The 72,089-nt window shown below is 34.5% G+C and overlaps 1 protein-coding gene and 1 long non-coding RNA gene across 6 annotated transcripts; both read left to right on the forward strand.

Moving 5' to 3' along the window:
* The first annotated feature begins 7,795 nt into the window (after window positions 1-7,795).
* LOC132041195 (histone-lysine N-methyltransferase ASHH1-like) lies at window positions 7,796-33,787 on the forward strand. 2 transcript variants are annotated; one of them, XM_059432025.1, is made up of 11 exons: window positions 7,796-7,926; window positions 9,630-9,692; window positions 23,704-23,768; window positions 24,581-24,737; window positions 27,893-27,979; window positions 28,222-28,306; window positions 28,381-28,474; window positions 28,619-28,817; window positions 29,887-29,921; window positions 31,536-31,842; window positions 33,211-33,787. In XM_059432025.1, exons 2-11 carry the CDS (start codon window positions 9,651-9,653, stop codon window positions 33,547-33,549), a joined length of 1,410 nt encoding a protein of 469 aa, XP_059288008.1. In that variant the 5' UTR covers window positions 7,796-7,926; window positions 9,630-9,650; the 3' UTR covers window positions 33,550-33,787. The 2 variants fall into 2 exon arrangements, with proteins under 2 accessions (XP_059288008.1, XP_059288007.1); XM_059432024.1 differs by having other exon boundaries at window positions 7,811-7,926; window positions 9,614-9,692.
* A 24,005-nt stretch (window positions 33,788-57,792) lies between these two features.
* Window positions 57,793-66,325, forward strand: LOC132040983 (uncharacterized). Of its 4 annotated transcripts, XR_009410833.1 has the most exons (5): window positions 57,793-59,300; window positions 59,979-60,099; window positions 65,177-65,499; window positions 65,631-65,733; window positions 66,080-66,325. It is a non-coding gene; the product is annotated as an uncharacterized LOC132040983 (long non-coding RNA). The 4 variants fall into 4 exon arrangements; XR_009410832.1 differs by having other exon boundaries at window positions 59,954-60,099; window positions 65,177-65,733; XR_009410830.1 differs by having other exon boundaries at window positions 65,177-65,733.
* Window positions 66,326-72,089: the final 5,764 nt, after the last annotated feature.

The following is a 72,089-nucleotide window of genomic DNA, read 5'->3' on the forward strand; positions in this document are numbered from 1 at the left end:
TGCATATTATTTTATACAGGGGCGAATCTATAGGTATTACATGGGGCACGTGAACTCATGGTCTCTCTCTATGATGCACTTGGTTATGTCGAGTTACTTAGCTAGATTACTAGGGACTAATTACCATTTAACACATTTTTTCCTTCTTTCTTTTAGTGGTACACCCTATGCTCTAGGAATCCTAGATTGGCCTTTGATTTGATATTTTTTTCCACTTAGTGAGTTAGCACTATCTATTTCAATGATTGGTTGACCTTAACCTGCTTTTCCGTAAGCCACTAAACAAATGTAATTGTTACTCTGAATTACGAATTTAAGGGTAAACAACAGATATATATGTATTTGGAATCAATTTCTCACACATAATTATTCTCTTTGACCTTTGGCAAGATAGACAAGATTACCATTTTCTGACAATTGTATATGATTCAATACCTGGGCTCTTTATCATTCTTCTACATATGATAGATCAAAATGTATTCTAATTATTATTGATTACTATTCAAGAACTATTTTCACTCACTTAATGGGTGCCAAAAGTAATGGTTTTGCCTTGCCAAAAGCTTTTATTGACATGATAAAAACTTGCTCTTTTCTTCAGCGTAAATTGTGAGAAGTGATAATACATTTGAATTGTTCCAAATCAAATCATCTAGGTACACTTGCACACAATTATGTTCTTATTTTGATTAAGGGAAGATTCTTCTATTTTGTACTAATTTCTATAATGAAGGTAAAAAGTATCTTTTATTTATGACTTAATTAATATGTAGGTAATCTCCTAAACTTGTCGACAAATTTCATTTAGACATTCGAACTTGTTACACCTCGAAAAATTTTCCGTTAACGTACAGTGAATAGGCCAACGAAGGGCATGATGTATACGATGTTTGGATAAGTAAGAAATAGCATTTGATGACCCTAAACGAGATTTCAAAGGCATATAAGGTAAGGAAAGAAAGTTGTTAAGGAAAGCAAGTCATATGTTGTGTGTCGGACAAGAATTACGAGTATCGAGTTAATGACATTCTAATGATGCTTTGGGAAAGAGTTATAATGTCCCTTAGATTGGTATTGAGGTGTTAAACAAGTGTTAAGAAGGTTCCATAAGGATCGGAGATCAAACGAGTCGACGAGAACAAGTTTCGGATAGCTGGGCATTATACGGCCAGACATACTGGCCGTATAAAACATACGGACCGTATGTCCAGCCGTATGTGCTGCCCAGAATAAGGGTCTTCACTGGACCAAACATACGGTCCAGACATACGGTCAGTATAAAATATACGGACCGTATGTTGGTCCGTATGTTTTGGTCGGGACAGAACTTAACGTTGATATAAGGACCCCTCTTTCATTTTATTTCATTTCACTTTCACTCCACAAGTCAAGAAACCTCTAGAATATTCTCCACTCTTCATCTACAAGAACACAAAGGAAATTGATGATCAACTTCATCAAACCAACAAAATCAAGAGTGTGAAACCCATTAAAGTTCATCTAAGTCAAGGAATCCCAAGAGAAGTGAATTAGGGTTTTGGTGCAAAAAGAGTATTGCCACTCAAGGCTTGTTCCTATACTATCTAAGGTAAGTTTTATGGTATTCTCATATTGTTTAAGGTCTTGAGAAGTTGAAACACTTGGATTATAGAAGAATATAGAAAAATGGGTCATAAATGTGGGAATAGTGTCGTTGTTGAGTAGTAGTTGGAATGAATCATGAATATGGATGTGTTGTGAGTGTAAGTAGGTTATGAATGACATTTAGAACATGGAATAAGCATTGTATGTGAAAGAACGCGACAATGAACTATGGTCATGATTATGGAGGAATTGAAGTGAAATTGCTAAATGTGGATAATGCAAATGAATGATGATTGTTGTTTATGATATTGTGATTGTTGTTATGAATGTTTGGGAGTTGATATGGAATATGGAGGAAGTCGTATAAACAAAGGAAATGCTGCCCAATTTTCTCTAGCTTTAGTAAGCACGTCTTTATAATTGTTTAGCTAATATCGATACAAATTCTCTTGAAGGTAGAACGTGTGCATTAAAGGAGAACAAGCAAGCAATAGAATAGTTAAACGACAAAGGTATGTGAGGCTAGTCCTTTCTCTTTAAGGCATGAATCTTATGGCATGATTTTCCTCCTTCTTCAAGAATTTCCTATATTCCGGAAAACTAAGAGCCTATGTTCATGAATAGCCATATGAGATAAGAGATACATTGAGAATACGATAATGATGATGATGAGCTTAAGTCTAAAGATTCTAGAGTTCATGATATGATGTTCCTACAAAGCTAATGATGTTAACTATGATCCATTGATGTTTTTCTTATGTGCACTCACCTTAAAACGTTAGTCCCTCCAAGGTGAGATATAACGACTATGATCACTCCATAACGTAATCGGGGGTTACGACCTTATGTCACCCCTACATAGCTATAGTTGCCTTCAAGTTCTAATATATGTTTTGATGATGAATGTATAATGATGATAAGTCTATGATATGTACGATGATATAATTCCACCGCGCCTAATTGGCCGGACATGTCACCGCTAAGGCAGGCTGCATATGATTCCACCGCGCCTAGAAGGCCGGACACGATCACCACTTGTGGGCTGCGTACGAGTACACCGTGCCTAGTAGGGCGGACACGACCACCACTAGTGGCGCATATAATGGTTACCCGACGCGGGTTAACGATGATGATGTATGTATGATATGATGATGTATACGTTATGGTAACTCATAAGATATGCTTATGTATGATATATGTATAAAATGTATCCATTTAAAGAGTTCGCAGGTTATGTCTTCATCTTATGCCTTATGCTTTCCTTATTATGTTCACTTCATTCATGCCTTACATACTCGCACAATGTTCGTACCGACGTTTTTTGGACGCCGTGTTCATGCCTACGGTAGACAGGAGGCGATCCGTACTCATGAGCTATTAGTCGACCGAGAGCACCCCATTATTCGGAGGTGCCGTTGACTTATTCTTTATATATATATATATATATATATATATATATATATATATATATATATATATATATATATATATATATATATATATTTTGGGAACGACGGGTCCCTCCCGTCTATACGTACTCTAGTAGAGGCTCTTAGATACGTATGTGTGGGTAGTATGGTCTCATAGTTTCTCATAGTATGTATATATATTATTTTGATAGCCGAAAGGGCTCATGTATATAAAGTGAACAAGTTCAAACAAAAATAGCTTTCTATGATTATGAGCATAAGAAATATGAATGAACGCAGGATGAATACTAGAATGAGTGGTGCTCGGTGGTTAGCCCCGGGTACCCGTCACGGCCCTAGTCGGGTCGTGACAGAACTACTGCTTGTTCTAGTTGAGCAGCCGAACTCATGATAAAGTGTTTCAATTAAACACTTTCGATTGGAATTCTAGAAAACCTTTTGCCCGTGCTCTCAACGTCTACTAGGTAGTTGAATTAACCATATAAAATATGTCATCTCATTTAACTATATGCATCAACCTCAATTAGAAAACGTATAGTGTTTTACGACTTATTAAGGCGAATGCGTAAAATAGGATCAATGCAAAATTAGTTGTTTAGACATTGGAACTTTAACTACTCTATCTTCATTGAAATGTCCTTTTTGTGTAATTGATTAACTAAGGAAATTGCTTATACAGTCAAACTTCTCTATAATTGCCATTAGTTATAACAACATTTCACTATAACGACCTGATTTTCTCCGGAATTGATTTTTCATGTTATATTTTACTTCTCTATAACAGCATTCTGCCTATAACAGCAATGACATCCATTATAGCGGTACACTCTTTGTAAAATTACCTCTCTATAATAGCCATACTCAAATAGTGTGTAATAATATTTTATAAGAAATATATTATGTGAAACAAAAGTGTCGATGAAGCGCCTCAACCTACTACTACTTGTAGATAGAAGAGTCAACTTTCATGCACTTAGACAGCCTTCAAGGGAAAGCTATTGAATTTCTTTTTGCTGAAAGTTTGGATAAAATTCTTCGTTAGTTCAAGCTTTATATTATCACTAAGAGACTAGAATTTACGAAACAGCCTACAATTATAGAGTTCTTACGTCAAACTTGAAATATTTAAATTCTCAATTAATTTAAAATGCATATGTTCCATAGATTTTAATTATTTATTTGTGTGGTACAATAGTTATGGATTTAGTAGTAATTTATCAGTCTTTTCAATTTTTAATTTCTAAGATATGAAAATCAACTAAGATTGTAAAATTTACAAGTATATTGTTTTCCTTTATAACATAAAAAGTACAAAAAGTTAATTGTTTGCGTACTTTTGTTTATAACAGCTAAATGAGATCTAAATATCGAATGCCAGTATACATGCATAACAACACCTCACTATAGCAGTCATGAAATTTTCGGACAAACGCTGCCACTATAGAGAGGTTTGACTGTACTTTCTTTTGAATATTTCTACATGTGTATTGTGTCATTATGATATAATTGAAACGTTTCTTCAAAACTCGAAGCCATAATTCTATTATATGAGTATACGTAAGCCGTAGTCGAACAAACTATGATTACCAATTTACCGTACTGCAAAATACCGAAATCGAACTTTGAACCGAACTATACCGAATTAATGTAATTTGGTATGGTAATGGTATAGTACTTTTAAAAATAAAAACAGAAATTTTTAACACCGTACTATGCCCACCCCTACCACTCTACCAGGTTGAATATATGGCAAAAATATTTGGGATAACTTGCTGAGAGACACGTGAAGAGATGAAAAAAGTCTTAAAAGGAGTCAACTTGAGTTCATGAAAGTTCGGGGAGAGGGGAGATTTGTGAATACCAATAGTTTAGGTATGAAACCGACTAAATTATAAGTAATAGTTTTGGTTGGGGGGGGGGGGGGGGATTAATTCACACTTTCTTTTTTCCAAGTGCACTGCACTTGGAACTCTTTGAACGAGCTTTTGGAGAGTCATGTTCATGTAGCTTTTGAAGAGAGTTTTAACTTATTCACTCTTAGATTTTTCTACTCTCGTATTAACGATTTAAAGATATGAACGCCTAATTTTTTACTGTACCTAAATTTTCACACCGTTTTAGTATTAATATCTAGGTAAGATAATTTTGATAGTTTTTTTTTATATCTACTTCATTTTAGCAAATTTTACTTGTGAAAATTGATAAATACAGAAGTAGCGTCACATTTTAGGATGCATGTTTTGTTTTCAATTTCAAAGGAAAATAAAATTTACAAATAGTATATTTTTGATTAATTTAGATTTCAATAAATAAGTTAGTGATTTTTGTATTTCCCTGTGAGTCTAGCTAATTAATTTTGCTATATCTTATTAGTTTAAAAATAGTTAACTGATATAGTTTTTTCTTCGTATTTTTAGTTTATCTTTAAAAAAAAAACAAATAAGAAAAGCAAAGAAAAAGACAAAAAGAAAACTAACTAAAAGAAAAAACCACCCGCACATTAACTTCCCCACCATGTACACGTTCACAACTGTACATTGCCATTTTTCTCTTTAAATTGGCAAAACACAAGCATATTCAAGATGACCAAAAATTAAGCACTGACTTGACGAACTATTCAGAATATAAAAATGCCGAAAGCGAAGGCCGAAAATAGAAAACAGAGACACTAAACAAGATTTCAGATTCGTATTTACAAAAGTCCGCTCTATACTTCGGTTCTTCTATTTAATTAGTTCATGGAAGTTAATTATTTGAATTTCATAATTTATCGCCTTTTGATGTTGCATATTGTATCTTTTATGTTTTATGTCATTTCATACTTAAAATCGTTGTTATAATATTTGTTATTTTGGTATTTCAAGTTAATGGTTAGAGATAATTAAGTGCATAGACTTTGTCTTGGTTATAATTTCTCTTAAGAGTCAAACGTGCAGTAGGCCACCAATTAAATAAATTGTTTAAGAGTTAATTTAGTTAAAGGTTCTTGAACGTCACGTTAAAATTTGTTGTTGGGCTAAATTTTAATCTTATCTGATTTTGATTTTTGAATGAAATGTCTTGAATTATTATACTTGTGGTGAGATTGGGTTGTTAGGATGTATTCTTAGGCCGAAGATATTGAATTTGAACATAAAAATAGAGGGAAAAAATCCGAAGAAATTAATTTCAACAATCACTCGATAGGTCGGAAAGTGTTGTCTACCGGTAAGTTGGCTAAATTAAATAATTTACTTATTAATAATTAAGCCGAACACAAGGAATAACCAGATCATTTAGATACATACAATAAATGCTTGCTTAGACATGGAAAATCAGGAATGATCCACAAAATACCTAGGCATGAAATGCAAATCAAAGAATAATTTGGCGTAAGGATGAAAAATGGTGCTACTAGTATACAACCATTAATAAAATAAAGACCATTAAACGAAATTCAAATGAATTAAAAGGCAGATAACATGTAAAATCAAGCCAAATAAGCACAATTAAATTCAATAACTAATTTAAGCCATTCAAATATAGAACACCTTCTTTCCCGTTATCAAAATTTTTTGTTCGTAGATTGATAAATTAAAGGTGCCAAACTTTATTTTGATTATAAATCCCAATAAGATAACTTGAACTACTAAAATCAGTCCCAAATAGCGACTTCAACAAATAATTAGTAGTTCCTTTTTAAAATTTAAAGAAAACCCTTCAAAAGATAAGAGTGGAGAAAAAGAGACGTGACAAAAGATAGAAGAAAAGAAGAACTAGAAATAATTTAGAGACAAAAATGGAAACAACAAAATAAATTTAGAGACAAAAATGGAAACAACAAAATCATGTAACTCCCACTTTTGTCCAATGTACCGTGGACAAACAAAAACGACGTCGTCAATATTAAAACATCGAAAACCCAAAATTTTGTTTGTTACTATAAAACCTTTGCCAACCGTCTGAAAATCTGGGGGCTTTGTGAATTGAGACAATCTGATTTCTTCACAATAAACACGCACACAAACACTCACACCTTATTACTGTCTCCGTTTCAAAATAAATGGTGTTTTTAACTTGGTAACGTCCATTAAAAAATTACTCATTCTTAGAAAGTAATAAAACCTTACCCTTAATCAAGTGCCTTGAAAAGAAATAGGAGTAGCTCTTTAATGGTTTATTCGTTGTGTAAAACTCCACTTACTTAAATAAGGCTAAAATTAGAAGAAAACAATTAACACCTTCTTTATTAAGTGAAACACCAATTATTTTAGAATAATATGAAAAGGTAAAAACTTTACTTATTTTGAAATGGAGGGAGTATAACTTATTTTGAACCAAAAATTTCAAAAATCTTCCTTTCGTTCTTAAATTTCGTGTCCTAGTTAAATACCTCCATATAAATTGGGAGGGAAGGAATAAATGAAAAGAAAAATATCATACTCCTTCCGTCTTAAATTATTGTTTTAAATTATTTATAATTTTAAAAGTTCAAGACACAATTAATTTTTTTTTTCCTAGTTTACCCTTAATGGAATTTTGTCAATTAGTGGAGATGATAACTTAAAATAAATAAAGTAAACATTTAATAAAAAAAAAATTATAACTTAAAACATAAATAAAAATAAAGTTAGTCAAATAATTAATATTTCTGAAGGGTCATATAAAATTAAAAAACTGACAGATAATTTGAGGGGGAGGAAGCATAACTAAATAAATGAAAACGAGTGTTAATATAAAAACCCAAAATTTGTGTGTTACCTTAAAAACCATTTGCACAACCGTCTGAAAAACCTGGGGGTTTAAGAATTGATACAATCTGATTTCTTTCACAACAAACACACACACACACACAGAGTATTGTGTGTATATATATATGTATACAAAGAAGAGATGATTATTCAGTTTTCGGAGAACCCTAACTTCTGCAAATGTAAGCTCTATTTTACTCTTTTTTTTTTTCATACCTTAATATTCATATGTGTGAAGCCAGTATATAGTACTTAGAACTAGTTTTTTTTTTCAAACCTTAAACATATATGTGAAGCCAGTGTATAGTAATTAAAACTATTTTTTTTTTCACATTTTATGTTTTAAGAAAAAAGAGATTTTTATGGGTTTAGTGTTTTTTTTTTTCTTCTCATTTTATGTTTATTCATGTTGAGTTAACCCCTTTTGTCCATGTCTGTCAACTGTTTGATAAAATGTCTGTGTTAAAGTTGCGGCAAAAAGACTCTTTAAAAGAAAATAAAAAAATTTACCATTGTTGGAGAAATTCAACTTAGAGGAATTGAATCAAACTGCTATTGAGAATTTTTTTTTTTCTTTTAAAAAAAGATGATTTATATGGGTTTAGGTTCTTTCTTAAAAGATAAGCTGAATTTGACTTTTTTTGGTTTCATACCTTAATCATATATATGTGAAGCACTTATTTGATACAATCAATGTATAGTACTTAGAACTAGCTTTTTTTTATGTTTACACACATTGAACTTACCCTTTTTCTTTAAGCATAGATTGTTCTACTTTTTTCTCTCTGAAGATTTTTGTGTGTCTATCTGTTTGGTTGAATGATGAATAATGTTTACAGGCCTTGGTTTATTCGGTTAAATGTTAAACATATATGTGAAGCACTCATTTCATACCTCAGTGTATAGTACATTGAATTAGTTTTTTTTAATAAAGAATTTATGTTTACCCACATGGAATTAACCCCTTTTGTGCATAGATTGTTCTACCTTTTTTTTTTTCATGATTTTCGTGTTTCTATCTCTTTGGTTGAATGGCCAGTTTTTGATGTTATTTCTTGAATCGTTTACCGGTGTTGGAGAAATTCCACTTAAAGGAATTGAATGAAACTACTTTTGAGAAATTTGCCTTTTTTTTTTTTTTTTTTTTTGGGCGAGGTCAGATTTTCTTTTTGTTTTTTCAAACCTTAAACATACATGTGGAGCACCTCATTTCATACCTGTATATAGTACTGAGAGCTATTCTTTTTTCTTTTTTATTTTTTATAAATGTTTACCCACATTGAATTAACTCATTTTTTTAACATAGATTGTTCTACTCTCTTTTTTCTCTCAAGATTTTTATGTTTTTATCTATTTGGTTGAATGGGGAATTCCGATTTTATCGAATACTTTAAGACATTAGCGGTGTTGGAGAAAACCCACTTCAAGGAATTGAATGACACTACTTTTGAAAATATTTATGGCTTTGATTTTTTTAAAGACTTCTGTGGGTTCTTTTTTCTTTTTTGTTGAAGGGGTTATTCTGATTTCATCTAAAATATCTATGTTTACAGGCATTGGTAATTCTGTTTTTGAGAGATTTCACCTTTGAATTATTTTGTTTTTCGAGCTCTTTTTTGTGTCCAGATTCTTGGTAGAAGGAAATTCAGACTTTTCTAATATTTATTTATTTATTTATATGTAATAGCAATAAAATAAATATTTTCTTCCCCACAGTCGCATTTGCATTTTCAGAACAGGGAGCACAAAAATTGACCATTTTTAGTTGATAGGCCTGCCAATTAATGGCTACCTTTTTTTTTTTGTGTGTGTGTGTGTGTGATCTTGTGCTTGGATATGAAATTGATAAAAACCTTTTACTTTGTTGAGTTTTTGGAGTTTGCAGATTTCTGACAGAGGTTGCAAGATGTTGCATTCAGGCGAAGACGGTGAAGACAAAAGCGATATGGTACGCCTAGTTCATGTTATCTATTAGTATTTCTCAAGCCTGTTGTAAAATTTTAAAGTGTGATGTTGCATGGACTGACTGTCTGTTCTTGAGGAACTATTGTATTTCTAAGCTACCTGCTCCAAGCAGCAATATGAAATGAGAGAAATAAAGGAAGATCCATTCAAGGAGATCTTAAAATTAGAAAGAAAAGACACAGTAGTCTTTCTTTCTTTACATCATATGAAGCCTGGAAGGATATGCAATATTTAACACAAGATAGTATTCATTTTGGTACTTGTTGCCTCAAACCAAAGATGTCTTTTTTATCCCTTTCTTTTCTCATTTGTCTTATCCTCTTTTTGGAGGATGTAAAGTTAAGGAGTATGAAGAACGCGCTTTTACTTTCCGCTTTTGCACATTAGAAAATGACTAAAAGTTACCTCTAACTTTCACTTCTTGAGAGCAACATGAATGGAAGCTTTCATTTGATGTTTGGATTACTAGTTTAACTTGTCTTTGGGTTGCATGTATGGTTTCTTGGAGATATTAAAGCCAAAAGTGGTAGCATGCTCGTATTTGCTTCCTACCCAGTGTTATCAAAAGTAAAAAAGCCCAAAAAAGCTCAAAGGTAAGTTGGAGCTTTAAGGGCAAAGCGCAAATAAAGCGCAGGCTTTAATGCAAAAAAGGCGCAAATGAATATATATGTTTTTTTAGAGCATGATTCATAATTATATGAAAAAATATCAGGATAAAGTGAACATCATTTATTTAGTGTCGCCTCTTCAGAAGAGGCTCATTGACAAGAAAAAGTATGTCTTAAAGCCTTGATGGCAACAACAAGCGCACATTAAGTGAGGCGAAGCAATCAACATGTTTTGAGCCTCACTTCAGGGCATAAGTGTGCGCGCCTTTAACAACACTGTAATCCCCAATGCAGAAATAGACCATTGTGGAAGAGAGTCATAAATGTAATGTGCGTAGCCGGTGTTATCAAAGGCGAAAGCACAAAAAGGTAATGAGGTCTATTGGAGCTTTAAGCGCAAATAAAACACGATTCAATAGGGAAAAACGTAAATGAAAAAAAATAAAAAAATGAAATTGAAGAATAATTACATGGACGATATTCCCCCCCCCCCCCCCCCCCCCACCACCACATTTAGGTGAGAATTTTATCATTTAATGTTACCTCTTAAGGACCGCTCCATTTGCCATAAGGTATACACCTTAGCTATGTTGCTCGAACTCAGGTGCAGGTGTCGGATACGGGTACGAATCTAGAGGTTAGATTCGTCATGATCTAAATTTTAAGATTCGTGGGTACGGATCTTGGTAGGTTCTTATTTCTATTCGATAAAGTTTCCTTGACAATTACTCCCTCTGTCCCAATTTATGTGATACACTTTCCATTTTGGTCTATCCGAAAAAGAATGATATATTTCTATATTTAGAAATAATTTAACTTAAAACTTTCCCTTTTACCCTTAATGAAATGATTTACAACCTCACAAATATCTATGACTTGTTTTAGACCACAAGTTTCAAAAGTCTTTCTTTCTTAACCTTGTGCCTAGTCAAACTATATCACATAAATTGGGATAGATGGAGTTATATATTGCATTGACAGCTACGGTTTTATTATTTAGTGCGGCTTTTTCAACGTAGAACCCATGCATGATAAGGTACACTCTTTAGTGGCAATTATGATTTAGTGTCTACACTGCAGTTCCGGCTAAGCGAGACAAAGCGTCCAACTACACTTCACCTAGCTTCAAGGTTTAACGTAACAACAGTATTATAGAGACCTTAGAGTTGACTTCCAATATTCTTCAAGCAAGTGATAAGGTACACGCTTTAGTGGCAATTAGTGCTTTAGTGTCTGCACTGCAGTTCCGGCTAAGCGAGACAAAGCGTCCAACTACATTTCACCTAGCTCAAGGTTTAACGTTGTAACAATATTTATAGAGACCTTAGAGTTGACTTCCAATATTCTTCAAGCAAGTCAAACTAGGAACCTATTTGAAGAATAATTTGAATCTTGAAAAGCTCCATAAATATGTAAGCATGATTAATGACTCCATGTTACCGATCATCTTTATGAGAATTGCTTTAATCTTAATTTGACCAAATTTTACTACGAAAATGATGATTTGGAAGTTTGTCTAGCTTCACAACATCTTGAATCCCTTACAAGAAAGCTTTATATTTGTTTAATGTTTAAACAATACATCCACATAATTACGTACAAGTTAATCAATGATCACTTTGCTAATGTGAAGTAGATAAATATATTAAGAAGTAAACTCGATTGCAAAAGCATTGGTCCATGTCAAAAAATTGATAACTTAGAAACAATGACTAAGAAATTAACAAGAATGACATGAAGATGAAAGCAGATAGAAAAGTTCAAAGAAGCTAGACAAACTTCCAAATCATCATTCTAGAGCACATTTGGAATGAATAATTACATCATAGAGTAACTGTAAGCTTTAGATTTGAACTCTTCAATCTTTTCTTGTTTCGCCCAAGGAAAGTGTCGCTGACACTTGCATGACTTAAATAGGAAAATAATTTGTAAACTAAGTTAAAAATGTTAAATAAAGAAAACAAGATAAATGCATGACTCATCAAGAGCTATCCAAATATATCAAATGCCAAAAGGAGTATGTTCTCAAAATCTGAAATCAAACAAGTAAAATAAGACCAAGATGTCTGATACGCCCTCCTGCGGCGCATCTGATTTTGATTAGATCTTTTTGAAGAAGGTAATTCATAAAATTTTAACTGTGGCTTCTCGAACTTTTCTCCCTGTATACTAAAGAGATTAGGTAGGGTTAAGAGGATGATTTTACAACCCCCTCACTTTTCTCGTGTTTAGACATGGAAAAGGTTTGACAGTAAAACAATGGATTTAGTAACTAAGTTTGAAACAAGCGGTAATTTGTGCTAATCGTAATAACACCACATGAAGCGCGTGATCACCAAAATTCTTAATGCTTTAATTATCTTGTATATATTCATCAAAATAAATTGTTGAATAGTTGTTCTAGTGTGACAATAAAAATTTATATTACATATCATCAATACGTCCATTTATGGCTAAAGAATGCAAAGTTATATCATTTAAATTTCGTAACTTGCACTCTCTTTGCTCTAATAAAATTACCTACTTTTCTTTTTTATCCATCTGAAAATGGTTTTCCTTGAATAAAAAATTCTCCACCAACACTCAAGTTAATAAGCTAACTTGTGTTTTAATAGCTCATATGTGAAACAACAACAACATAACCGTTATTAATATCTCATATGTGATATAATGGAAAAAAATGATTTGGAAGTCTGTCTAGCCAAGGCCGGCCGATAGCTCCATAAGTGACGGCGCCATGTAAGCCCTAAGAAGACGTCGTCAAGGTCACAAGCTAAGGAGATGCAAGCCAAGGTTGCTAAAGCTTCAATTGGAAATCAAAAAGATGCCGATCGTGGAAGAAAGCCCAAGAACGAGTCCAAGAATTATGCAAGAACGGGCTAAATACTACACATATTTCATGATCCAAGTCCAAGCTCAAGAGGGGGAAGATCAGGCCCCACATGAGCCCAAAAGAGCTTAAATTCAAGCTCACGGGGCTGAAGTTTCTGCCCAGAAAGGAATTAAATCCAACCCAAATCAAGAGAAAGTCACACGTACAAAGTGATTTTGGGCAACCTTCTCCTTATTCTATTAGTGGGTAAAGTTTGCCAATTATTTTACATGCTTTCCTAGTTTAATCCTAATTAGGTTTTAGTATTTAATTATTTCCATAAAAGTAGATTCTAATCCTATTCTATTTCAGGGATAAGTTTCTATATATAGGTGGATTTTGTTATTTTCATGGACAAAATATTATTATTATTAGAGTTTTCTACTTTACACCTTTGTGCGGCTACTTTGGATTTATCTTGCAACCTTATAAGAACGATTCTTTTAAGAGGTAAGATTAATTCCCCGCTGATATCTTTGGTTCTTATTCGAATTAAGAAGGTAATTAGTCTTATACTAATTATTGTCTCTAATTTCTTCGAAATAGGTCTAGATCACCTTTTGATATAAGTTCTTGAATTGACCTATTAGTATCTTAATTAGTCTTAATCTTACTAATTTTGAATACTAAGACCAATTAGTTCTTATCACTTAATCTTGAAATTAGGGATTTTATTCTTGAATTTACTTATCTTTATATTCTTGTCTTTAATCTTCATATTTTTGCTTCCGCATTATAATCTTGTTTTGTTCAAGTAACCCGATCTCTTATCAAGGTATCAGAAGCGGTGCTATCAAGGTTCCGTTCTTGATAATCTTGAGAGTTTCGTAAAAAATAAAAAATTAAAAAAAAAAATTAAAAAAAAAAAACGAAAATTCTACTTTTTTTTTAGTAGCTTAAAATAGTAAAGCTATATTGCAAAAAAATTAAAAAAAAAATCTTGCAAATTAAGAAACTCCATAGTTATCAGAGTTTCTTGCTTTTCCAACATCAAGAAGGAAAACCAAGAAGAGGGAAATTGGGGAATATTTTTTTCATACAAATTAGTCTTTTTCTCTTGTCTCGCCAAACCCAATCCGTCCGGGAGTTGGTAATTTTTTTCTTTCTTCTACATCTTACTTTTAAAGGATCACTAGTAGGTTTATATATAAATCCTAGAAATAACCTTGTACCAAAGGTAGTAATTTGTAAAGTAGAAGTAGGCGAGAGATCAATTGAGGAAAGGTCGACCGAGAGATATTTATTCCTTAATATTTTTCTAGACGTCTCAAACAGAGTGTGAGAGCGACAGCACTCAAAACAACAACTTAGTCGAGACGCTCGTAATGATTACCGCCCGACTAAGTTGCTGGGAGGCAAAATTCAAAATCCACCTAATCCAAATAACGAACATAGCCGAAGGAGAACTAACAACATCCGGCTCGGTGCCAGAGACAACTGTCGACCTCCTTAATTCCAACAAGTGCGAGGATCATTGAGACAAGGACGACCTTGGTTAAGCTACCAAAGCGTAGGAACGAAAGAAGGGCACCACGAGCTGTGGCCGAGGATGACAATCTTAAGAAGATTAAGACGAAGATCCTCACTTTGGCGAACAAGAGATCCGCATTTGTACCTCGATCGAGAAAATGTGACGCCATCTTCGACCGTCATAACTACTTCCGGGCGGGGTATAAACTTGTCCGCCGTGGCTGAATTTTCGACTACGCCGTTACTGGGGAAGAACATATAGCAGCAGCATGCATTAGACACCGAGAACCGCCCGTTGCATACGGGACGAGATGAAAGAGTACATGCGAAAGTTGCACGTGCCATCACACTTTCAAAGAGATTCGCAACAACGCCTTCAAACTCTTAGGCAGGTTCTAAGTCCGTGGATGATTATTTCTGCGTTGCGGATATGGCTACGATCCAAGCAAATTGTAATGAAGAATAAGCCACTATGGCTAGGTTTCTTAACGGGTTAAATGGAGAAATAGTCGATAGAAAGCAGAATCGCAACAATACGTAAACTTAGACAGCTTGGCAGTAGGCTTGGTCGAAAAGTAGAAAACGTATTAAAAAGGAAGCAAAGCCAGCCTCACGGAAAACCCATCTACTAAAAGGGCCCAAGCGAGGCCACGGCCAACACACGAGGAGAAAACTCGCCCAAAGCACAAGATGATAAGTGGCAAAGGTAAACGGGAGGCCAAAGACGGAGGTAAAACTTTAACACAAAAACTTCTACTCCTTCTACACCTTCTAGTGCAATACAATGTCACAAATGTCGCTTTTAGGGACATAAGGCGTTTGAATGTCCAAATAGAAGAACTATCTTAATTAAAGATAACGGGGAATACGAGAGTGAAAAAGTGAGGAGAAGAAGAAGAAGAGGGTGTTGAGAGTGAGGACGAGAGAGATGGGTCCTCATGCCGAGGGAACTTTTTTGGGGGTAGTTAGGCGTCTTATGAACATTAATACGGGGAGAGCTTGATGAGGCACGGAGAGAAAATATTTTTCATACACGATGTGGGATAAAGGGTAAAATTTGCTCTCTATGATTATTGACAATGGTAGTTGTGCTAACGTGCGAGCGATACGTGCGAGAAATCGGGAATTCCGCACGAAACGTAAGACCAATTATAAGCTCCAATGGTTGAATGGATGTGGAGAGCTCGAGGTGAGTAAACAATGCATGATTTCTTTTTCTATCGGGGGAGTATTACTCACGAAGTTCTCTCGATGTTGTACAATGCAAGTTTGTCATATTTTATCGGGACGACCACGGCAATACGACGTATGCTTCCCGTTCATGGAAGGAGAAATAAGTACTCTCTTGAACATAAGGGAAAGAAGTATATTCTAGCACCCTTAACTCCTTCCGGTTGTATGAAGACCAACAACGATTGAAGAAACAATGGGAAAACATGGGGAAGGATCAAAAAGAGAGTAAGATAAGAGAGGAAAAAAAAATCAAGTGAGGCGTGAGGAGAGAGACGGTAGCGACAAGAGAAAAGAAAAGGTGGAAAGAGGATAAAAAAGAAAGAATTGGTGAGGAGGAAGAGGCTAAGTGAAAAAATAGTGAGCACTTGCAAAAGCCAAAGAGTGTTTACTTGCGAAAAAGAGGGTTGCCCATTATCTTGCTTACATATAGGGAAGTTATGATTAACACTAACGATTTAGCTCCTTCTTGCCTAGTGTTGTTTCAAAACTTTTTGCAGGATTTTAACGATGTCTTTCCCGAGGATATCCTGGGTTACCCCCTTCGAGAGGAATAACATCAAATCGACTTTGTGCCCGGATCTCAATCGCGAATAGTCGCTTTGTACAACAATCCCGACGAAACCAGGGAACTACAAAGACAAGTAAGAGTTACTTGAAAAGGATTTGCGAGAGAAAGTATGGGCCCGTGCTTTCTTCGTGCTTTTGGTACCAAAAAAGATGGTACTTGAGGATGTGTGTATTGTCACACATCAACAAAATAACGGAAAGTATCGCCATCCTATTCCCCGTCTGATGATATGCTTGACCGTACGGTTCTAAAATATTTTCTAAAATTGATTTAAAAAGTGGATACCACCAAATTCGAACGAATCCCGAGAATGAGTGGAAACCGCTTTCAAAACTAAGTATGGCTTGTATGAGCGGTTAGTGATGCCGTTTGGTTTAACTAATGCACCTAGTACTTTCTACGAGACTAACGAACCATATCTTTAAGGATTTTCATGGCAAATTTGTTGTGGTCTATTTTGACGATATTCGATCTTTTCAACCTCTCTCGAAGAACACGGAACACTTCGAGGTTAGTCTTTTGATGTCTTGGAGCAACAATTGTATGCTAATTTGTCCAAGTGCACGTTTGTGTTAGCGATAAAGTAATCTTTCTTGGTTTTGTTGTTAGCTCAAAGTAGTGTTGAGGTTGATGTAGATAAAATTAAAGAAGCAGTTAATGGCCTACACCCAAGAGCGTGACGGAAGTTAGAGTTTTCATGGACTTGCTAGTTTTTATAGAGATTTGTGAGGACTTTAGTACAATTCGTTGCACCATTAATCAAGTCATAAAAAGGATAAGGTTTTTAATTGGGGAAAAGAACAAGACCACGCATTTAATATCTTGAAGGATAAGTTGTGTTACCGCACCTTTGTTGCAATTACTTTGATTTTCTAAATCTTTGAAATTGAATGTGATGCTAGTGGAAAAGGTATAGGGGCTCGTTTTAATGCAAGATTCTAAGCCTATCGCATATTTTAGTGAGAAATTGAGTGGAGCTACATTGAATTATTCTACTTATGATCGTGAGTTATACGCATCGGTAAGAGGCACTTGGCAACATTACCGCGGCCGCGTGAGTTTGTGATAAAGACACCACGAGTCATCGAGGTACTTGAAAGGCCAAGCTAAGTTGAAAGCAGCGGCACGCTGCCGGGGCGGAGTTCATTGAGACGTTTCCTTATGTGATTTCATACGCGCGGTAAGGACAATGCGGTCGACGCATTATCCCGCAGTACGTTCTTGTCTCTACTCTTACTTCTAAACTAATGGGATTCGAGCACATTAAAGGTTTGTATCTTGACGATTCCGAGTTTGGGGGTTGCTTATGTCGTATGTTGAAGGGACCACGATAGTTCACTTTACGCGACGGGTTCCTTTTCAAGGAAAAATAAGTCAGTGCGCCAACATGTTCATCGCGTGAGGTTTTTGTAAAAGAGGCAATATCGCGGGGGTCTTATGGGACATTTTGGAGTGCCAAAGACCTTAGATATACTTGCTGAAAATTTCTTTTCGCCCGGCATGCGCAAGGATGTAGAAAAATTTTATGCACAATGTTTAGAATGTAAACATGCTAAATCTGTGGTTTTGCCATATGGGTTGTACACGCCTTTACTGTTCCGATTTCGCCTTGGATAGATATCTCTATGGATTTTGTCTTAGGTTTGCCGAAAACAAAGTATGGTAAGGATAGTGTCTTTGTTGTGGTGGATAGATTCTCTAAGATGGCTCGTTTCATTCCATGCTTGAAAACTAATGATGCTTTCTCGTGGCTGATTTGTTTGTTAAAGAAATTGTGAAATTACATGGCATACCTAGAACTATTGTTAGTGATAGGGATGTTAAGTTTTGAGCCACTTTTGGCGTGTTCTTTGGGGAAGGCTAGGGACCAAATTGTTGTTTTCTACTTCTTGTCACCCACAAACTCGACGGGCAACCGAGGTAGTGAATAGAACTTTAGGTAACATGTCGAGGGCTGTTTTGAAAGGTAAATTAACTTCGGGAGGATCACTTGCCTTTGGTGGAATTTGCATATAATAGAACTATTCATTCTTCTACCGGTCTTCTTTTTTTGAAGTTGTTTATGGTTTTAATCCCCTTACTCCCCTTGATTTAGTGCCATTGCCTACTAATGATGTTGCTAGTCTTGATGGAACAAATAAAGCTGAGATGATGAGAAAAATACATGAGCGAACTAGACTGGCCATTGAAAAGAGGAATGAGCAAGTTGCTTCGAGAAGAAACAAAGGACGAAAACAAGTCATCTTTGAGCCTGGGGACTCAGTTTGGGTTCACATGAGGAAAGAAAGGTTTCCTTCCAAAAGGAAGTCTAAATTGCATGCTAGAGGCGATGGACCCTTTAAAGTTCTTGAGCGAATCGAGACAATGCTTACAAGTTGGATCGCTCTTTGCGAGTATCAATGTAAGTGCTACTTTCAATGTTGTTGACTTGTCCTTGTTTGATGAAAGGTTAAATTCGAGGACTAATTCTTTTCAAGAAGAGGGGATGATAGCTCCATGGGCAAGGATGGCGCTATGAAGCCCTTCTAAGAAGATCGTCGTCAAGGTCACAAGCTAAGGAGATGCAAGCCAAGGTTGCTAGGCTTCAATGGAAATCAAAAAGATGCTGATCGTGGAAGAAAAGCCCAAGAACGAGTCCAAGAATTATGCAGAAGAATGGGCTAAATACTACACATATTTCATGATCCAAGTCCAAGCTCAAGAGGAAGATTGGGCCCACATGGAGCCCAAAAGAGCTTAAATTCAAGCTCACATGGGGCTGAAGTTTCTGCCCAGGAAAGGAATTAAATCCAACCCAAATCAGTTGAGAAAGTCACACGTACAAAGTGACTTTTGGGCAACCTTCTCCTTATTCTATTAGGAAGAAGTTTGCCAATTATTTTACATGCTTTCCTAGTTTAATCCTAATTAGGTTTTAGTATTTAATTATTTCCATATAAGTAGATTCTAATCCTATTCTATTTGGGATAAGTTTCCCTATATATAGGTGGATGGATTTTGTTATTTTCATGGACAAAATATTATTATTATTGAGAGTTTCTCTACTTTACACCTTTGTGTGTGGCTACTTTGGATTTATCTTGCAACCTTATAAGAACGATTCTTTTTAAGAGGTAAGATTAATTCCTGCTTGATATCTTTGGTTCTTATTCGTAAATTAAAGAAGGTAATTAGTCTTATACTAATTATTGTCTCTAATTTCTTCGAAATAGGGGTCTAGATCACCTTTTGATATAAGTTCTTGAATTGACTCTATTAGTATCTTAATTAGTCTTAATCCGCTAATTTTGAATACTAAGACCAATTAGGGTTCTTATCACTTAATCTTGAAATTTGGGGGATTTTATTCTTGAATTTCGCCATCTTTATATTCTTGTCTTTAATCTTCATATTTTTGCTTCCGCATTATAATCTTGTTTTGTTCAAGTAACCCGATTCTTATCACCGGCTTTAGGGTAAAGCCGCTAAAGCTTGTGCTTTAGGCCCCCAAATTTGGGGGGCCCCATTTTGTTTTTTTTTCAATAATAAGCTAAATTGTTAATTATTTTGGAGAGTAATGAGTATACCTTTAAGTAGAAAAGTAATTTTGTATACCCAAATAATTTTTAGATGTGTGACTAATTGGAGTGACAATGTGAGTAAAAAATTGAGAAATATGAATCACGCTTTCGAATCTTTTACGTGTAAAAATTTGGTGCATATGAATCACTGCCAAATCTTTTTTGTGTGAATAAAAAATCTGACAAGTGAAATTATTTTATATTTTTACATTATTCACTCTCTATTTGTTAATCAAGAGTCTATCTCTCACATAACATTTATGCACTTCTATATTCTCTTTCTTATCTTTTCCGAGTTCAAGTATGATAAGTTATAGTATTATTTTGTGAAAAAACATAACTTAAGAGTACTATATTGACAAAATATATATAGTGCGGTCTTTTTTTATATTTTTTTCCTCGCGTTTTAAGCATTCCGAAGAGTTATTGAAAAATATTTGGCAATCAACTTATCAATTTTTTGGATCATTCTATTATTCTAATTTTCAAGTTTTATTTTAATTACATATTTGTTGTTGTTGTTATTTTTTGTTATTTTCACTTTATAATTATATTTTATCTTTTCAATCATTTATAATAATTTAAATATGTCGACAATATGAATCCGGTTTTTCAAATTTTAAAAAAATTTAAACTATAATACAACTCCTAAAAAGGTTGGAGAAATTGATTATACAAGGTTAAAATAAATTTGCATTTCAAAACGTAAGGAAAATAGATTTCAAATGCTCTAACATTTAGTCGTTTTAAACAAAATCTAAGGCCTCTCATCAATATTGGCTTTAGGCCACAAATATCCTTGAGCCGCCTCTGTGTCTAGCAGCTAGCTTCTTTGAACTTTTCTCTCTGATTTTCATCTTTTGGTCATTCTTGTTAATGTTCTTAGTCATTGTTCCTAAGTTGGGTGAACATTGGTTAAGAAAAGGTTTTACATCCCCATCAATCTTTAGACATGGACCAATGCTTTTGCATTCGGGTTTACTTCTTAATATATTTATCTACTTCACATTAGCAAAGTGATCATTGAATAACTTGTACGTAATTATGTGGCTGTATTGTTTAAAGAGTGAACAAATTTAAAGCTTTCTCGTAAGGGATTCAAGATGGTGTTCCTTACTAGTTCAGCAGATGAGAAGCTAATTTTAGTAACCCCAAATGATTTTCTTAAATATGGAGAATATATCTTGGTAGAGCCTAATTATTAGTGGCTTTGACTAAATTTGGACTTGTGGATCTGTTACCGAGAAAAAAGTGTAATGTTAGATTTGTGATAACTAAAGAAAAAGAGAATAACTGACAATCCTACAGAAAATGACATTTTTTTATAAGGTAAATAATTTTATTAACAATTGTGGGAACCTCTTATAAAAGCCATATATCAAAAGGAGAGAACCTACACCAAGAAAAATGACATACTAGGACCAGCACAGTCAAAATAAAGCATTCGAACAGTTCATTATATTAAGTTGGTAAAAAGCTTTTTATAAATAGTTTTTAGATTAATAGTCTTAAGTATGAAAAAGCATACATCACAAATGAGATATTAGAATGCAAGTTAACTGATTAACTTGAATGGTCGGACGGAGAATTTTTCATTCGAAGAAAGCCGGTTTTAGATGGATAAAAAAGAAAAATAGGTAAATTCATTAGAGCAAGAGAGTATAAGTTGTGAAATTTTGATGGTGTTGCTTTGCATTGCTTAACCATAAATGGACGTATTGATGATATGTATTATAAATTTATATTGCCACACTAGAACAATTATTTCGAAAAAGAACAGTTTACGTTGACGAATAATTATGTATTAGATTAATAATTATTTTGAATAATTATTGTATAATTAAGGCATTAGGAATTTGGGTGATCACGCGCTTCACGTAGTATTATTAGGATTAGGACAAATTATCGCTCATTTCAAACTTAGTTAACTAGATCCACAATTTCACTGTCAAACTTTGTTTGTGTCTAAACACAAGAGAAGTGATGGGGTTATAAAATCATTCTCTTATCCCTACTAGCCTTTTTAGTATACGGTGACAAAGAAGAACAATGGAACATGGGAAAGGCGAAGATCGGGGAGAAAAGTTCGAGGAAGCAAGAGCTAGAATTTTATGAATTACCTTCTTCAAGAAGATCTAATCAATATCTGATGCGCCCTACGGCATACGGCGCATCAGACAACTATCTTGGTCCGATTTTACTTGTTTGATTTCGGATTTTGAGGACATACTTCTTTTGACATTTGATATATTTGGATACCGATTGATGAGATGCATGTACTTATCTTGTTTTCTTTATGTAGCATATTTTGCTTGGTTTATAGATTATTTTTCTATTTAAGTCTTTCAAGTTTCGGTGACACTTTCCTTGGGTGAAACTGGAAAAAATTGAAGAGTTTAGATCTCAAGCTTACCATTCCTGGATCCAAATGTGCTCTAGATCATTTATGCACCACATGAAGTGATGTTCTCTTTTTTTTTTTTCCTTCTCTGATGAGTAACACATGAAGTGATGATGTCATGTAATGATGTGGGCTTGCTGAAATCACGAGAAGACAGTACCTAGATAACTGATGAAATTTTTTTTTTTTTTTTTTTTTTTTTTTTTTTACATGACATCAGAACTGATGAGAAGATTAGTGCAGATTTCGAGGCTGTATATATCACATTTCGTCTCAGTTATAAAGAAAGATTTGTAGGATTTGGATCCTGAGAATGTCGGTTGGTAGCCTGCTCTATACCTATCAATGTACTAATTTAAGAATACTAGTAATTGGTCTTCTTTTTGCTGATTTTAAAAAAAAAGGGCTAGTAATTGGCAACAATCATCCACAAAAATATTAAAATAAAGGAAGAATGGCAACATACTCCTACCAAGGGTTCGAGGCATTGGCTCGAATGAATTTTGTAAGACATAATTTTAAGAAATTCACAAACAATTCTTGAGGCTAGTTTGGTCTTCTCTTGAGTAATTATATGGGTTTTGTATTTATGGACAAAAAAATGCATCTTGGAAAGTGGGTTTTTTCATCATTTTTTTAGTAGACTCTGGTGCTATAGATTGCATAGACCATTTAAACAGGTGATATTGAGTCAGTATATTTCTAGATTGCTCTACTTTGTTCTTGCCCTTCGCAACTAACTAGTTTGAAGCTTAGTTCATCAACAGCTGATCTTCCTCAACAAAGTCAGTTTTGTTCTCTCAACAAATGGGCTTATGAAAAATGTCAATCACTTCGACACTGTTTTGGACTATATTGACTCCTTGCAGCAGGAAAGAGCTGTCATACGCGTTGTACAGTTCCAGCACCATCTTAATGCTGCTGTTTTTGTTAATAAAATTTATTTATTAAAAAAAAGTGGGCTTATGAGTACCTACTGGTGTGGCTGGTTGATGTTATGGTTTCTGCATTCAGTTGTGCCTTATGATTGAGTTACTTCATCTGCCCTTCCATCAAAACATGGATGCACACATCGGTGACATGGTTTATGGAATCAGTTAGCTATAGGATATTTGATTTACTCATTATCAGTCGTATATTTAGGATGATACTGTATAATAATGTTTGTGGAGCCAGTACAATAAATGCAGCCCCTTTGCCTAGACATAATTGATTTTCCATTACACTGCCTCTATTTGTATCAAGTAATGAGGTGAATTCTTTCCTTTTTCTTTTTTTGAAGGTACAACTGCCGGAAGGAGTAACGCCATTTACTCATATTACTCAAAATGAGTTTTTAGGACGAAAGTGAGTTCAGACTTTTTCTTTGCTTCTTTTAATGATGATCTTCCTGCCTGTTTACTGCATTCTTTCTTTTGATGATCTTTAAACTTTGAAGCTCATTTTCATACACTTGTTGGTTAGACTTCTGGATTATTGTGACGTCGTTTACAATTGTGAGTAGCACTTGGATGGCATATTGATTATAGTCATGGTCCAAACAGTTAGTTTGGGTATCTAAGATATGGATACTATAACTATGCAAAAGAGATTGGTTGTAGCTACTACTATTTTCACTGGTAAGATAAAACTTTCATAAACCACTGATTAAAAAAAAAAGATATTAAGCTTTGATAAACTAGTGTACCTTGTTCCATGTTGTACCAAGAATGCTGTGGGAGTATGAATTCAATTGCAAGAACAGGAGTAATAGAAGAAATTTGGACTCCGGAGTATGATTATCTGGTCAAGCTTAAAAGGAAGAACTTTCTGTGAGTTGAAACTAATGTTTTATTATGCTTATGAGTCATCTTTTTCTTTGTTCTATAGAAAAATATTTTATTTCTGTGATAGAGAAATAAGTTTATGTTTCATTCCTATGGAAATTTTTGCATCCTACTTCTTCATTATGTGGTTTATAGCTTTTTGGCTTTCAAGGAAGCTTCTGATGTCTTAACTTGAATCCCAAAAGTCACCAAAAAGAAGAGAAAGAAAACTTGTGCCCTAAAAAATGCATACCTTGCTTAGTTGACCTTGATTTGGAGTGAAATGGTTTTCAATTATCACTGATCTTGGCTTTAGTTGGTCAATTTTAATTGGAATGCACTAATGTCTTACAGACATAAGAAACTGAAAGAAGAGGATATCGCTATTTGCGAATGCAATTATGATGCCGCTGATCCTGAAAGTGCGTGTGGAGAAAGATGCTTGAATTTACTGACCAGTACTGAATGTACACCGGGATACTGTCAGTGTGGTGAAAATTGCAGGAATCAGGTAAATTAGACAATTACATACCAAGTGTAATCCCACAAGTGGGGTCTGAATCAGGTAAATTAGATGATTCGGTTAATTAGTTGTCATGATGTTTCTGTTTATTAGTACACTTTTACAGTGGTCTAATAGATTTCTAAACTTACAACAGATTTTATGGGTAGTGCACCAAATTTGTGTCACAATTATATGTTGAGAAAGAGTGTGAAAGTAATGGTATTTTAGAACGTTTATGATAAGCTCAAAAAAGCCATGTTACGCCATAACCTTTATAGTGCTATTTTAATGCAAGTATCACCTTCTCAAAAGAAGGCCATGTCACAGCATTTTTTTTTTTAGCTTCTCATTGTTGTTAATATGATTTCATTAGCTCTTGATGAATGATATTTATACCTAATTAACTTGGATGGGTGTATAAATTTTATAAAACACTTTTTTGGAACAGAAATCACTATAGGAGCCGAAACGGCGAACTGCATATGTGGGCACGCTCAAGTTCTTTCCTTCGATCGACGACCTGGGATTGAGTCCCAACTCCAGCAACTTTGCTTTTCTGGTTGACGCTTATATAAAAAAAAGAAAAAAAAACCAGAAAACTATAAAAAATATATAGGTAAAAAAAAAAAAGAGAGAAGGAAAAAGATGCAAATTGTGAGAAAAGCTTTTATGCAGTCCTGAAACTATTCAACAAGAACCCGTCAAAAAGCATTTCTATGACCAATCCTGAAACTATTCTACCATAACCCATTTCTAAAACTAGCTTTAAACCATCTTATTATCCTAAAAAGGTCAAAATATCTCCTCCCTGCATGATGTGCAAAAGGTGCAAAACTCTTCCACATGATGTTCCTCATATATTTCATGTGATGGAACTTTTTCCAGTTTCTTGTCTTGTCAATTTTCCATGCTTTTATTTTTCTTCTTCATCAGTCTCCAAATGTTTCCTTTTTCCATGCGCATCATGGGACTCTTCCTCACACCCAATTAGAACTCCGACTATTATTCTAATCATTCCTCCCTATCAGCCACTAAGACATTAAGAGCTTCATATCAATCTGGCATAGGGACTTCTAAATGGCTGGAAGAAACTAGTCTTCTGCTCTAAATAGCATTTTTTTTCTTGATAAGTCCGCCATAAATCAACCTTTGTCTTAGTATCCTCCATCATGTTTGTTTTTCCCTCATCCACCCACTTGAGATGAATCATCAGATTGGAGCATATGGCAAACTGTTTCCTGCATCTACTGCTTTATGAGTGTCTGTTTGTTTCTTCTCTTCCTCGGATCACTCTTGCTCACCTGGAGCCAATTCCGTACTGTAAAACTGTTCTAAAAGTACAGGTTTATTCAACTATGTTTGTGCTCATGGCCTACCAGTGATTGTGTTCTGTGCAGGCTAGGAGCAGCCCTCATATTCTCTGATCCATCATTCCACATGTCCTTTTTTTTTTTTTTTGAAGTGATTATTCTTGGAGCTTTTACTTTTTCTTTTCTGACTGGTTTTAGGAAGACTTAATTCCTTAATATTTCAGACCATTTGTCCACTCCTTCACGTCCTAGATCTTTTGGATTTATATTAGGATCCATTTTATTGAAAATGAAAATATTCTTGGTGAGTTTATAGCCTATACCACGTAAGGCCAAAACAAGACATTTTCTGATAAGTAAAAGTGATTTTATTAGAAACTTTGCAGCAAAAAAAGAATGCTGAAGTCTATAATTACAAGGCAGCAAAAGGTCCATTGCTTAAAATGTCTGTAATGAGCTGACAAAGTCTCACATGGCACTACATCATGCTCATCTGCCATGTTGCACGTCTAACGTGGGCAGTGCATAATGTCACATTATTTAACATGTCAAGTCAATATTTCATGTTAACTAACCTATCTAATTATTTCAAACTAGCAAATCGTCGAATTATTAGCAAAAATTTCTAGAAATCAGGTATTTGTGTGGTGCGAGTGGAGCATATGATCTTCAACTTTATTGTGATAGTTAGAGTGCGCCTAGATTTGTTGTATGTGTATACGATTAATTGTATAAATTGTTATATGAAATATTCTTAACGGAGCATCGAGGGAGTGGCCTAATGATCATGAAGTGGGTTGAGAACCAAGAGGTCTCACGCTCAAACCCAGTAGAGGCAAAAATATAGGTGATTTCTTCACGTCTATCTAAGCTTGGTGGACGGAGTTATCCGGTACTTATGCTGGTGGGAGGTAGTAGGTACCCCATGGAATTAGTCGAGGTGCGTGCAAGTTGGCCCGGACACCACAGTTATTTTAAAAAAATATTCTTAATGGTAGTACTATAAATCTATAATTAAGACATCCTTGTGACTAGGAAGTCTTATTTTGTGTAGACTATACTCCTAGTCCTATAAAGGAGCTCTATACTATGTTGTAAACCGGTAACTAATGAACATTTTTCTCCCTTCTTTTCTCTCCTTTCACACCTTTGATTAAAACATCTTTTGGCTGTTAAAAGCACCATATGTTGCTCTTTCTATAGATTTACGTGTGATATGAGGAAGCCGAGTTGTATAAATTGTCATGCTGTGCTTATGCAGCAAAGCGTGTCATCGTTGCATATGATATTGCCTAGGGAGGTCATGTGCTGTCTATAACTGTAAACAGTGACTCATTTGCTTGAAGATTTGGTTGTGGCAAGAAGGTTTTCTGGGAAGGTGTGATATTTTGTTTGATTGATTTTTGTGATAAAAAGCAACTATCGATCACTGTATTTGTACAGAAGGTTTCCTATTTCATCGGGGTGTGATTAAATGCTGCTTTAAGATTAGTGGTTTATCTATCAGATACGCTGAGGAACTGCGAATCTCTGTTTGATTGAACTTGCTTTGTTCTGAGCAGTTGCCATATGCCATAATTGCCCCTGGTTATTCCCTTAAAAATGAAAGGATAAAATTAAAAATAATTGCTGCTTGTCATTTAGTTCCTTCCGTGTTGAGAATTTTTCTTCACTTTAATTTATCCTTTCATCTACTGCGAGGAGGAGTTTGTAGTTCCTTATATGCGGTTTACTGCTTCAATAACTAATGGGAGATTCTACTCAGTGCCGTATTTGAAAGAGATAGTAAGTTTCATATAGATATTTTTAGGCATATTGTTTTGAAATGTTTTGCTTGCTTGCTGTCCACAGAGATTCCAGAAATGTGAATATGCAAAAACTAAGTTGTTCAGGACTGAAGGGCGTGGTTGGGGTCTTTTAGCTGATGAGGACATAAAGGTAATTCTTCTGAAGCAATCCCCCTATATTCTTTTTAGGTGACCAATAGTTTGTATAGCACAGTTTCGGCATATACAAAAAAACTTTTCTTTTTTTGACGGTCACGTGAAGAAAAATTCCAGAACTGAGCCTATCAAATTCGAGCTTTCTCTGGAATATATCAAAGGCCTTTGCGCAGTAACGGTAGTTATGGCGTATTCGTAATTAGCTGCAATCAAGTTCCTCTCTCTTTACATTATTAGGCTGGACAGTTCATCATTGAATACTGTGGAGAAGTGATATCATCTGTTGCGGCAAAGAAAAGGTCCCAGGCTTATGAAGCTCAGGGTAAGTTATCAATATTAGAGATGGTTGTCAATGTGTCTACCGATCACTACTATAATTTCGTATGATTTGTGCAGAGCTCAAGGACGCGTACATAATTTCTCTGGATGCTAATTATTTCATTGATGCCACCCGGAAGGGAAGTTTTGCAAGATTCATAAATCATTCATGGTAAGTGCTGAAATGCCAGTTGTCAAATTGATGAAAAGTGAAATAAGATACAGATCTGGGTCAGTCAGTGGCATATTATTTTGGTTAATTGGTGTTGATGATTTGATTGATAGCACTGATACTGTATGTTCCTGAATTTCCCAGCCAACCAAATTGTGAAACAAGGAAATGGACAGTGTTAGGGGAAACAAGGGTAGGAATATTTGCAAAGCAAGATATATCTGTTGGAATGGAGCTGGCGTATAACTATAATTTTGAGTGGTATGGGGGTGCAACTGTTCGTTGCCTGTGTGGAGCTGCAAACTGTTCTATATTTCTGGGTGCCAAGTCTCAAGGATTCCAGGTAACTTAAGTTTCTTATGAATTGTTATATCTAGAATGACTGTTGTAGCATCATTTCACTCATTCCTTCTTTCCAGAATTTAGACAACAAACAGATTAATCATTTATGCATATAGATTGAATTTGCTAGTCACATACTACAATCCGCAAATCACACGTTGTAGTATGGTGTATCCTTACCGAATTCAGTCTTTTTTTCTGATCATAGTCTGTTCTTTAATGACGTGCATTAAAGTTGTTGCAGAGTTACGACATCTTAAAAGAATGATATCTTTTTTCTTGTCTACTGCTTCAGTGAAAGTGTCATCTTCTTCTTCTGTTAAGATCTTGTACTTCTCAAATGTGAAGCTTTCGATATCTCGCAGTCATTTTCCTTTTACTCCTTTACATATATCTCCTTCCTTCATCCAAGGGCCTAAAATACCACCATATAATGACCTTAAATTTTATGAGAGGCTAAATTGTGTGTTGCTTTCGAGGCTGAAGAAGAAAGTAATCCAGGATAATGCTTATTGCAGATAAATGCTTGATGCTTATTATGTTTGAATTTAGAGCACAACAATGGAAGTTTATGTAGTAGATGTCTTCTTCACTTTTCTCATTTAAAGCTTGGTTGATCTACGGGATTAGAGATTTTGTTTCTCGTTGATATTGATAAACCTCACTGTTGAAGTGTTTTCAATTCGAATGTAAACCGGCTGTCACTATCTTTCAGGATGAGAGCACTCTGTTCTAATCCCGAGACCTTGAATACACAGTCTTAAGGGGTTTAAATTATCACATTGGTCAAAGATTTCACAGTTGATTTGAGATTGTCTAAGGAGGGACTATGATTCCTGCTAACGTAAATGGTAGAAGTAAGTACTTCAAATGAAATTTTATGCGAAAGAATGTGGGTAAAGCCGTAAAGGTGCTCATATTGGTAAACATAACAAAGAAGGGGGAGGAAGGAGCTGCCTGTTGGCATATGCTTTCTTCTGTTTTCTAGAGCATAGTAGATGCTTCTAAATTCAATATGAGTCTGTCAGTCTCATTTCTTCTTCTTTTGATACCTTTTTATCTTGTCTCAGGAGTACAACCATGTCTGGGAAGAAGGGGATGACAGGTAATGCTCAACTTTGTTTTTGTAGTTTGTACAAATCATAAGGTTCTGGTTCTGTTAACTCGATTTGCTTTGATATGTTGATACCTTTATGCAATAGGCAGTGGATCTGACAACTTAAAAGTTAATGAAAGTTAAAACCTTAAATAAAGATGTCTGCAGCTATGTTAGATTGGTGATTTTCTCGTCATGTATTCTCTTCTTCTGTTTGTTTCTTTTGTATTTTTTGTTATTGATATGTGTGCTCTTCCTCGTGTTGTTATTGTTATTCAATAAAAATCGATGTCTATTTCGAATTTCAGTAAGGAACTGGACTTTTGGATTCACAATGAGGAGACTGGACCTGTATGTTTATTTTTAGAAGAAGACTTGAAGTAGTCTTGCATATAACATATTGTTCTAGATCTTCAAAGTTTGGGATTCATCTCAAGTAATTCTTCAGGAGCTGATCTCTTTCCATTACTTCTACATCCTGATTCTCTGTAAAAGAGAAACATTAGTGATACCATTCAAACCTCGGTGAGATATATAAATGTGATTGGCAAGGGCTTAGTAAGAGATCTTGCTAACGTTTTATTGGATGTCTTATGTCTTTCCATAAACAGAAGTATGAGTAGAACTGCTCTTCCCTATTCTTAATCCCACTTCTTATGTCTTTCAACAAGAGCCCAGCCCCTGGTTCAATCGATAGATAGGCCGAAAATGATATTTCTAGAAAAAATAAACAGACCTTTCCTTACTTGACGACTTGTCAACGAACTGGTTAAACCAATAACCAAGTTCATGCGTCAGTACCATGTCCAGGATCATAGGAAAAGGGAAGCTCAAATGATATCATATGGGATGGGCATGCTCCTCACTGCTCTATGATTTATTCTAGTCATACTCTGTTTCATACCTAGTAGCTAGCCTTTCATTTCCTCGTAAGAAACATGGTATGGTATGGAGAGAGCATCCAAGGGTATGACCTAGTGCGGGGAGGGGGGAGCCATGAAGTCTCGGGTTGAAACCAAATGGGCGTGTCTTTATTATTGATTTGGGCCCTGAACTCGATGAGAATGGGGATTTGCTCCTCTTCGGGAAACTCGTCCACGTCTGCAAGATACCTGGCAGCTTCTGCTAATTTTTCGAGCGTGAGCTCGTCCTGCACTCCTGCCTGAGTGACAAATCTTTTGCCTGCCCAGAAAACTCTAGGTGATTTCTTCCTAGCCCAAGCCTTGGTGGACAGAGTTATGCAGTACCTGTGCTGGTGGGAGGTAGCAGGTACCCGGTGGAATTAGTCGCGGTGCGAGCAAGTTGACCTGGATTTATATTGAAGGAAAAAAAAACTGGGTAAAGAGAGAGTATACTATTTTCAGTGAAATATTACATGTTTATGTAATAAGGGATACAAAGCAATAGTAAATTTTCAGATGAAGCTTGTTTCATTTTGGTTCATTGTTGGAGGACTTGAGTTTTACTTTCTAACTAAATGATATAATTAAGGCAGTTCACTTATTTGTCCACAGTAATAAGAGAAAAATATCAGGTAGATGAGTTCAATCGGAAAAAATACAGCTTCTACTCATTTCCTTCTAGTTCTTGGATATTTATTTCAATCTGATTTTCTTACTGCAGATATACGGTGGAGGAAGTTCCAATTTATGACTCTGCAGAGGATGAATTTTTTCAAGTGATATCTGGAACTAGTGGAGGAAATGAGCACAGTAAGATATTGAATGACAGTGAGGTCGGCCTTAGTGATCCGACGGTGCTGAGTGGAAAGGCCGTCCCTCAACGTATTGGATCTGGTTCAACACCGAAGAAGTCTCAGCACATTCCCAAGCGGAAGGGCAAATCTTCCAGCCGTAAGCAAGTGAATGATGGAGATTTTGCTAAAATGTTTGCATCAAAGGAAGCACGAGAAGAAGTTACCAGATACGAGGTATGATCACTTTTTCTGTAACACATCATGGTGTAGGCAACTTTGTCGACTTATTTTTCTTCATATTTTTCCATGGGGTTAAAGAGCTAATGTTTCTACTCCATTTAACCTGATGAGCTCTTCTGTAGATAATAAAGATATCAATGTACAAGTATGTGCTCTATGGAGTAGTATACCTTCAATGTAACACCAAATTTACCCCCTTGTGCCAACCATACTATGTGTTTTCTCTCAATCTTCTCTCTTGTTCTTTTTTATACTGTTATGGTTATTATTTTATTTAATTTTGTGCTTCGCCGTGGAACACAGATCTTGTTCTGCTGTACACAAAGCATATTGATGGCCATATTACTGTGAAAACCCAGCTGGACCAGAACCAAACTCCTTTTAGGATGACGTGTACTTTCCTTAGTTATCAACTGTTGTGAGCAGAAAGTTTCTTGATTTTTTGGCTCTTCTGAATTATCAGTAGAGCTGATACCATACCCTCCACTTGGTGGAGTTCTCATTCACAATGCACAATCTTATTTCCTTCTATTCTCATGAAGTAGGGAAAAAATGTTTACTGTATTCGAATAGTATATGCTTGTCGTAGTGAAAACATTACTGCCTGCTCATCTCTGTTAAAAAATGCAAAGGTCTTCAAGAATGGGGATTATGTGGTGATCCTCGTCAATCCTTCCTGATGTGGATAGTGATTCCTTTCCAAGCAAAATAGCCCTGCAGTATCCGATAATATTTGATAATGTGCCTAATGATTTGCTGCAACATAATCTACATGCACAACCTTACTTATCCAGAAAAAAACATGTTCAATATGCACACAACATGCTAGACCTTTAGTGTGAAAAGTCCATATGAACAGGGAAGTTAAACTCGCAACAATTGCAAACATATAGCACGAACGCACGGATTTACTGATAACCCAACCTTCCACCTTTCTAAGCCCGAGTCCTTTTTTTTGTTGGACGATAGCAACTCTCGCTGTTAGGTTTTCAGATATTTTATAACAACAATGGCATTGCAGTAGTATCAAGGAGCATTCAAACGCGCGATGGTGATGTGTTGTTGAAAATCCTTGGAAGGTAGAATTGCTTTTAGCATCTGTCAGTGGATTTGGCTTATTATCTAGTTTCTAGCACTTGCGAGGGAGGGAGGAAGAGGAAACGCGAAAACTTGAGGGGGTTTGGCAGGTCGGATAGAATGCTTCCAAGTAGTAGCTGTTATCATCATGACTGGAACTTCCATGCCCTGCTGCCTGCCCCCAACCCCCCCCCCCCCCCCCCCCCCCCCCCCCCCCCCAAAACACCAAAAACCCCCCGGCTCCAAAATTTCTTTTTTCCTAACACTTTTGCCAATGTCATGCAGGCGATAACAAAGGAAACCACTTCGAGGCTCAATTCCTTATACGAAGAAATTCGCCCTACCATTGAAGAGCATGGGCGGGACAACCAGGATGATGTGCCCACCAGTGTAGCTGAGAAGTGGATCGGAGCAAATTGCTCTAAATACAAAGCAGAGTTTGATCTCTACTTTTCTGTGATCAAGAATGTGATGTGCCCTCGTCCAGCAACCGACGCCACTGCACCAGGGCCTTCTGAAGGAGCCGGACCTCAAACAGCCATGCTGAAGTCAAGTCTTCTGAAGGAGGAGCCGGACCTCAAAACCGTCAATGCTGAAGCCGAGCCTTCTGAAGGAGGAGCTTAATGAAGTATTTGGCAAATCAATGACCTTATATCTGGTATTGGATACCGTTTAACCTTCAAAAAATTTCGGACAAATTTCTATTTAAGTCGGTCATGGAAACTTGGGGTTTTCCCAAACTAGACTTTTGTTGCTTCTCTTGCTGTATTTGCTCAGAGTTTGAACACTGAACCATAAAGATTCAGGCTATAACTGAATCCTAATATGATGGTTGGATGTGTTAGATTATACTTTTGATTGATCTCTATGCTTCTCCAACCCCATCATATCTCATGCTAGCAACTTTATTCCTAGATATGATGTCTCTGCATATACACATCACACACAAAAATGGGCAACCCGGTGCACAAAGCATTTCGCGTTCAAGCAGGGTCTGGGGAAGGGATGCATCGAAGGGGTGTGATGTAGACATCCTACTCTAATGCAAGCATTAGTGGCGGTTTCTAGCAAGCGGAATTTCATGCACAACCTTTGCACTTTTTTGGGCTTACATGCATAACCATGTAAGTTCCTTGTAGTCGTTGTCCATAGGTCTTGGGGAAAAATCCTTAAACACATTTGGGTATTTATGCCGGATCATTAATACAAGACACATGGTCTTTCATATGCAATTTTTCACTAACTATAGTTGACTAATTAATATATATTTGATCGCATCTATGTATCACTTGATTTGGTGTAGACACGTGTGGTAAAGTTTTTTACCGTATCTTACTACGTGTCCGTCATTGAAACTGGCAAAACATCAGTAACTAAACCTTTGGGTTACTACAAGGACCGAAAATGGCAAAACGATACTTCTCTCATTGGAAATCAAGTTGGATTCTCAAATTGTTGTACATGGAACTAAGGACGGCAATGTATAATACTTTCACATCATCTTTGAAGGTTCATCATTAAATTTACTTTTTTATTTAAATTTATATTTCGAAACAATGCTTTTTATGATATGTACTAATCCTACAACTACAACGGCAATAACACTAATAAATGTGTCTCCGTCTCAAGCAAGTTCTGATCAACATATCTCTCATTATCTATGTCACTCCATTTAAGCGTGTCTAATTTCTATATTATGTTCAAAAATTAACTAATTTTTCTAGCACGGAAGGTTTCAGACATTACAGCAATTATGCACTTATAAATTTGTTGCTCTTGCATACAAATGTTACAACGATTGATGCACGACATACGAGTGATGTCCAAGTTTCCGCAAAGATATAGATGTGTTAACCTTTATATGAAATTTGAGCTCACGCAGAACGCTTTTTAAAAGATGTTGTGGTACAATTAGTTCGAATAAACCCTTCTGGAATAAGTATTTAGCGTGCGAACCTTTGACACCGTATTATATATTCATTGTTTGTCCAATTACTCTTTTACCTGTGAATGCAAAGTAGGCATTGGGTTGAAAGTAATGATATTCCCAAACACATTTTAACTTAGGAGTGTTGACTCTTATACTTTACACCCATGATTATGGTATTGCTCTTCATAATTCGTAGTTCAAGGAAAAAGCAAGAATCACAATATTGATAGATGATATCATGAAAGGCCTTTTTATATGGGAAAGAATGTCCTCGACTTTGTGAGGAAAAGCAAAATAACAAATGTGTGTGTTACCATAATAATTTTAAAGTTTAGTCACCTCAGAATCAAACTTCAGATTTTCAGGCCTATAAAAAGCAGCAACTTGTCTAGAAGTAGAATACTAACCATTTTTTAAACTTAAACTCAGTACGGAAAAGGGTCATATGGCTTCTTTAAGCCATTATATAAACCAAAGCAAAGAAATCTTTGGCAGGAAGACAGATTCCATGTCGTTTGGTACTTGGGATAAGGATAATAATTTCGGAATAAAATTTGGGATTAATTAACTTTATCTTAGCTAATCCCCGGATTATGTTATTCCGCCGTTTGTACTAAAATGGTGGGATTAATATCCATATAAAAAGTGGGATAAAATAATCTCATGGGATATCCTTGATTATCCCATCCCACATACCAAACGACATTGTTTCAACAATTGTACATCACTGAAATGAAGTTTTTACCCCAATCAAGGACAAATGCCAAATGAAACTACCTCTTGGAGCCAACAAACGAATATCAACCATTAATTCTCTCTTACTTATGAAGCTTTCGATTACTTGTTTTCTCTCAACTAAAACCAGATCTTGGATTCTCAAAAACGAAAGACAAATGGTGGGGCGGATCACCAAATGGTAAAAATGGGTGAATTTATATTAAATAAGGATTTAACTTTAAAAAAATGCCATGTCAGCAAAAGTTGACTAAAATGAGTTGAGTGATTTATGTGTTACAAAGATGAAAGATGAGTACTTTCTAGTTACAAAACAAAGTTAAGTGACTTTTGTGTTACAATGACAATATTGAGTGACTTTCCGATTACAAAACAAAGTTAAGTGACTTATGTGTTACAATGAGGATAGTTGAGTGAACTTCGTAAATCAACTCCAATATTTGACTTACACCTTTAGAGGCTTCTGAAATATAGTGACGGATAAACTATTGGTATTTTTCTTTCACGTATGTAACTGAGGTCTATATCTCATAATTTGTGTAAAAGTATCTTAACATTGGTGTAGAACTTCTAGTTGAAGTTTTAACTGTATTTTAAAGATCAAATCAATACACATAACCATGTATGTCCATTTTACATAGATTATTCAATGCAAAACGAAGAGTCCAAAGCATATTCATAGTAACTTTTGGCTCGATTATCGTTTTATCTTGCTGTGATTACTGTCCTTTTCTCTGTATGCTTTATATTGCTTCCCCTTTTATTTGCGATATTTTTGTTAATTCTGTTTTCTCCTTTTAAATTTGCTTTGATATGTATTACTTGAGCCGAGAGTTTTCCAGAAACAACTTCTCTACTCCACGACGTAGGGGTAAAGTTTGCATACACTCTAACTACCTCCCCTCCCCAGACCACACCCGTGGGATTACATTGGGTATGTTAACTTCTTGTTGTTGGGTTCAATACTTATGTTTTAATTAATGAACCCTAGTTCAGTATTTTCAACAATTTCAATGTATTTAACATAGAAAATCCAGCTCTAGGCTAAAAGTTATGGGTTCGAATGAAATTTGAACCCGTAACTATTTTACACTAGATACGCCCCCATTTGTCACTTTAATTTGCCTAAACTTCGATAAGCAAGAAAAATTATAAACAGAAGTTTAAGTGCTTTAATTTCCAACACCAAACAACACAAATGTTCTTCCATAATATAATTCTTTCTTCTAATGAAATGTTAAATTATATGTTCTTCTTCTGATTAAATATTAAATTATATGTTCACAACACTCCTTTACCTAATTTCAGAAAGTATTTGACAAGTAAATTGGCATATATAATTTTAACATTAAAAAAAAAAAAAAAAAAAAAAAAAAAAAAAACCTCTGCTTTAATGCTATTTGACCTAAATCTTCCATGTAATACTAATATCTACCCATATAAGTTACAACATTTAAGCATATAGTGCAAATACCTTTTCCCATAATGATTGTGTTCAAACTAGATCACTTGCATCTCAACTATTTGACCGAGAATATATTAAGTAGGAGTTTGGCCATGAAAAAAAAAAAAAAGTCACTTTATTTGAAATTCTGAAGTTGGAGTTAAAGATGGAGTTGTGTTTGGTTATAGTTTTTGCAAAGAATATTTGGTTGTTTGAATGTACTGAAAGTGAAAAAGTGATTTTAGCTGTATTTCGAATACCAAATACAACTATTTGAATTTTCATGGACAAACGTTGATTTTCAAATAAAGCAAGAAATTTTTCTAGAAAAAAAAGTGAAAAAATCTCATGATCAAATGGGTCTTTAATTCTCGTCCCTCACGTGTGAAAGAGAATTGTTACCTACCTATATAAGGTGCAATCATTTAGGCATATAGTTAATACATTTTCCTATAACAAATATGTTCAGACTAAGATTACTTGCACCTCTACTATTTGGCTGAGAACATATTAACTCTCATCTCTCACGTGTGAGAGATAATTATTATCAACCAATATAAGGTACAATCATTTAAGCATATAGTGCAATACATTTTCCTATAACAGATGTGTTCAGACTAGATTATGCATATATCGATTGTTTGATCGAGAACATATTAACTCTCGTCTGAGAAAATTGTTACCTACCCATGTAAGGTACAATCGTTTAAGCATGTAGTGCAATACTTTTTCCTATAATGGTTGTATTCACTCACATCTCAAAGAATTTGAGCGAAAAGATATTACTTCTCGTTTATCACGTGTGAAAAGAGAATTACTTATCAATACAAATCTCATAGGGTATTTAATGAATTGCGTAAACTTTTTATTGTTATCATATCGATAAAGTTCTTTTATGTACCTATTAGACATACAAGAAAGGCCCGACTTGATAATATACAAAACATCACAACAACTTGCTTGGATGGTTGTTACATGTCGTTTCATAATGTATCATAGTGTATTGTATTGACAAATTATTTTTCGTTGTTGCTTGATGCCACGCACTAGTAATTAGATAGATCGTATCCTTTCTAGACCTTTTGACCATTAAAACTATTGAATTAGAGACAAATATTATTAAAGTTAATTTATTGTATTTTCTAAAGACAATTTTTATGTTTTTCAAACAATTGTGTGTCTATTATTAAAAAAAGGGAAAAGGGTCAAATATACCCTCTACTTTATTTTATTAGCCAACTTTATCCTCCGTTAGTGAAAGTGAACAAATATACACTTATCGTCAACAAAGTTTACACATGTACCCCTATTTGGATGGAAAACCCCAAATCAAATTAAATTACCCGATTTTAAAAAATTACCAAATTGTTCCAAGACCCCAGCCGCCCCGATCCAACCCCGATTTCATCTTCTCCTCCTAGAAGAATGCTAAAAAAAAATTGAGCTAATCTCCTTCAATTCTTAATCAAACGAACTCAAATTTTATATGCTAGTTCCTCAAAATTCAGTGAACAAATCCCAACCACCAATTTCTTCAAACAAATTGCGCGGATTGCCCAATTTGTTTGAAGATATTGGTGGTTGGGATTTGTTCACTGATTTTTGAGAAAAGTTGCATTTCAAATTTGAGCTCATTTGATTGAGAATTGAAGGAGATTGACTCAACTTTTTTGAGCATTCTTCTTGGAGGAGAAAATGAAATCGCGGCTGGGTCGGGCGGGGCAGATCGTGGAAGAATTGGGTAATTTTTTAAAATCAGGTAATTTAATTTGATTTGAGGTTTTCCATCCAAATAGGGGTACATGTATAAACTTTGTTGACGATAAGGGTATATTTGTTCACTTTCACTAATGGAGGATAAAGTTGGCTAATAAAATAAAGTAGAGGGGTATATTTGACCCTTTTCCCTTAAAAAATTTAGCAAGCTCAATTATTTGTCACTTGTCAATTGCCATATCAAGGTACGAAAACTAAACCATGTAGCACAACACTCATATAGCATCCTTTGTCGTGCAAAAGGGAAATTACTACTTGCACCTAGGGCTGGGCATAAATATCGAAAATCGAAAAATCGGACCGAATCGAACTGAACTTCAAAGAATCGAAACCGAAAGAATCGAACCGAACTAGTTCGGTTCGGTGTTCGGTGTCCACCTTCAAAAAATCGAAACCGAAATAGCCGAACCGAAGAACCGAACGCCCACCGTAGTTTATTCTCTTCTTGACAAGTATATTCTCTCACATTTGGTGAGAGCTTGGAGAAATTAGGAGCTGTATTGATTTAAAGGCTATTCGAACCAATTTTTTCTTAGTAGTTTTAATTATTTTGCCATTACTTGGTAGGACCATATTTTGTGAAATCAACTTATAGTTGAGATACTCTTAGGTTGATTATAGTTTTTTACTCTTGCAAAGCGTAGTTATTCATTTTGTAATTGATTTTGTTATTTTCATTATTAATAAAAAAATTCGCTAAGCTCACTGCTCAGTGGTATAATATTAGTTAATAATTTTTTTTTCGAGTGGAGGTCTATCGGAATATTTCAACAAACTCGAACACTTTATGGTTTGCTTTTTCAGAAACTCGGTGTTTCGATTTAAACCGAAATAATACATTACCCAAAAAAAAATTAAATAGTTCAGGCCCATTAAGTTCAAGCCCATAAAAACCCCAATTGTAACAAGCCCTCTTTTGCTTTTGTATCCCTAATTTTCTACTTCAGTTGAGAAAATAAAATATCCTTAACAAAGGAAGGTGACTAGGATATGTCTTTAGGATTAATGTACGTCTTTTATGTGTTTTTTTAATTATTCTTACTATATGTATATAACACTTAATAATCCTATATCATAGTTATGGTTTTCTGTTCTTGTGTATCCTGTTTGTTTGATTTTGATTTCAATTTATCAGTTTTATATTTTATTGCTTTTTAGACTATGAATTAGTGTAAATGGAATCGCTTCTAATATTTTATCAAAAGAACCGAATTGAAAAAACCGAAACCGAACCGAAAGAACCTAACCGAACTAGTTTGGTTCGGTGTTCGGTGTCCATCTTCAAAAAATCGAAACCGAAATAGCCGAACTGAAGTTTAATAAAACCGAACCGAAGAACTGAACGCCCACCCCTACTTGCATCACAAGGCTGAGGGGTTTTATGCAATTATACTTTGCCTTTATTTCCTTTTTCTGTGTGTCAGTAGTAAAGAGAATGAAAGATATATGTCACATGAATGGCTAGTTTGAGATAGATATTAACAAACTACACTTTCCCAATTATGGCATTATAGTTTGTCTTTCAATATATATATATATTTTTTTAATTACCAATCCATTTTACCATATGGTGGTAGGAAAGGGCCAAATATACTCTGAACTATCGGAAACAGTCTAAATATACCTTTAGTTATATTTTCGGACAAAATATTCCCTTTCCATTATACCTCGGCACAAACTTGCCCTTAATTTTAACAGAGAAACACGTGACAAACTTAGAATCAAGTTACTAATAGTAAAAACTTGATGAGTAAATTTTGACATTTTCTCTTGAAGAACTTGAACACGTGAGTCCTTTAATTTTACGTTGAATCTCTAACAAGAATAATATTATGAGACAATATAATTTACTAACGTCAAAGATACTAATAGACCAACAATTTAGTAGATGAAAAAAATGAACTATAGTACATAAAACAAGAGATAAACTTTAACCTTTACACTAAAAAAATTCCATATATTATTTTTCGTTATTGTTAAAGTTCGAAATGAATCCAACATGTAAGAAACTAGAAATAATTCACGTTAAACTCATCCGAACATGTGTCCATTTAGTATTGGTCTTGGGTCTACTCCAAATGAAGATCATGCTAAATGCCAAAGGCGCCGTGAAATCCTCTTTATAATGGAGATTAATTAGAGAAGGTAACTTAGTGGTGAAACCTTTTTAGAAGCTTGAAAAAAAATCATAAAATAATGAAGATAAACCTGCATATTTTTCTCGTTTTCTTAGTATATTGAGAGAGAAAAAGTGCAGTGTTTTAAAGGCAGTTTTGGGACTCATCTCGAGGCAGTAAGACTGACAAAACACCTCGAGGCTTACATATGGGGTTTAGTTATGTGATACTTGCGTCCTAAGCGTTCGACTGTACACCCTAAACATGCTTAATGCCCGACGCTCGAGACTCGTCTAAGCTTCTTACATAAATTATGGGTGAAATTCATAGTTATCATTGTTGACTCTTATAATTATTTATTAGATTAATGATACTTATATAAAAATAAGAAGATTGAGAGTAATTCAATAACAAGCTGTAGTATCTCATGTTTACTATTTGAGAACATTGTGAGGGTGAATATTACGTAACATTTAAATAAAAATACATAGCCGAATTATACATCTTTTCATGTTTTTGTCAAATTATCAAAATTATCATAATTTATTATTCCGCTATTTGAAAGTAATTTTATTTTGATTATGAAGGAATGATGTTTGAATTATAATACTGATAAAGTTTATTGATTATTTTCTTTTAGGAAGGTAAAATGCATAGTATTACGGTAATATATTTTAAGAAAATGTGATTCTTTATTGTTTAAAAGTTAAGATGTTAGAGTTGATTTGTATCTCACAAAGCTTTTATGTCATTGCATTATTTATACTTATAAAATCATGTTAAAAACTTTGTGTGTGTGTGTGTGTATATATATATATATGTTTAAGATTAAAGAAAAACATAAAAAACAAAGTTTTTAACATGATTTTATAAGTATAAATAATGCAATGATATAAAAGTTATTATGAGATGCAAATCAACTCTAACATCTTAACTTTCAAACAATAAAAAATCACAATTTCTTAAAATATATTACTGTAATATCTTAATACATATATATATATATATATATATATATATATATATATATATACATACATATATATATATATGTATGTATGTATATATATATATATATATATATATATATATATATATATATATGTATGTATGTATGTATGTATTACTACATTATAAGTTAAAAAAAAAATATTAAGATTCATGAGGCTTACGCGCCATGCCTCGGGACTTACGCTTCGCCCGTGCTAAGTAAAATGCCTCGCCTCATGGCCCTGCCTTTTAAATCACTAAATTAATTTCTTGGGATCTATTGTGAGTTATATGCATGGGCCATGGCATAAATCAGTCAGAAAAACAAACTCCATTTCCTTAAACATATCTTCCCAGATTTCCAAATCTTTTTCATATAATGGCCTTCGTTTGCTAGAAATTCCACATATTTGTTTGCCTCTCTCCAAAATCCAAATGTGTATTTGTTCACTTCCCCCATTTTCTCATCTTCATTGCCACTATAATCTATAAGCATGTCAACTGGGCTACCAATTAGGCCCAATCCAGTAAAAGGGGCCAGGACAGCCCAGTTTCCTGCAGGCCCAAATCTAGTTGGGGAATCTCAAATTGGTGTGGCCCCTCGGGAGAACACTATGCGTAGTAGAACCATGTTGGCAAACGCAGTTTAAGCCTGTGTTTACTGCATTTGATGGAGCATAAAAGAAGGCAGCCAGGTGAACAAATCATTCCGCTTTAGTAGAGTCCGAGGAAGGGCCACATCCTAATGAGTGTGGTGTAGATAGTCTACCGTAATGTAAGTATTAGTGGCTTCTGCACGACTCGAACCCGTGACCTAAAGACAACTTTATCATTGCTCTAAGGCTCCCCTTTCATTTCATGGATCATAAATAAGATAAGTAAGTTAATGAGTGATATAACGGCGCAATTACGATCATTATAAATCAAGTATCATCATAGTTGGCAAAATTGCCTGATACTTGTATTAGTGAGATGTAGCAAAGACAATCGAGTGCAATTTGACTCAAATACCACTGCTATCCAACAAGAAAACATTGATAAATCGACTATTGTTAACTGAATTATCTTACAACCTAATATTATTTATTTTCTTTCTAGGCATTATTTTGATGACATATTGGAAAAATTCGTTGGGCTACTGGCTTGACTCTACCTAGCGCACATGTTTGAAACGCTGGGAAGATGGGCTATTCCTTTACCTCCCTCAATCCACCGTCATCATACTACCGACCACCTCGATTGCCGATCACTATTAGCACTAGCCAATAGCCACAATGCCCAACCATCCTACCACCAACCTCTGTTACACAACCGCTACCCAACAACCACCAATCTCTTAGCTTTAACTGCATAACTATTAGCACTAACTGCCCATCACCAACTACTAGTCTACTACCGTCAGCCATACTGTACATTGATCCACCACCAACACACAATCACTATCGGCCACCATGTTAGGTTTTTGGGTTTTTCCTTCCTATGTGGAATTGGATTAATAAAATCCAATCCAATTTGGACCAGGCCAATTTTGCCCAAAATTTCTTCTATATATAGGATCAATTTAGGTCTTATTTTCAGAACACAAGAGTGAATTCATAGCAGCCCTATAGAGAGAAAAACGTGAGAGAGAGAAGCGATTTTCGTCCGAAATTTTCTTTGCTCTGACAGTCCGCTTTAAATTACGTTTTCCGATTCGTTAACCGTTGATCGTGCTGAAATTTGAACTAGGGGTTCTCAACATCTGGTTATTAGATTTCAACAGTGGAGATCTGATTTTGTGGTCTGTAGCTCCAGTTTTCGAGTACGAACAGTAGCTCATTTTTGGGGGTGATTTCTCTCCTTTCTTCGCTAGTTTTGGTCTATCTTTTATGTATTGTTGCTCGCGTCTTGGCTTTGTTGTTGTAGCCATTTGGAGAACATTGTTGTAACTTTTGTGTTTATAGTGGAGCTTTTGTGGGCCGGAGGTCCCGTGGATGTTTCCTCTTCACATTGAAGGGGTTTTACCACGTAAATTTAGTGTCTCTTCCATTCGATTTATTTTTGCTTGCTTTGCTATTTTATTGTTGGTATAAAATAACTGCCTGGATTTTCATTTGTGCTAGTGTTTATTGTCTTCTCTTGGTTCAAATAGTGTGGGAAGTTTCGACTTGGGTATTTCTTCCGCTGTTACCTCGTCGTGCAATTTGGTTATTGCTTGTTTCTTCCCAACACACCATTGTCCAATTATCATCCTAGACTCCACACAACCGTGACCACCACGAACCATCACCTTATAAACATCATCGCCAACCCCTGTCATAGTTGACATTGCTGCTGGCTTTTAGATAGGATTCGTCAAAGAGATAATTCACACAATATCATGTAAATTAGTATGTTCTCTCTCTCTCTCTCTCTATATATATATATATATTTTTTTTTTTTTTTGGTGTATATGATAATTATTACAATTTTTTGCATTCTATATTTTTTAGTTTTTAAGTAAAATAAACTATCGACATTCACATGTCAAACAAATTATTTCGTAATCATTCATATTCATATGTAATTCCTTAATATTTGAACATGCATTCCGATTCGAACATCTTATTTTTAGTGTAAAGAAACATTGTCTTAATCTAAGGCGGAACACATCGACGGCCCCTTAAACTTATTAGTATATTTTATATAGACATTTGAACTACGACGTATTTCAAGCGAGCACCGAAGCACATGAGAAAATAATCCCATTAGACTCTTCCAATTCAATTTTTTGAAAAGCTTTTGCACGCGTTCTCAAATACTCATTACGTGGATAAGTTATCCACTTAAAATATGTCACCTCCTACAATTGTACACATCAACCTCGTCTAGAATAGACCCGAGGACTTATAACTTATTAAAGCCGATACATATAATTACAAAGGTAACATATTTTAAGTTGTTACTTAATGAGCCCTTGAGAACACACACATAAACCCTTTCAAAATTTGATCTAAAGTGTCTAACAGAGACATTTTATCATGTATTCAGGTACTCAATTAAAACATACATTAGTTCGAATGTCTAAATAAAATATAATACGTAGCAAATTTAAGGAGTTGTCAATGTATTTCGACATAATAATGTAAGAATAGGTGTAAGATTCGGATAATAACATTTGGAAGAGAAAAGTGATAGAATAACTTTAATGTATGAGTTTCAATTAAGATAATCTCTGAGTAGGATTCACAAAATCAGATATATATATATATATATATATATATATATATATATATATATATATATATATATATATATATATATATATATATATATATATATATATATATATATATATATATATATATTTTAGAACATTCAAAATTTTCAGTGGAAGATTGAAAATTGGAGTATTAATTTTCCTAAGAATACATACAAAAGATATTACAAACAGAACTTTACCACAATTCCATTAGACCAAAAACTGAAAAAACAAATTATCATGATTAAGCAATTAGCTTCGCGTCAAAAGCTGCAACAACTTTTGTATCATACGACACATAACACAAAATGTCATAGTTTACCCTTGTTTTTAAGTGAGTAATAATAGAACAATAAAATTAAAATATTTTTGTATTTTTAGGTATTGTTTTAATTAAAATAATTTTAAAAAAATATTATCATGATTAAGCAAATAGCTTCGCATCAAAAGCTGCAACAACTTTTGTATTATATGACACATAACACAAAATGTCATAGTTTACCCTTGTTTTTAAGTGAATAATAATAGAAAAATAAAATTAAAATAATTTTGTATTTTAGTATTTTTAGGTATTATTTTAATTAAAATAGTTAAAAAAACAAATTATGATGATTAAGCAATTTGCTTCTGGTCAAAAGCTGCAACAACTTTTGTATTATATGACACATAACACAAAATGTCATAGTTTACCTTTGTTTTTTAAGTGAATAATAATTGAACAATAAAATTAAAACAATTTTTTTAATTTTAGGTATTATTTTAATTAAAATAGTTTTAATTTTTTTTTTATCATGATTAAGCAATTAGCTTCACGTCAAAAGCTGCCACAACTTTTGTATTATACGAGACATAAAACAAAATGTCATAGTTTACCCTTGTTTTTAAGTAAATAATATTGAAAAAATAAAATTAAAATAATTTTTAATTTTAGGTATTTTATATTATAAAACTAATTCTCGTATGAGTTATCTTATAGTGGATTCGTTATAAATAATACGTGAATTACCTAGAGATCCTTTTAGCATTAATAGAAGGTTAATGTGCTTTTGGTTTTTTAATTATTGATAAATTTTAAATTTAGTCTTTATGATATTTGATTAAATATATTTATCTTCAATTACCGAAAATATGCATTTTTAATCCCCTTTTCTACAAATATTCAGCAAATTATCAGAGTTATTAAGCATTTTATTATTCATGTATTATGTTAAACTTGTATTGTTAATTATATTTGAGGGTTATAATAAGAGCATATATTTTGTCTTTTCATCTTTCTTTGAGCCTCTCTACCTTCTCAAGATAGGAGTAAGATCATCGTAAATCCTACCCTTTACAGACCCACTTGTGGGATTACGCTGATTAATATTGTTATTGATACTTCTCAAAGTAATCTAAATATAACATATTTCCTACGTAAATGGATCAAAATAACACATTTTATTACTTCATCCGTTCATGTTCACTTGTCCTCTATACTAAAAATAGATATCAACTTTTACTTGTCCAGCTGGGAAACCAAGAGATAATTTACCATTTCATACATATTTTAAGTTGTTGAATTGAAAACTTCAAAGAATTGTTTGTTACTACACATATTTTAAACTATGTTTGATTTTAAATAACTCATTAATAATTATAGGTGACATACTAAATTGTCATTCTATTTAAAACTCCATCAGGAGTGTGCCAAGTAAAAATGGATGGACGGAGTAGCTAAAAATCAGATGTACTGAGTTATATATTGTAAGGACCAAAATCAAATTTTACATATAATTAAGGGGCCAAAGGTGATACAACTTAGATAAAAGAAACTCCAAAAGGGAAAAGAAAATTTGAAGTATGATTAGCAAAATCTAGAGTATAATATAAGTGGGTATGATTAGCAAAATCTAGAGTATAATATAAGTGGGGCCTTTTTTTTTTCCCCCCTCAAAAAAACTAGTTAACAGTCTTACAGAGCTGTCATTTATCTGCCATTCTCAATTTGTCACTCACTCTGTTACTTCTTCTTTCTCTGCTAAGGTGAGCAGTTCATTTATGCTCTTTGTTTTGTTTTTCATTCTGCTCAATTTAACTCTTTTTGATATATGTTTCAATTCTCATTCATGGAATTGTTTTATAGATACATTATATCTGTATATATGCATTTGGTTTTTTATTTTCCTGCATTTGACTATGTTTATTTTGAGCCGAGGCTCTGTCGAAACAGCGTCTCTACCCCATAAAGGTAGAGGTAATATAATGTCTGCTTACATCCATTTTACCCTTCCCAGACCCTACTAGGATTACACTGGTTATGTTGTTGTTGTTGTACATGCATTTGCTATTTGTCGGTATTCAAAATCTTGGCTTTTAACAAAATCATTCTGAGGCGAACAATCAGTCAATCAGGTTATGCTCTAGGCGAACAATCAGTCAATCAGGTTATGCTCTTTCTTTGTATTCAACTTTGATTGAAGGTGAATTTAACCCTTTTTTGTTGAGGTCTATTGGAAACAACCTTTCTACCTACAAAGGTAAGGTAAGGTCTGCGTACATCCTACCCTCGCTAGACCGCACTTGTGGGATTACACTGGGTATGTTGTTGTAGTTATATATACGCTCTTGTGTTTTGTTGGTATTGAAAATCTTGACTTTTAATGGAATCATTGAAGGCGAATTAACTCATTTGAAAGGCTAGCGGTCAATCACAATATCTACTTTCTTTATTTTGCTATAAGTTCCAATTTTCATTCACGGTCAGTTAATTTATGGAATTTATAAGTCTTAGTTTTATTAAGAACGACGTACATTATATCTGTGTATATGCATTTCGGTTTTGTGGGTATTCAAAATCTTGGCTTTTAACGGAATCATTGAGGCGAAAAATTCTAAAAGCTCAGCAGCCAATCAAGTTATGCCCTTTCTGGCTTCAGCTTTTACTTTGATAAATTTCACTTTTAACTCACTCCATCTAAAAGGCTTGCTTTGTTTATATAATTATTATGGCTTCGACATAAGTTATGATGAAAGGTTATTGTTATTTGAAGTTTACCTCCAGAAAAAAAAAGGTTATTGTTATTTAAAGTGATGAGGTCTTCTTTATAGAGTATCAAGTGTTAGGACTTCAGATAAAGCTGACTCTTTTTGACTTCAAAAATGATATTTCAGCTGGATGTAAGGGAATTCTTAACAATTTATACGTTATTGTAAATTCATATGTGTGTGAATGTAATAATTCAAGTGTTCTAGTTATCTTTAATATTTATAGTAGAAAACAAACATTGGCATAATCACAAAGTTGCTTCTTTGGTTACATGCAGGTCATCTGTTCAATATGTTGAAACAACCGCTTCGCTTAAATCCAAAGCGAATGTTACACTCCATAAAAATCCATGCTACTTGTATTAAAACAAGAAAGAATGAGTTAAGAAGGTTCAAGGAAAGTTAATCGAGTTAGTAAGAATATCATTATATGTATATGGTTGCCTTGAGTATCCCGACATGGTATTTTCAATTATTTGAAATTTATGAGTATGTATATGAGGTAATGTGAGTGACCTTTTAAAGTATTTGAGATTATTAGTAATGATATAGAGGATGGACAAAAGATATGAATATCTTTTGCGATTGGAGTTTTTCAAGCTTTTTGAGTTCTCGTTATGTTTAAGGTTATTGTGATTCTCCGGACCCTTCGAGACGTGTATATGGATTTTTATTGATGTATATAAGTGTGTATATGTATGTATAAGAGGTTACATGAGGTTGGAAGAGGATAAGATGTTAAACGAAATGAATCGGAACAACTTACGGTAAAATGATTTTAGCCTATGTTGTAGGAGGCATATCTCCTTGTATATGAGGAGTTTTTAAGGTGTTTCAAAGCCTAAAATTAAGTTCATCGAGTCTAGTTTGCAACGCAATAAACCAACATTTACGTCAAAATGATATCGGGATAAGGAGATATGGACGATGTAAGTTGGGCGGACTGGGATTAAGATTTAAATATCCACAAATTTATCACGGAAATGAAGGGCTCCCACTACCACATAGAAAAATCTGATTTTTGCCGAGCTTTAGTGGGGAAACGTTCAAGACTTTATTGGGCAGCAAAATGGTCTCCTTGTTGACCAAAAGTTCAGCCACAACTCATTTCCCAACTACACAAAGTGGAATAGGAGAGAGAAGCTCCATTTCACAAACATAGAAACTTGGAAAGTAGAGAGAGAGCCACGGCCAGCCATGGCTGTTCCACCACCATACCACGGCCAGCCTTCTATTTTTCTCTTACCAATAAGTCCCTAAAGTGTTCTACACATTCACTATTAAGTTTCAAGTGAAGAAGAAACCATAAACATGCCATTCATGCTCCTAAAAGTTCACGGCCAGATTTGAGTTCTCCAAGTTGATCAAAATTCAGCTTCTCAAGCAATTTAACCCCTTTGAAGGTGTACAATAACGTGTAGCATTTATTGGAATAGCAAGAAAAAGTGTTGAAATTCAAGAAGTGAATTTGAAGGGTAATATTGAAGGATTAAGTGACAAGGTAAGAGTTGATAGTCTTTCATATGTTTTGTGATGAATTAAATGTATATGGTGTTGCATGTTAGTATTGGACTGTTTTTCTTGAAGTTGAAGGGGGCCGTGTGCTTTAGACTTAGATGGAATCATGCTTAATCTTCTTGTACATGTATTGGGAATGAATTGAATGTGTTGTAGTATGGATAAATGGATGAAAATCATGAAGATGTTGTAGTTGTGTTGAAGCCTTTAGGGTAAATTTTTAGGGAATTTATGGACTGTTTTGTGCCAAGTTTTAATTGTTGTTGTTATGGACATTGTGGTGTATTGTATGCATATAGAATATATGAATTGAGGTGTAAAGAAATGAAGCATGTTGAAGGGAGAAAACAGTCCAAACCGTGGACTGCTTTGATGATAGGAGTAGAGTTGTGCGTTTTGAATGTTGATTGTTGCTATGAATGTATAGTGAAAGTGAAGTTTAATGATTCAAGTTGAAATTGAAATGGTTTGTGAGCTGTTGTAAGAATAAATGTGATGTTAAAACAGTTCCAAATATTTGTATAGGTAATGTTGTAAACGTGTTGTTGTCGTTGTAAGTTAAAGCTGGAAAAATTGCTAAATGAGAATGGAAATGTTGTGTGTGTTGTTTGGCTATGAGTTTGGGACTGATTTGAATGATGTGCAAGCTGTCCAAAGTCCCTATATAGTCATGTTAAACAAGTTTGGAGTGATATAAGAAAGAATGATTAGCAATGTTAGCTTGTAGCACTAGTTGGTTTGAATGCGAACGAAACGTCGTCTAAATGTTTGAAAGGGGTTGTGAGCGTCGACAAATTATTAAATTCCATTGTAGACTAATTGTAGCTCTTGATATCTTGATATAGGATAAGTGCTATTGGGCAGCAAGTACAAGTTATAATACGACTAAACGCTAAAGGTATGTAAAGCCTAATCCTTCTTTCTTTTGGCATGCCTTAGTTTTCAATAGGCTAGATTATAAGCCTTGAGGAAAATCCTAAGATTCGAAATCCGAGCATGTTATAATCCTTATATATATTCCTTGGCACTCCTATGTATGATTTGATGAAACATGAACCATTATGTCTTCGAAATAAACGTTTTCCAAATGTTGCACAAAAAGTTCGTATAGAGAATTCCATAATTTTTGAATGCCATATCTTTTGCATAAAGGCTCGGATTGCTTTGAAATTTTTGTAGGAGTTTGTATGATGTAGGATGAGTATGTTTTTCATAGGCGGGCACAGCTCGGGTCTACACCCGTCCGTGGGTCCCGCGATACCCTTTTATGTAATTTAGACAATTTTTGAAGAAAATGTTGTAATGATTATTCCAATTTCAAATATGATTATTTTAACTACTTTATTGAGTTTGATAATACAGTTTGACACATAAGGACGATTTCAGAAGGTTGTAGCTTTGATGTACTAATTCCGATAAATCTGAAACGTGTTTCTGCACGTTCCGATGTTAGTAAATATGTTGGTCACCGATTTTTGAAAGGTCGCTTAATTATTTATTTGCTCATATGCATGTGATTTTGATACGGGATTATGATTTCCAAGAAGTTTGGCTTGATATGCTTTCGAGGGACATTCGGAGAAAATTTGAATTGACTATTTCCTTGGGTTGGAAATAGTAGTACGCTTTGGTTATTCTATTGGGTTTGTAATAATGCTTTGTATGTCGTTATATGATCTGTTCGGTTTCCTGGTGTGGTATATGTCCCCGGGTACCGTGTGTATGTTATGTTACGTGATATAGCCGCTGGGTATTTGGCCGCGGTATGTCCTGTGATATTGTTAGGGTATTTGACCCAACATGTTACGTGGCATGATATTGCCAAATGGGTATTTGGCGGAAACATATGTTATGTGATGTGATAGTGCCGCTGGATTTTGACCGCGGTATGTAGTGTGACATGTTCGAGTTCTATGCATAGTTCGTTTTCTTGAGAAAAATATTATTAATAAGTAAACGTTTTGGTATTTTGGATATGTACTCACTTTCTATATTTCCGCTTCGATTATGGCTCAGATTTGGCATATTGTATATTTCTATTTTGCATATTCTATACTCATCAAACCCCCGCATTTCGTCGGGGGGGTGCGTTTCATGCCGCGCGGAGAAGTGTACGGATAGTAAGAGGATTCTAGTGGAAGATGTTCAATTTGGATTGGCGAACTCCACTTTCACAGTCTTTGTCAAACCATTTATGTTACTGATTTGGGTTATGTTAGAGACTTTAACGAATGTGGTCATGTATGTAATATGTCGGTTGTAAGCGGCTAGCGAGCCGATATGTTGTTATAGAATTAATTATCATATTTTGTAATCGGCTATAAGCCGATATATCGGTATGCATTATGTTCTTCGTTATGACTACGAGTTTTATTTGATTTGAAAAAGATGAAAGGCATGTTTGTTTTCCGAAAAATTTTCCTATTTTGACATGTTTTGCGGGCCCCGTATGATTATGTGTATTACGAAAGTAAAGGGTTCGCTCGGCCCTAGGTAAGGGTCGGGTGCCCATCATGCCCTATCGGAAATTAGGGTGTGACAGCGAAGGCTGTAGATAATATTTGCCCGCCTTTCTAACCTGTGAAGCATTTCATGTAAGGGACATGCCTTTCTTTTTTTTTGGTACAAATTATTTTTATAGCCTGTTTGGCTAAGCTTCTAAAATCAGCTTATTTTGAATTATTATTATTATTATTTTTTTTGAACAAAAGCACTTTTGGTGAGAAATAGTTTGTGTTTGGCTAAGTAATTTGAAAAATATTTTTGAGCTACAATTAGTGTTTGATCAAGCTTCTAAAAAGTCATTTTTTCAAAAATGTTTTTCAAAAAAGTACTTTTTGGGAGAAGCTATTTTTTTCCACTTCTCAAAAATAGCTTCTACTTTACTCAAAAGCACCTTTTCTTCTCCTAAAAGCTTGCCAAACACCTCAACTTTTAAAAAAAAGCACTTTTTGGCTTGGAGAAGCTTGGCCAAACAGACTATTGGTCAACTTACATTGAGTATATTCTTTTTCTTTGGCCTCTAATCATTGTTGGTCTGATCTGTTTGTTATTAAAAGCTTAATCCCATTAAAATGGTGCGACACTCCTTGGAGGGCTTTGAAGTTATGTATGAAGTTCAACGTTTACCGAGAGAGAGTGCACTCCATTTTGAAAAGGAGATTAGAGAATTGACAGATATCGATGAAGATTTTGCACATTTTTTGATGTTTTCCCTTGACAATCATAAAAAGCCCACAAATGATGGCGGAAATGAAGGTCCCACTGTTGTTAGAGATAAACTTAATAATGATGTGGACGAGTTTGAGGACGAACATGACGATGAGGATGATCCAGATTACATGAAGTTTTTGGCTAATGTTAAGCCAAAGGAGAACTCATATGTGCTTAAATCGATAGAAGTGATGGGTCTCTTGAGTTTGTAAAGTACGAGAAAGAAGATGCATCTAATGAAGAGTACGAACATTTGGGATGGGGAAAACACCAAGACACTGGGTGTAAGAAGGATTTGGATAAAGTAGCAAGTTAGCCATTTTCAAAAACTGTCCTGCAAAATGATGGCGATATTGAGCCTTTTGGTCCTGTTACTCAGAAGGAAAAAGGGTGTGTGAACGGTGCATTAAAGAGGCGTCGTAAGGGTGAGGCAGCTGATGTAGATGAAGACTATGTCGTTGTTCCGGAGAAACGTCAAAGCTCTTCTTGAGAGGCCTTGCGATCAGAACGCATACTCTAAAGAATATGGACTTGCGTAATTGGTCGACAAGGCGGTTGGGAAAATCATATTTGGATCATTATAAAGGTGAGCTAAACATCTTAAATTTTTTTCTGCATTGATCCTATCTTTTGCTTTAAGTTTTATAATTTTGGTAGTACTCCTCTACTTTTTCAAAATTTTGCAAATTTGTTCATCAAATGGCTGTAATCAGTCATTGAATTCAATTCCTCCTAATGTGGACATATTTGTTAGTTTTCTTTTCGATAAGGAATTATTGTGTTAATTTTCCTTTCTACCCTTTTAAAACAATTTAAATTCCTCAGCCCCTGAACTTCATTATATAATTTCTCAGTTGCTATTGCAAGATTTTATGTCAACTGAAAAGAAGAACAATTATTAAAATGTAATAAGAAGTAACATAGTTAAAAAAAAAAAAACAAAAAAAAAAAACAAAAAAAAAACAACAACAACAACAACAACCAAAAGTAAGTATAGTTTGTTTTAAATTAAGGTGTTTTTTTTAAGATTCAATTACTGCAAGATTTGTGAAACTCTTTTCAGTTCTGCTACACTAGTATAATGTTACTTTGTTGCTCATGCTAGGGTGTGGAATTATTCTTGACTATACATGTACAACGGCGGAGCAAGGATTTCCGCCGAGGGGGTTCAAAATATAAAAAAGTAAACATACGAAGAAGCCTAAGGGGGTTCAACATCTACTCTATATATATAAAAATAATTTTAACCTTGTAAAAATAGTGTTTTTTTCCGCCGAGGGGGTTCGGATGAACACCCTCGACATAGTGTGGCTCCGCTACTGTACATGTATCTGTTGAAACTCTTAAATAAGAAATGAAGACAAATTACTTAATAATATAATGATGTCATACTATGGTAACCTTCCAAGTTTGGAGTGGCTACTGAATACAGTGAATTTGGTGGCGTTATAACTGCCTCCTCATAAGCAAAAGGTGGGGATGGCTAGTTTTAAGAAGAATAAAAAAGGAAAAGAAGCTATGATGCACTTCAAGCTTTGGCTAAAAATTTTAACATTCTCTCTTGTACAAATAATCAGTTGTGACCCAAGAAGGTTCCATGTATGGATGGATACCAGGTTACCCTTGTGTAAGGATGGAAAAAAGGCGAGAAAATACTGTTTACTAGATGAGTATCCAAGAAAACAGCCAAAAATTGATACCTTTCGCACCCATGGATGGTTGTTTTATTTGCTTCATGAATACCTAGCCACCTTGTAGTGGTGAATTAGAACCATGATAGAACCTCTGAGTTCACACTTTGCTAGTCCACAGCCTGAGAGTTTATTTCATAGATAATGATGGAAAGTAAATAAGGCAAGATATTTACGTGGAAAATTCCTTGCTCAAGGGATTAAATACCACGACCTACTCTAGTAGGATTTCCAACTTCACTAAACTGAGCAACTTCATATTATAACCTATTGCAACCTAGAAATTAAACTCTTAATCTCCAACCCTTACAATACACCCATTGTAAGCACCTTTACAATAACTCTATTGCAAAGCTCCAAGTCTTAACTAACTCTAGCCAATAACTTAATTGATACTTAGCTAATTCTAGCCAAGAAAACAAAGTTACAAAGATTGAAATCTGTCCTACTATGATGCTTCTTGACAAACAGCGTAGGAATACAAATTAAGAACATGAAACAAGACTCAATTATCCTAGAGACTTTAGATGTCTTCAGTGGCAGGAAATGGTCCATGTGATTGTTGAGATCTTGTTCTTGTGGACACCTTGAGAAAGGTAGCCGCCATACTTGACAGAAATATAACCTTTTAGATTTGCAAGTGTTAGGTCAAATAATCCCAACATGTTGTATATATATGAGACCAAATAGAGAGCATGTGAGAAACATGTGACCACAGATGGTGACTTTAAAGAGGCTTTTAGTTTCTAGCATACATACGAAGGTATGCAGCTACAATTACCTTTTGAACATGTGGCGAGCTTTACTTATTTGTTAAGTACCGTGCAGTACTCCCATGGGACTTGATGGAGTACCTGGTCCTTGGTCCGTTTGTCAAATCATCAAAACTATGAAATGCTATAACTCATCAAACCGAATTCCAGATATTTCCCCCAGTTCCTGTCAACTTATCAAAATTCTTTAGAGAAGACTTCTCGCCCCTAAGATCTTTTGGAGTGATAATGCAATCTAGTAACTGATGCAATATTCCTGGGAGCCTCAAACCAATTAAAAGCTTATATATACATGCAGAGGAATCTCCATTGATTTATTTTTCTTGGGAGAGGGAAAATATGCTAGTTAGTAGAAGTATTAAGTATCGTATTTTGTTAATAAGTGGAGTATCATATTTTGCTAAAGTTCTAACTTTAGCATATATCGTGGTCATTAATAATACGTTTTCTCGAATTGAATGGTCATATCTTATGCATGAACCGAAAGGTAAATAATTTTATTAACAATTGGGGAAAACCCTGTATGAAAGTCATACAAAGAAAAGACCCTACACCAAAATATGATTCTCGACAAATGCGATCCAATCCTCTATACAAATAAGGACCTCGTAAGTACACCAAAAAGAAACTAGAGACTAAAATCTACTTTGCAATTTTGCAAAATCTAGTTCCACCCCTTCAAATGCCCTTCTGTTCTTCTCTTTCCAATGGACCCACATAATTGCGAAGGGGGAAACACACCATGCCCTCAAGCTTCTCTTCCCCATTCTATGAGTCCAACTTTCAAAGCCTCCTTCACTGTACCCGGCATCACATATTGCATCCTAAACAAATTGAGGGCCACCCTGGATGATCAACTAGCCACCTTACAATGCAAAAGAAGATGATCTACACTTTTGCTAGCACTCTTACACATAAAGCACCAACTAACATAGATGTTCTTCCTCTTGCTCAGATTTTTCGCGGTTAAGATCGCACCCGTTGCCGTTAATCATACAAGGAAATAGACCTTCCTCGGTGTTCTAGGGATTCAAATGGAGTCACAGAGGATAGTACATTCCTCCCTCACTAGTAACCTCTTATAATAAGGGCTAAAATAATCATTCTAAAGGGAGGTTCAGTGTTGTCAAAGTCGCGCTTAAAAAGCGTTTAAGCCCAAAAGTGAGGTGCAAAATATGTTGAGCACTTCATCTCGCTTGGCGGACACTTTAGTATCGTCATCAAGGCTCTAAGACATATTTTTCCTTGCCAATGAGCGAAATCTTGAAGAGGAGACACTAAACTATTGATATTTCACTTTATCGTAATTTTTTTCAGTTTCTTTGTCCATATACTTCCCCCGTTCCAATTTATGTGACACTTTTTCCTTTTGAGTCATTCCAAAAGAATGATACCTTTCTATATATAGTAATAATTTAACTTAGACATCCCATTCTACCCTTAATGATATGATTTATAGTCACACAAATATCTATGCCTTATTTTAGACCACAAGCTTTGAAGTTTTCCTTCCATTCATAAACTTCGTGCCCAATCAAACACCTTCACATAACTTCGGAAGGAGGGAATATTTGTTATTCATACTTAAAGTTATTAGTCTTAACTACACATACATACTTGCATACTTTCTCCCTTTGCGCCTTTCATCATGAAAGCCCCTCTATTTGCGCTTAAAGCCCCACGGGACCTTGTTCTTTTTCCCCAAGAAGTCCTGCTTCGAAGAGCTTTTTGCGCTTTTCGCCTTTGATAACACTAGGAAGCTTTTAGTACTTATGTCAAACCCAAAAAAGAAAAGAAATATGAAATCCAATTCTACTCTAGAACATGGCTTCTTCTCTTCGTTTTTTTCTGCAAAACCATTTACGTAGAAGAAAAAAAGTTCAACATCTGAAGTTAAAAAATTGCTAATAGGACAGCAGAGTTATCTATATATGTGAGAGAGGAAAGACGACAAATTACAAACTATACGCATTTATACTCCTAAAACAATCTCTTTTTTTTTTTTTGGAAAAATTGTAACTAATATTCTTGTTATGTCATCCTAAACCAATATCCTTTTTTCCTTGTGGTGAAATCTTCTTTCAACATTTTTAACTCTTAATTACGAAAAAGATATATATTAAATGCCACGAAAGGAAACCTTGGAGGCTGGAAGAACGATAAAGTTGTCTCCGTGTTACCTATAGCTCACGGGTTTGAGCCGTGGAATCAGCCACTGATGCTAGCATTAGGGTACGCTACCTACAGGCTACATCACACCCCTTGAGATGCGGCCTTCCTTGGACCCTTTGTGAATGAGGGATGCTTCGTGCACCGGGCTGTTCTTTTTTTTTTTTTGCTCTCTATATCATGTTTAGGGCCCATACTATTTATCAAACTGGAAAGTCTTTGTCAGATTCTCATAATTGATTTTGTACGCACCAATGTAATGTATAATAATTGTGGAAGATAATCATACTCACTAGAATGGCAAGAAACTTATAATACCTTTAACTTTTTAAATGATAAACATAAATCATGCATGGCTGGGTTCGGAAACATTCATATCATGCTCTGAATAGATTTTGTGAAGAACACTTTGACGAAGCTTCCTCTTACCATAGCATGACATCATTATTAAGTAATTTGTATTCATTTCCTTTTTAAGAGTTTCAAAAGTCGTATGTATAGTCAAGAATTATTTCAACCTTCGCATGGGCGACAAAGTAACATTATACCAGGGTAGCACAACTGAAAAGAGTTCCACAAATCTTGTAGTAATTGAATCTTAGAAAAAACACCTTAATTTAAAAGAAACTACACTGGTTGTTTGGTTTTTTTAAAGTAACTATGTTATTTCTTAATACATTCTAATAATTGTTCTTCTTTTCAGTTGACATAAAATTCTTGCAATAGCAACTGAGAAATTATATAAGGAAGTTCAGGGGCTGAGGAATTTAAATTGTTTTAAAAGGTAGAAAGGAAAATTAACACAATAATTCCATATCAAAAAGAAAACTAATATAATAATATGTCCGCATCAGGAAGGATTGAATTCAGTGACTGATTACAACCATTTGATGAACAAATTTGCAAATGTTCAAAAAAGTCAAGGAGGAGTAGTACCGAAACTTTGAAACTTAAAGCAAAACATAGCATCAATGCAGAAAATATTTAAGGTGTTTAGCTCATCTTTAATAATGATCCAAATATGATTTTCCCAACCGCCTTGTCGACCCATTACACAAGTCCATATTCTTTAGAGTATGCGTTCTGATCGTAAGGCCTCTCAAGAAGAGCTTTGACGTTTATCCGGAAGTAAGGCATAGTCTTTATCTACATCAGCTGCCTCACCCTTACAACACCTCTTTATTGCACCATTCGCAAGCCCTTTTTCCTTTTGAGTAAAAAGACCAGAAGGCTCAATATCACTATCATTTTCTAAGATAGTTCTTGAAAAATGGCTGACTTTCTACTTTATGTAAATCCTTCTCATCCCTGGTGTCCTGCTGATTTCCCCATCATAAATGTTCATACTCTTCATCAGATCCATCTTCGTTCTCGTACTCTACAAACACAGCAGACCCATCCCTTCTATCAATTTTAAGCACATATGAGTTCCCTTTTGGCTTAACATTAGCCAAAAACTTCTTGTAATTTGGATCATCCTCAGCCTCCTCTTCGTCCTCATACTCATCCACATCATTATTAAGCTTATCTCTAACAATGGCGGGACCTTCATTCCCGCCTTCAGTTGTGGACTCTTTATGATAGTCAAGGGAAAGCATAAAAAAATGTGCATAATCTCCAGCAATATTCGTCATTTTCAAGATTTTCTTCTCCCTACATCTCTATAATTTTGCTGATTGATAGTTGGTGTGAGATCTGTCAGCCTGCTCTGGCCCTCTACTGTTGACGACAAGAAGACACCATTCGATTGAGATCCAGCATTCTTGCCTTATCAGGTGAGTGACTATCGGGGTTTTCCCCCTCTTTTTGTTGTATTGGCACTTGATTGATGCATGTGTTGCTGATTGTGTTTTGTGCGTATTGATTTGTCAATCATTCTCTCTACAGTTAATCAGCATAAATTTGGTGTTTACGTTGACATCTTAATCTCTGTCCATTCCTTTCCTTCTCATTGCTGCTTCGGCTTTGTTGCCCTCACTTATTAGTTTGCAATCTGATTTCTCCACGTCAGTTTGATTGGCGTCTGCTATCAGCGAGTACTGCTGAGTTTTCTTCCTTTGTTTCTTTATTTCTTTTATTATGGGAACTTGATGGATTTTTTTTTGTTTTTCTATCCTTTAGATCCTTTTTTGTCTGGATTTTGTTACATATATCTTAGTATTTGCACCTAAGAGTTAAGACATGCATGTCCAGAAATATATATATATATTTAGGGGCTTGGCTTGGGTACATTCTTGTGACCTTGTGAGCGAAGATAACATTTCAACGTATTTTTTTTGAAGGCAAGAGAAAAAATTTCTTACCAATCAACCTGAAAGAATGGCTGTTTTGTGCTAGCTTTCCAAGTTATGGTTGCTTTAAATAGTGCAGAGGATAGCTTGAAGCAAATAGAATGAGAGATCTAACTATTGAACTGATAATTCTACAGGCAATAATGAATTATTCAATTGCAGGGAAGTACACCAATGACTATAGGGTTATATCATGTTGTTGAATGCTGCACTAAGAGTTCACAAACTCGAATTTTGAAGATATTTTCCGGAAAAGACCAATATGGTGATGAATTGCAGACAGGTATATACTTAATAATCTTATTTCTCAATCTGCTACCCTGCTTCATATATTTCAACTTAGACCATACAAGAATATATCATCACAACTTGAATATGGTAGTAGGTCTTGAGTCTTTACTTGTAAGAACGGAATTCTTTGTTTTGTAATGATAGTTGCAACTCCGTAAAAATGAATCCGGTCAAATTTTTCTTACATTGAACCATTCCAATATCATATATGTGTATGTGTAAATACGGGCACCATATATATATATATATATGAAGGCATATTTATGCAGAAAAAATGGGTCATGTGAACCTATGGTCACCCGACTAAACTCGATATATTATGTGTATAATTCTTAATATATATCTAATATTAATTGCAGGAACACATGGTCAAACAAGAACGAGTGGAGCACTGGTTAGGAGCTTGGCTTAATTCCTCAAGGTTAGGGGACCGAAACTACTAGTTGCACTTTTGCATTTTCTTTTTTTATTAATTTCTAAAGCAGCCTTTAACGTTTTCCTTTTGATATCACTATAAAATTTTATATCTTACTTATCTTAAAAGCAATGGTGAACGCATCCTCTTGAGATCCTAGATTTGCCTCTGGATATATGGATTCATTTGGTTCAGCACTTCCTGAAGAGTCACTTGACATAGGTAACACAAGTGCTCTTTGGATTTGTTATTATGATTTAACTTCATCTATTTTTAAGGACCAACGCGTGGAAGTAAAACATGAAATCAGTTTTATGAAAATTGATAGGAATATGAATTATTTTGGGCATAAGGAGCACAAAAATCAATATTCTGGATATTAGGTTTGAGGCGGACAAAAACTAGAAGATAAAGCATGGAAGGGTGGAATGAAATGTCATCCGCTTGACATGCCATTGGTCATATCAGCTTATACCATTAAAATTAAGGCCTTATTCCAAAGTTGAAATATGCATCTTTAAAAAGAAAATAAAAATCTGTAGGGAGAAGAATATGGAGAAAGGGACCAAAGAAAGAGGAGAGTTCTACCGCGCAACTCTTTCTTTGAGATTAGAATGATGCAACATTTGGTAATGTCAAGCACCTCATAGTTCTTTATTTATTTATTTTTTTTATCATACTAATGAATTACTTTCTTACCTGTTCAAAAAAAAAAAAAAGAAAAAAAAAAGAATGACACAACAGTTAGCTTTCAAAATAATAATTCTTGCAAATTTTGGATATCTAAAGTGAACCAGTACCTAAGATTGAATCATGATGTTTAAGGTTCATAGTGGAATGCCTATAGGTGTAGAGTATACCGTTGGTTTCGTGTCTTGAGGCAATACTTACATTTATTTCACGACGTGTTGCTCTTAAATGTATAAGAGCTTTCTTTTTCTGAAACTTGCCTGAATGGAAAATGCAGTGAGGTAATTCTCTTATTTATTCCATGACGTCTTGCAATTAAATGGAAAAGAACTTTTCTTCTTCAAGACATGCCCGGATGGAAAAGAGTCATTATATTAGAAATTTCTCAACATTTGTGGTTAATGATGCCTTTTTGTGTTAACATCTTCACTAGAGTAAGTATTACTGATTCAGGCGAAGAATGAATTTTTTACTTATACTGTCAATCATCCCCTAGAAATGGACATCTTGTGATCTGTTTTGATTCGTTGATTTGCGTTAATAAGATCTCTGATTAAAAAAACATTGAATACGATCCAGATAGTTTTATATTTTCATGCAGCTCATGGAACTTTTCAATAGTAACCTCTTAACAAAGAAAAAATCCTTTGTAGACATTGAAAAGAATAAAATTTCTTCACCATTGCATGGCTAAACAATTACTGCAAGTGCGGATCCGCACTCCAATTTCAATCCTGCACTTCATAAGAATTGTTCTTTCTACACTTGAATTTTCTTTTAGATTGAGTTTATAACTAGAAATTGACTTGTCTCTTCTTAAAAATTGTAATTTACTTTGACAAAACGTAGAATGTCTTACAAATCCCAATGAGCTCAAGATATTTGATGGTATTTAACTTCCTATTTGGAAGTAGAAGTACCAAAGGTGCAAAGTCCCAAGATTGTTTCTACGGCTTCGTAGGGACACGGTTAGCAGTATGATGATGGTTATTCTAAGCCTGTAATTCCTTTTGAGGCTAACTTCTCAGTCTTCATGAAGGCATCACACGTCTTAACAACATGTGACCAATTTATGTAGTTAACTTGCCAATTGAGTAGGTTGGATGGTTGTATCTGAATTCTTTAGTTGCTCTTAAGAATTATTGTATCGCTCTGATGTCCTGTTAGTCTATTTCCTATAACATACTAGAGAATGATTTATTTTGATAGATGTACACTGTCAAAAATTATGATTTATTTTGATAGATGTACACTGTCAAAGATTCTTGGTAACTCAACATTGTAATATTTTCTGCTAATTGACTTTCTTTTCAGATTCATTTGATGCTAAAATGAGGTAGGTAATGTGAATGAGATATTGAGACCGTTTTAGAATTTCAGATTTGTCGCTCTAGGCAGGAGTATAATGAAGATGGAGAGCTTTCAAACTACCGGGGGGGGGGGGGGGGGGAGGGAAGGGAATTGTAAGCCTATTAAAAATCTAATCGACTCTTTTGTTTGAATTGCCCAGTCAATCGATAGCGAGACCTGCACAAAATTATTAGTCCTTCGATTTGCAAAAGTATAAACCACAACAAATAGTAAAGGGTTGTATAATATGAGAGCAATAAAATAAATGACACCGAGAATTTTATCTTGGTTCGGAACCAATGTGGTATCCTAATCCGATCCCTTGGGTTGCAAGGAGGTTATCTCTTTAAGCTCTTTGTAGTTTGAGTTGAGTACGACCTTTGTGTTTTCCTGGATTCACCACCAACGTTTACAGAGTTTGGTTTTCACTCGCTCACCAACAACGAACAAAGTGTTGGTTTTGTACGCTCACCAACAATGCACAAAGTTGGTTTTTCACTCGCTCACCAACAACGACCCTTTGGTTTTACTTTTCATCACCAAAGAAACGAACAATGACACAACCGCTCAATACAAAGCCTCACCAACTATACTATATCTCTCCTCTCTTTTTTTGTTTACTACGATAGTCACTCGGGATTACAATGCTTATGAAAAGTGACAACTCGGTGGGTTGAGACGAAAGTATGTTGGCTTTTAGATACTCTAATTGTTGCGTATGTCTTCGCTTTTATACTTGGTCTTCTAGTCGTTGCCTCGCACAACACAAGCAGTGTGTGACCGTTGTAGCCAAATATCCTCCTTAAAGATTTTCTTGAACTTTCCTTTTTTGTGTGCATATTGTATCTTCTACTAGCCTTGATGTACGTTCCTCCATATTTGTGTAAGTCAGTATGGCCTTGAAGATTCTTTTTCTTTGATTAAGCGATAATGGATCTTCTTGTTTAATCAATTAAGTCCTCAAATTCTTGGTAAGGTAACCCAAAGAATAAGAAAATAGTAAGTGATCAACATTTCTTTTCTTGTCCACATATCCATTAAATATGGATCCTTTTTCATTTCCTTGATACCTTCTTTGCCTGAATCTTCTTTCCATATTTAAATATTACTCCTTGACATCTTCAATCAAAAGTCTTCCTTCTAAAAATATAGTAACTCAATTGTTAATGCTATCTTCAAATTTTATTTGTTGAATTAATTAATTCCACTCGTAATTAATATCTGAGATCTCCTCATATCACATAATAAATATTTTTCCATATAGGTCGATGCAATAATATTCCATGCTCAACATAGCATATTTGTTTCTCGAATAATTCATGCTATCTCCTTCCAATAAGTATTCAATAATATCTTCCATATAAATGTAGCTAGTATATTCAAATTCAAATTTGAATATTTCCTCCCTTTCATCTTTCCAAAATAACTAATATTCTTTCCATTAATTTCTCAGAACTCTTTTTTCGAAGCATCTGAGATATGAGCTTTTATTTAGGCAACCCAAGAGAATTTCAAGATCCTCTTCATTCACCGTGGATCTTGATTAGAATGTAATCACATTCGTCTTCTTGAATTTGGACTTTAATCACTTTAAATATGAACTCTTTTGTGAACTTGAGACTTCTTGATACTCCATAGATTTTGGATCTTCCTTGAGCAACAAATTGATGTTGATCTTTTCCTTTTGTAGAATATTTCCCTTCCATAGGATCGTAGTAAATATTCTTCCCATAATTCTTGCACTTTGGATTTGAGTAAGTCTTTCTTCCACACCTTCTTCCGTAATTCCATCTCATCATATCTTCTTTTTTCATATTTGATTAGATCTTCACCAAATCCTTCTTAATCAAATAAACCTGTACCAAAAATAAATTTACCACAAGTAAATGTTCTTTTATTAATAATTATGTTGGTTTGTTATCATCAAAATTAATAGGTGAAACCTTGGACCTAACACTTTCACTGACCCATTTCTGTAATTTGGTTGATGCATTTGTAAATTCGCTAGCAGCTAAGAAGGTTCCATTCTAGGAGATCATCTTAACAATTGGTTACCGTGTGTACAGATTACTGACTAAAGAGCCTAGCTTAGTTCGTTTCTGATTGGTTTGTACATAGGACATTGGTTTACTCTTAGATTCTGAGCTTGTGGTGTGATTATTTTCTTCAATTCCAGCAAACATGCAGCAGAGATCTTAGCTTCAGACTAGACTGTTAGATGGAAGCTCTACACCATGTCTGAAAATATGCAATTTTTGCTATTCCAAGGCAGTGAACCAGCTCTTTGGTGCACCTTTAAGAATCCTGTTAGTGTGGACAAACAGGTTCTTTCATAGAGAATCATGTTCTGATGTAAATTCTCTACTTTTTGGTATACCTCGTGTATATGGGAGCTATTCCCATTTTAAATAAAATTACTTACCTAAACAAAAGGAAAAGACAATCAACTGAAACTGTGATCTATGTTGGGATTGTTTGTTTTCTTTAGTTCAGTTTCTGACCGGTGTATTTCATTGTTTATTCTGTAGCTTTGCATTTCCAACCTAATCTGCAATAGGAACTCCGTCCCGTACTTCCAGATCTATCTTTTGACTTTGATATTTTCCTTTTTCAGTGTTCATTTGAGGTGGGAAGTTAGATGCTAAAGAAGTTCGTCCTCTGTTTTGACATATCTATATATCGTGGAGTAAAAAACTTCTGAAGTTCTCAAGACTGATTGATTATGCAAAAAAGAATCCCCTATTTCAATTGTTGCGGAGAATCCAATTACTATGTCTTTTGGTACAATCTCATGGTAACAAAAGAATTGCTTTTCATCTGCAGATTATGTGATTTAGTTAAGTCCGATATAAAAGTATTCACTCGGATCAACTAAAGGAAATAATTACAAGGCATAGAGTGAACAAATATAAAGGTGATTGTGATCAAATCACTTAGGTCAGTGAGGACTTATACCAATTGGACTTCAACGGGACCGGATCCCCGCACTGTAATTGTTTATTTGTTTGCCTATATTTAGTGTATTGTTAATTACACATCTTCTTTCTTTATCTTTTGTTACTTTGCAGATGTTGGAGTTAAGCAAGTCAATCTGGGAATCAGATTTGTTCTTAGTGTATGCCGAATTTGACTATATCTCTATGGGGTTTAGTTAATAATTCTTTAGACAAGGTACACAACCTCTTTTTTGAGTGCATAAAGTTGCTTATTTTCATATTTTCTGTCTCTTACTTGTCGTGGCATTTAAATTTTCTTTTGAGAAGATAAAACAAAAAATGTTGGTATTCAATTATTAATGATGCATAAGCTCATAGGTATATGAAGTATATAACCATTAATTATATTTGTCATGATTGTTTGCTTATTAGACATAATTGTATTTTACAGATGTTGTTATTTATTATAGTTAAAGCATCAAAGTACCTTTCAAACAAATTAAAGATTGTTAAAGGTCTAAACTACATTTCTAACTAGAATTTTGATTCAACATTCTGATCATTGTTCACCAAATTTATAGGGAATTGACTGATAATGGTGACAAATATTTATGCTTCAGGCGTTATTCTACTGGAGATTTTGACGAGAAGAAGACCAGTGAGGAGCAAAAGGGAAAGCTATTGCTTCCTGATCAACTATGATTTTTATGGAATTTGTTTCTATGGACATTACTTTTGCGAATAGTTCATCAAAAACTGATGTTGACAACTGACTGTGACTTTAAATTGTTGAAAATGTTAATCTAATTGCAAGTTCTTAGTTTGCTTGTTCTGTAGTGACATCTTCTTGGTAAACTTTTTTGTAATCATTATATCACCCTCAAATATTTATCGTCTTACTAATAATATCGCATGTGCGAAAATATTTAACCGCTTTATTTACCTAAGATAAAAAGTAAGTAACGCCCATTTTACCCCCGTATTAATTACATCAATGGGCTGTATTCGTGAGTTCACATACCAACATTTAAGAGGTTTAATCCGTTAATGGAGTAAAAATGTTATTGATATAGAGTAACAGTTACTTAAAATATTTACAGGTAAAATATTCAAAATGCTACCTTTATCAATGCTTTCTTAATGGGCGTGCAAATAAAAAATGCGACAAATATTTTGAGATGGAGGGAGTAGCTGTAATTTTTGAAATTTGAAGAAAACACGATAGGTAAAAGGGTAAAGAAGCAGTGCATGTTTCGTGTTGTATCATATGAGTCTATACCTCCAGCATATAGTGACTTTTCATCGTTCTTTGTGAACAGTATGCCATCTTTGACATGCCATTTGAGAATTGTTCATTTTACGCATATAGTCCATATGGTTGAGAGCTTGAGAAGTACCTGTATCTCCAAGTATCCTACAATCTTTGCCCTTATTAAGGAGATGCAAGATTCTTTTGACTTACCATTAACAGTTTTTTCAATTAATTACTTACGGAAGGATGTAATCAGTCACCCGTGTATGTATGTGTGTGTATATTCTAATATATTTAAACTATTAATAAGTGAAGCTTTCTGGTACGACGAAGGGCAGAATAGTAATTACTCACGGTCCATCCATCTTCTAATACTGAAACACCTGTCCCATTCTTTTGTTCATCTTTGTTCGATGTTTTTGGGACCTTCTAGGGCATTCTGTTGCAGTCTTGCTCTCGATTATGTTTTTTTTTACCTCATTCGTTCTTGCTTTGTTTGAAGTTTTTTGCATCAATTAAGTGATTCATGTTGATAATTTACTTTAATTTTATAGTCTTATGAAGGATTTTGAGGTCTTCACTTTGAAATTGGGATTTTAAGAATTGGATAGAACTCTCGTGATTAGAAAATTGAAAGATTTGAAGCTCATACGTGATTGAAGATTGAATTGGATACTTCGGTGCTGTCAGAGATTAGGTTCGGATGTAATTGTATAACATCTTGTTGATTGTTCTGGTGAGTTATGTTCTTCTCTATCACTGCTGCTCAATTTTCGTTTTCAATCTCTGAGGTTGTTTCCGTACATTCTCCATATGTTCTTTCATTCCCTGTTTTCATTATTTTTCTCCTTTTTCTTGGCTTGATCAGTTTCTCTTTTTTTCTTTTGCCCTTTAATCTTCGCTTTAATTCTCTTTCTCTTCGCTCCAGTTTCAATTGCATGTTCTTGCATCGAGTTTCTACTTCTACTACTTTTCTTTGATACTTCCATTTTTATTAGTCTGTGATGATTGGGTTAGGTCTCTTAGGTTGCTGATGGTAAAAATTTCCCCTTATATGCTGACTTATAAATACTATTTGGGAAAGCGATGAATATTTGTAACACCAACCTGACCTTAAATGGTTAAGTAACTACATTGCTGTTTGAATCCTTCATAATTTATAACCTTGATTTGTAATTCTGCAGAAAGAACACATGGCAATTAGAGAAAAGAAAAAGCCTGAGGATCCTATTGATTACAACGATTACAAGGCAATGCGGTTTACACGTGCGATAAGTTCTATGTTATTTTGCTTCCTTGTGTACACTGACAGTACATTTATTTTTCTTCACAGAATCAGGTGACTAAAAGATACCAAAAAGAGTAAATTAGATATTTTATTAACACGTTAAAATTACATTGAGTAAAAATTTATTACTACATTATTAGTCTATATGAGATAAATCATCATTAATTTAGATGGAACAGTTTGTCAACTGCAAGGTCAGCATACTGAATCTATTTATTTTTGCTGGTGCAGTTGATTTTAGAGACCTCCAGGTAAGCAACAATAGTAAATGGGGTTCTGATAAAACCACCAAGATTTTGAAATATATGGTAAGTAAGTTTGGGGAAAATCTCATGCATATTTTGTTTAAGTTTTATGCACAGTCAATGTAAAGATTTTTTTCCCTACTATCATGTTATCCAAAGAATACCTTAAAAATAAAGCAACAGTTAACTTTTATAACAGGTAAAGGTAAAGATGACCTGATGGTATAAATGTTTTTACACTTCACATATATATAACTTAAACTTATTGTATATTTGTATGTTTTGAGTATTGCTGTAATTATGGGCATCAGATGCAGGGACAATATATTTCTCATTTAGACTCATTAAAATCTTTAATATAATAATAGATGTATACTATATGATATTGAGAAATTTGTATGTGTATAAGCTTGCTGAACTGTTTCATTATTTTGTCGGAGAATCTACCTCCGAGACTTGATAGTAGTGTTCCCGCAACCTATTAGTACTTTTGTTCTAATAGGATGATTTCTGGTATGAATGATTGTGATTTTGGTGATTATGTCTTTGGTAGTCCGCAAAATGTTTCACACGCATGCAATGATGCCGTATCTGAAGCAAATAACATTGTTTGTGAATATTTAAATAATTATGACGTGATTTTTGATGTGTGTTATCTATGGTGGAACAATAGCGATTTAGGGAAATGGTAATTTTTTCCGTTTACTCAACTTTTTAAATTTGTGTTTTTGCTAGAAGTAAATGGTATTTTCCCCTGAGCAATATACTAACATGAATGTAGGTGTTGATGTGTATTTGAGCTAAGAAAGGCACTTATTTTAACCTTCCAAAGGTTCAGAAAGCCGCCACTCATGCATATAGCCAACTGCCTTATAACCATCCGGATGTTCAGAAAGTCGCCACTCATGCATGTAGCCAACTTGCTTATAGCTGGATGATGTGCAGCATGTAAGTCTGCTTTATATCGAAGTCCACATCGAACCATAAACACACATAATAACTAAGTAAACCTATGATGTATTATCATTTCACTAGAAAATTGAAACCTGTGATGAACATGCAGGTTATAACTGATGAATTGTTACTTCTGTGGCAGTGTACTGAATTACTGTGATACAGATAGGAAGATTCATATTCTTACATTACTAGAACGATTCCACAACCACATTCTTATTTCAATTTTCAGGTAAAGATTCTAAATTCGACAACAATCCATAACTTTGTTCATCTTTTAGTACCAAAGTCAATAGTCTTAATACAATTGATCTGCAATTATCTGTTTCATTATTTATATAGTGCTACCCTTCTCCATCTCCTGTATAATTGCATGTCACACACCCTCCTGCACCACCAATCTTCATTTGCTTTTTCTCAAGCATAGTTCCCTTCCCATTCTTTTGAGCAGTTATACACAGAGGAAGCTTCAATGAAGAAGGATAGGCGTTAAGTAAGGTTTGTGCTTGCCTACTTGTGCGTCTTTTTAAGTTTAGTGCCTAATGGATATTACTAACTTTTAATCTGTCTGGAAGAATCTGAAGTAGTAAAAAGATGGAGTTTGCTATATATCCAATTCTATGTTTAATTTGTTTAGTTGGCCGATGTGAACAGGTTGGCAAGCAATTACTGTTTCTGAAAGTTAGAAAGACGGAAATAATGCAATCGAAGAATACAAAATGAGATCAAAATCAGCCATGTTAGTCAAGAGCAATGGATGGCATTATAGAGATAAAATCTTTCGAGTGGTAAGCTCTTCCAAAATATATGTATGCTCTTTTAGATATGATTTAGTTTCTATTAGACTTTAGATATTAAGAAGATCATTTAAACACAACTTTGATGCTTTGTGGTATGAGATTATGAGCAAACTTGAAAGTAGATCATTTCCTGGTAAGCTTTGAAAAAATGTACAGAGGTTGTTGTAGCTAGGTCGTTTCTGATTTGGAAATTTGATAATTTGATATTCCACATGATTTATATCAAACATTAATGTGAATTGGATTTTCTGTTTCTAGATACCAAGAGAGTTCAGAATGTTGAGGAAAAGGTATGAAAACTTTTATGGAAGTTTGAGCGCGTCTGGGTTTTATGTAGTGCCTAAATTAAAGATCCTGCAGATGCAACTAAACTTGAAATGTTCATGGAGATAAAGAGGATATCTGATTGAGGTACCACAAGGATTAGAGTGTGAGTTCAGTTTGAAGCAGAAGATTGTTTAGCATGTTGAAGGAGCCATAGGAAGTTGCTTTACTTATAACATGCCTGCTCACACAGGTGCATTTAGGGAAAATAAAATAGTTCCTGTGAAGCGCCATCAAGCGTTTCAGCAGTGTATAAACATAAAAGTGAAACTTTAAACCAGTATATGCTGAAAATGGTAAGGAAAATAAGAAGAAGAAGACAGAGATGTGCTCCTCTTTATCTACTCAGAAAGCTCCTTGGCAATTTTTCATTTTTGCCTCAAACAAGACTAGACTTTTGGATGAAATGATGTTAAACATAAGATGGAGTAAAGAGTAGGGTGAAAACTTCAATCTTATGAATTCTATTGGGATAGCTCTCACTATGCAATAAAAACATCAGGTAATGAAAAAGTTTCCACTGCCTTTGGATTTAAATATGAATCCACCCCCTTTTTTAAGATGCACAACCTCACATGGGACGAGAAGGTCACTTGAGTACTCATTTGGGAAAGAAAGAAAACAAATGTAAAGCAGAGAAGGGATAACTTAGAGTTTTATCTTTATTCCCCCAAATCAGAAACAATGATGCCCGTTAACTCTTCTGGAAGCTTGTGATGACCAGTCTTTTTATGTGTAGGGACCCTCTTCTGGAAGCTTGTGATGACCAGTCTTTTTATGTGTAGGGCTGGACCCTATAAGGTATGGGTTCACGTGAATCCAATATATTTTATTCATACTCTGTATTTGTATTAAGAAATTAATAAAATATTTATAAATATTTGACTGTGAACCAATTCTTATTACAACAGTATTATTTGAGGTCGTTATAGGCACTCATAAACTTCACATTTTCGATCTGCTTTCGTTTATGCGTCCCTAAAGTTTGTGTTTCACTTCCCTTAATCTAATTGTTGCAAGGCACAAATTTACTTTCCTCTCTAGAGTAGTGAAGCTTTTCCTAAATTTTCCAGTGTTGCAAGTTTTCTATATTTGCTTTTCCATTTGGTGTAAGGGGCAAGAAAATATTAAGTAATTAAGTTTCGACAACGCATTCCATGTGGTATTAGCAGTTTCCAATACTCATAACTACTTTAGTCTTTTGGATATACTGGTTGTTGCTTATGAAAATATACTTCCTTAGAACCTTTAGAGAGTTCATTTTAGTACAGTTGTGTCTTTGCATGGCTCAATACTTTGCCTTGCTAAATGATTTATATATTTGTGAGATTCAATACGAGCTGCATCTTTTACAATGGATGATTATGAACCAACACGGATGAGAGTTGACGTTGATGAGAGTGTAGTTTATACCATATGTTACTTTATTTAGATTTCTATACTTTGTACGTTTAAGTTTTCTGTACACTATAACTTAATCAACCAAAAATGTTTTTCTAATCCTTTGTGCAGTTGCATTTACAATCTCACCTATTGATTTTTATTTCATGTCTCAGGTGACTGAAAAATGCTTGGACAATGCAATATCAATTTGTCCAAAGTTGATAATGTCAAACTACAGCACTGCTTGCTACAATTTGACAATTAACAGGTAAATTGTTACTGGATTAAATTTTATTATTGTCTACTATCTTTTCCTTCACATTATTTTGGGAGCCAGTGTGGAGC

The sequence above is a fragment of the Lycium ferocissimum genome, chromosome 12 (assembly GCF_029784015.1).
Source record: "Lycium ferocissimum isolate CSIRO_LF1 chromosome 12, AGI_CSIRO_Lferr_CH_V1, whole genome shotgun sequence".
Classification (NCBI taxonomy): domain Eukaryota; kingdom Viridiplantae; phylum Streptophyta; class Magnoliopsida; order Solanales; family Solanaceae; genus Lycium; species Lycium ferocissimum.

Bases quoted from the DNA above. Each gene is read 5' to 3' on its own strand.
- LOC132041195 (XM_059432025.1), top strand. From the start codon at position 9,651: ATGTTGCATTCAGGCGAAGACGGTGAAGACAAAAGCGATATG. The intron at 9,693-23,703 runs GTACGCCTAGTT...CTTTTTTTGAAG, and splicing joins GTGAAGACAAAAGCGATATG to GTACAACTGCCGGAAGGAGT. The intron at 27,980-28,221 runs GTAATTCTTCTG...TTACATTATTAG, and splicing joins TAGCTGATGAGGACATAAAG to GCTGGACAGTTCATCATTGA.